Below are 66,015 nucleotides of genomic sequence, written 5' to 3' on the forward strand. Positions count from 1 at the left end.
CCGTTCTGCACATACATCAAAAGACAACATCTGTGAAATGAGTGGGATAAGGAGGTATTTCCTAGGTTGTCACTTTTGGATCCAAGTCACTTTCCATGCAGAGGCGCTGGTGTCCGAGTTTTTCTGAATCCCCGGGGGCTCTGTCAATACAGGATGTCCAGGAAGACGGTTCCCCTGCTGTTCCTGGAAGCTGCCACCCAGTTGCTTACGCCCAGCCTGTGCTTGTCAACGGGCTCCTGGGCAGGCGCCGACACTGCCTCCTGCTGGCGTGACTGGCCCGTCCCAGCTCCAGGGGTGTGGGCAGTGAAAAGTGTGCACCTCGGATGGATGCACCAAGAAAAGGTGGTTAGTGCTTGGTAAATGATTGACAGAATGAAGGTATGAATGCAGAAATGACTAGGTGATGAGTGGGAATGTTGATTAACTGCCCTGAACCTAAGAGAAAAATGTTCCGTGGAACTTACTAATGGATGGAGTTATAGAAATTACTTAGGCTTCACCCAGAGGTTCTCAGCCGGGGCAGCTGTGCCCCCAGAAGACGCTTGTGCCAAGATAATGATGACAATGAATTATACCTATGCGCACTGAGTACCTACCATATTTCTATCATCTCACATAATCCTCCCCAGCAACTCTGAAAGGCAGCTACACTTTTTTTAAGATTTTATTTATTTATTTTTAGAGAGGGAAGGGAGGGAGAAAGAGAGAGAGAGAGAAACATCAATGTGCAGTTGCTGGGGGTCATGGCCTGCAACCCAGGCATGTACCCTGACTGGGAATCGAATCTGTGACGCTTTGGTTCGCAGCCCGCCATGCTCAATCCACTGAGCTACGCCAGCTAGGGAAAGGCAGCTACTCTTATCATACCCATTTCACAGAGGAGAAAACTGAGGCTCAGACAAGGTAAGCACCTTGCTCAGGACTGGAACCCAGGTTGAGCAGTCTCTGCTCTCCCTGCCCCATCTCAGGGGCAGCCCACAGAAGTGGGGGCGAGCTTAGCCTGGTCCCCAGAGCCGTATGCAGGACGGCACACTAGCAGTGTCCCCTCCCAGGCGTCAGTGACCTGAGGGATGTGCTTCGATGGGCCAGAGCTAGCAGAATAGCTGGGTCTCTGCAGCCCGAGCTGCGGGTAGGACGGACCTGGCTGGAATCCCGACCCCAGCACTTATTGGCCATGTGACTTTGGGTGAGTCCTTTCAGATTTCTGACACTCACTCGGTTTTCTCAACTTAGACCCCCATGGGGAGGGCAGGGCACACTCAGGTCTCTGCTGGCTGTAAATGTGTCCACTGTGCGTGGCCAGCCATGGCGGGGGCAGTCCCTCAAACCCGTGGGCCTCAGCCCTGGTGAGCCTTGCTACTTGTTAGAACCCACTCTCGGCCAGGAGCTACAGCCAACTCCAGACCCAGGTCCCTTCTAGACCAGTGAGATTGACCCTCCAAGGACATGTGGGGCACTGGGCATTTCATGGGTCACCCAAGCCTTGACCCCACTGAAATTACAGGCACAAATTCCACAGTGCGGCTGGTGCGTGGAATGAACAGACATAAAGCCCACTCTCTGAAGGACAAAGCCTCCCCCGGGCATGGTGACAGATGCCCACTTTATGCACCTTTTACAGGAATCCCCTGTGACTCATGTTCCACAAAGAAAACAGTAAGACTTCCCGAGCAGTGTGAGCGCACTGACGCTCAGAAGTGGCGCGCACACAGGGCCGCCGACGTCCGCTTTAAACCGGGCTTGGCGTGCCTTCCCAGAGAGTGTGGACGGTGTGGGGAAGAGTGTGCGCATGGTTGGGGGGAGGTGCGGGGCACAGCGGACGGGAGAGTGCTTGTTTTTAAAATATGGGTGCTCAGGTGCTGTCTCCACATTTGAAATTGAAAAGCTGGAATCCTGCCAAACAGTTAATGAATACCAGTCACCATGGCCCTTTTTGAAAGCGGGCTATGGGGGGGATTGAGGCGGTTCCCCCACAAACCTAGGCAGGTGTGCAGGAGATGGGCCGCCCCGGCACCGACAGCCCTCCCCGAGGGCAGCCCTTCCCCAGCACGGAGGATGCCAGAAGCCTGAGACATACCTGGCGCCCCTTCTGCCCAATGGGACGACCATACAGGCCATTTGCAGAGTGAACGTGCAGGCCGCTGACTTCCTCCACAGCTGCTGAGAATCTCATTGTATCAAGCACAGAGCCCTTCTGGGTGACCGCACAGGCTCCTGCCCCTGGGGCTGGCCCTGGTGGGACTCAGGCTGCCTCTAGGACTCCCATCCCACCCTGGGGTTGGCACCAAAGCTACCCTCTGCAGAACCTTGGCACCTCACCTTGTCTGACCCTCTCCCCTCCTGTCCCACTTCTCCGCCTGCTGCCAGTCTCTCCCAGGGACTGTCCCAGTACTTGACTCTCGCTACGCCCTCCTCCCAGGGTCTGCTTCTGAGGGCTCTGAACGAAAACAGTTCACAGGGGGCCGGGAAGCAGAGCTGAGCTGAGACCCCAGCATCGCCCACCCTCCCTTTCACCCTCAAGAGTCAGCGGCTTCAGCACACCCGATTGAAGATCATCAGGTGGTAAAAACGACGAGTCACACGTGAATGGGTAAGTTCATTTTTATTTTATAAGGAGCGAATACATTTTGAGAGTATGGGTATATTTTGAGGCTCTGGGAGGGATGGGTAGACGCCTCCCATGGTCAGACCTATAAATAACAAAGCTGTAAATAACCAGACATGGAACTCCGGGTTAGGAAGGAGCTCTGGACTTGCTCGCCAGGCAGTGGCTTCTTCCCAGGGTCTCATCTGCAGAGCTGCAGGGTCCCAGGAGACCCTGGGCATTTCCTCGATGATGAAACAAGACCCAACGATGGCCGGTGGCTTCCACAAAGTCACCCAGCCGCCCTGGGGTTGGGCGCCAGGTGTCCTGTCCAATGGCATCTCTAGGGTCGTGCTCTGCTGAGCTGGTGAAAGCATTTTCAACAACTGTTTTCAAGTCTCGGAAGCATGTGAGGAACGTTCTTGCAGATCAGCTGAGAGGGAAGTGGAGAAGAGATGACTATGAGCCCTGCCTGGGCAGGACAGGGAGCCACACTGCTGTGTCACCCCTTCCCCCGCCCCACCAGGCACCAGAAAGACGCCAGTTTCTGCTAAGACTAAATTCTTAACTCACTGCAAAGTCTCGACGGGCACCATCTTATTTAGTTCCTAACAAATCCCTCCCATCGTTTCCACTTTATAGGTGAGGAAACTGAGGCTGGGGAGTTGAGTCATTTGCCTATGTCACATGGTAGGGGAGCAAGAACTTAAAGCCAGGTCTGGCCAGCTCCTAAAAGCCATCCTGCACTGCCTCCCATGGGCCCCCAGCACAATCCTGTGATGGCTCAGACCCACTGTAAGGACTGTCCCTGTCATCAGCAGGTAATAGCCATATGCTGCCATCAATCCCCACTGGCCCTCCATTTTTCAGGAGGTCTCACACCTGAATATTCTAGAATCTGAAATCTGATGTTAGCTCATTAAGGGCATCCTGGCCTTGCTTTCAAGGGCTTTGGTTCCCCAAGGGTTGACTTTCAGCTTTCACAGGGGAGGGTGGGAATTTGGTTTTACCTGCGAAGACCCCTGCAGTTGCTGCAATCCTACAGCCTTTCTGTCCACCTGCTTGCACCTCACCTTGGAGAGCATCTGAGAGCAGAGCCCGTGCCTCACCCACAACCTCTTCGGGTGCCGGCCTCCCCAGCCACCCTTCTGTTCCCACCACAGTGGCTTCCCTGCGGTTCCTCCAAGCCAAGACAACTCCCGCACCAGGAGGTCTCTTAGTCCGGCTCCTGTTGCCTGTGTGCCTGTTCTCCAGGTCTTCCGACGGCAGCACCTCCTCATCTCAGATCCTGGCTCAGATGTCAACCCCTCACCCCAGCCTCCTGTGACCTCCATCTGACTCAGCTCCCGGCCCATGCGGTTACCGGGCACCGCATCACCTGCTGTTCCCTTCACAGTTCTCGCTGCACTCGGTCACTTCCTGGCTGGCTTACCTGTTGCCTTGTTTGGTCTTCTACTAAAGGACGTAGGATATGCAAACCCCATGGCAGCAGGACCCCTGTCTGCTCTATTCACTGCCTTGCCCCCAGCACAACTCGGGCTTGCTGTAGATGCCGTGGATGACTGCTGAGCATCTGAGTGCCTGGCACGTACCTATCACCGAGCTGGTGCTCAGTAGTGTCATGTGACAGAGGGGGGGACAGACTTCGTGGGAGAGTGGACGACTTGTCTGCCCTTTCATGGATGCATTGGGACAAAGGAATGGGAAGGAGATGGGAAGGTAAGTTGTGACCTAGTCAAGTCTTTGGATTTAGGTCTAGTGGGTATAGAAACTTCCACTTCTGACATCACAGAAAGGGCTCCAACATTCACTCTGAATTTACAAGGGAGTTTAAAATGTGGCCTACAGGTAAAGGCCCCCTCTCAGCCTCCCACCGGTCTGCTCCTTGATTAAAGATACCCAGGATGCCTGGCTGCACAAGTCACCCTTGCCGTTGATGCAGCGCTCCTCCCACTTACCTGCTGTCACTGCTTTATTGTACGTGCCTCCGTTGTCCTTTTCCATGCTCCCCCACGATCTTGTAGTTGCCCTCTGCAAGGAGAACGGGGCTGCGCTGGGGGCAGGTGCTCAAAGACTCACCAGCTACTGCTAAGTCCAAACACCTTAGCCTGGCCCTGTCTCCCCTTCTCCCACAAGTGAGGTCGCCCAGCCCCTACCCACGGTCTCTCCCCTCCTCTTACCATGCTCCACCATTTCTGGGTTCTGGCCCTGCCCACAGTTCTGGCTTCACCTCCTGGCCTCTCCCCCTCACTTGCTAGACACACTACCTGCAGGGATGGCTTAGTTGCTTCCAACCTCAGGATTCTCACACTTGCTGTTGCTAAAAAGCCATGGGGGCTTATTGTTTGAATTTGCTGTTTGATATTAACTACATGATGGCGGGGAATGGGTCTGCCAGGTTCACAGATGTAGCCCTAACCTCCAGCACAGGATGAGGAATAGAATGAAGAATGAAGAAGCACGGAATGCTTGATAAATGTTTAATCAAGACATGATAGATGGATCGAATGATTAAATGAATTATTGAATGAATACATGGATGAATGAATGGATGGATAGATGGGTGGATGCATAATTGGGTAAGTTATTAAATGAATGGATGATTGAATTACTGGGTGGTTGGATCAACGGATAATTGAGTGAGATGACGGTGCAGCCCTATTTTTAAATTCTGTGAATGAAAGTAGGAGGGACTTAAACATCTCCAGCCTCAGACTCTGAGGTCTGGCACGAATCCATGTTTGCTGCGTCCTCCTCTCGCTGCGCACCTCCCTGGCCCGCTGTCAGACAGCAGGGCTTCCACATTAGGCACCAAGTCTAGTCTCTGTTTCGTCTCCAATGAGACACCCCTGAGCTGCTGCCTCAGTCCCCGTCTCAGCCACCTGACTAGATGCCCCCCAACCTCCCAGCCTGTAGCCCAAAATGGCCCCTGTCCTGCCAGGTGCCACTCGGAGGGCTGCCCAGGTAGGAGGAGAGAGTCTCACAACAGGAGCGTCTCGGCACCCCACCACCTCGACCCCGGCGTGCCATCTGGTGGCACAGAGGCGGCCAGGGAGAGTGCGGCCACGTCCCTTAGCGGCTTCACAGTACCGTTCTCACAGTTGTCCATGAGATTTTATTTTTCTTTTTCACCCAAGAAATGCTCGATGTCCTTTTTAGGACTCTGTGTAAAGAAAGAATGTTTTCATCTCTTACCTGGATGTTCTTTCTTATCTCTGTGGTTTAGGAATGGCTTTTCTGGGAAAAAACAAAGAGAGAGAGGATTAAATGCCTTTCAGGAATTTTATAAGGCCCAAACTAAAGAATTATTTGTTTTTCTTTCTTTCCTTTTTTAAAAAAGATTTTATTTATTTATTTTTAGAGAGAAGGGAAGGGAGACAGAGAAACATCAATGTGTGGTTGCCTCTCACGTGACCCCTACTGGGGACCTGGCCTGCAACCCAGGCATGTGCCCTGACTGGGAATTGAACTGGCAAACCTTTGGTTCACAAGCCACACTCAATCCACTGAGCTACATCAGCCAGGGATGTTTGTGTTTGTCATTCTCATTCTATCAAGAGTTACAGTAGACTTTTCCCAGAGGCTCCATGACTTTGATATCACAGCCGATCCAACACAGAAGCAGGTGAGAGAATCCAGTTCTCTCCTCTTAATTCATTCACAGAATTATAAAAATGTGACACCATACCACTCTTCTCACTATTTTTTTTTGTATTGAAAAATAGTTATTTTTAAGAAAAATGCTATTTCTGTTTACTACATAATGAATTTATCATTGTCATTTTGATGAATTAATATATAAATATTTTAGTGTCTCAGCTTTAGTTTCTAATATGGTAAATATCACAGCCACACACAGAAGAGCTCTATGGGGTCCTCAATATCTTTTTAGCATGAAGGGGTCCTGAGACCAAACAGTTCGGGATCTACTATATTCTCAGATGAACTGGAAACAATTTCAGCATATCGTTCAGCAAATGCCATTACAAAATATGTTCACATGGGGAGTAAAAGGCTTTTATTTTTAAGAGAGAAGGGAAGGGAGGGGGAAAGAGCGGGAGAGTAAAATCAACATGAGAGAGAAACATTGAGACACATCTATCAGTTGCCCCGGCTGGGGACCGAACCTACAACCCAGGCACATGTCCTACCAGGGAATCAAACCAGCAATCTTTCCCTTTGCAGGATGCCACCCAACCAACTGAGTCACATCAATCAAGGGTATTTTGGGGAGAGAGTCCTTTCAAAAGTTATGCAGCCATGTCGTCACTGCAAACAACAAGTAACTGGAGAATGAATCTTCCCTCAACTGCTTTGCTGATTCCTTAATTTTTTCATCTGGAAGTGGACAAAAAGTCAGTATCTCTTAAGATATTGTGAGGATTAAAACAAATAATCTCATTCACCACACATGTACACAAATATTAAGAGGAACCGTAGGAAATTGCCATTTTTGTGTCTAAAAAGTGGTCGACTCTTGGTGATTTCATATGTCTCAATTTCTTCTCCCTGTTGATTGTCATTAACCCCACCTCTTCGCTCAGCCCCTCCCCGCTCCCCAGCACTAGAACATTTGCGGGAGAGCAGAATCTGGCCAGAACACGATGTCTCATGCAGCAATGCCTACGTCGGGTCACTCACTCCTCCCCGTCAGTACATTGGCCTTGCTTGGTAGCTGCAGGGTTAAACAATCACATTTATGCACCTGAACTCGTATTGTGTTATATGTCAGTTATATCTCAATTAAAAATCACCCTGTGCACAGCTGGGCATGTTGCTTCCTTTTGTTCTGGAGCCACCCTAAATGTCACCCGGGCGTCCAGGACCAGCACTGACGCTCACTGCACAAGGCGGCGGAGGCCAAGGGGGCAACAGGCCAAGTTTTAGCATTTTTTTCCAGGCCGGAGACTGAAATATTCCCGCTCCCCCCCTCTCCTTGGGGGTGAGTTTCAGCCCATAACGCCAGCTCAAGGCTATGTAATCTTCCTTTATTCTTCTCATGACACAGACGGCCACGTCACTTGTCAGAGGTGAGCATGGGGCCCCACCTCCCACATCTCAGCCTTGGCTGCTCAGCCTCTGAGTGACTTGAACCCCTCGGAAAAATGCACCGGTTCCCTGCCCCTGCTCTCCAAAAGGTCAGGCTGACTGCACAGGTCAGTGTTCACTCTCCTCAGAGAAAGACTCGGCCCCTCGGAAGCCGGGCTCCAGGCTGACGGGCTGCGAAACCTACATGGGCATCAGCCCGCTCTGGAAGTCACCTCTCAGAGGAGACTGGCATCTTAGGTGTGGGCACAAGATCCGCAACTGATGCTCAAACAGTCCTCAGAAATAAACGTGGGGCTTTATATGGAGTGAGAATGGGGGTGGGGTGGGGAGAGGGAAACAGTGATAAAGCAAATGTGGCAATATTTTAACAATTGGTGAATGGGGTGGAGGGTCCGAGGCACTAGAGGGTGAGCCAGAGTAGGTTTCCAGGTGTGAGTACGTGAGACCGAGTTCAGTCTTGCATCATTATTAATGTATTAATGCCTTATTTCCCATAGGAACAACTGTAAACCTACTTTTGCCCCACCCTGTATGCTTTTCACTTTTCTGTTTGTCTAAAATTACTTAAAGTGTGTGGTTTAAAAAACACTTAGAGAAAAGGCCTCTTCCTGGTTTACCCAGGTCAAGAGTGCCCCACTCCTCCCCGAGACCTTTGTTTCAAGAAGCCGTTGGAATTCAGGGTATTTCCGAACTCCCTATAAGTACCAACAACTCTTGCTGAGTGACAGCCCCCAGGCCTGGGGCCAAGACTAGAAATGTCATTTACATTCTGTCTGCAAGGCCCAGATGTTCCTGTGAGAGGGGCGAACACACACACACACACACACACACACACACACACACACACAAACACGGGCTTTGGAGCAGGTGGACAGGCTCGAAAATCCCACTCTGCTCCCTGCTAACTGTGTGCACCCTCTGGGCCAGGTCTTAAAATCATGCCCCCCTTTCTGTGAGACAGAGAGAGAGCAGCGTGTGTTCCCTGAGGACCTATTATGTGTCAAGCACTGCTCTAAGTGCCTTACAAGTGCTCTCTCTTTCAAGCCTTGTAACTACCCCATGCAGCAGTTACTACCATGACCATCACCAGCTCCTTTTACAGATGAATAAACTGAGATGAATAAATAAGAAAGGTTAAGCTGCCTGCCCAAAGACACCAGGGAAGAAAGCCGTAGGATTTGAACCCCTTTCAGTGGTTCTGTGCCTGTACTTTTGACTGTGACACTGCCTTCTGGTTATACTTTCCTTCTTACAGGCTTGTGACAAAGCCTAAAGGCAGTACCTCTGAGGCACCCCATCCACAGCAGGCGTCATTTAACTGATCTCTTTGCTTATTATCTCCATCCATGAAGCGGGCCTCATATAACTAAGCTAGATCAGGAGACAAGAAAGGCAAAGAAGTTCCAGGCATTTTCTGCTACAAAAATGACACTTCAGTCCCAAGGGCTCCTGACACACCTGCAGCTCTCTTCTGGTAAAGGCTGTTTGCCCCTCTCTCCTGCGCACTTCTACCAGCCCAGCTGCCCTCGGGACTTTGCACCAGCCAGACCGCAAGCCCCGCCCACCTGAGGCTTGATTTGGTGTCAAAGATTCTGCTCTGCTCTTGTGAAGTGACAGGCACAGCAGCTTGACCATTACAAGCCCATTTTACAAATAAGGGGAATGGGGACTGGGAAGGTCCCATTTGAGACACGTGGCAGTGAGGGGCCGAGGGGCCGCTGCAGTCCAGGCTGTCTGGTCGGAGAACCCGCTCATAGCCCCAAACCACAGATTGGAATGTAGGAGAAATCACAATTCTGCCTAACTGGTTCACACCCTTTCGTAGGCAATTATTTTTCAAACCTCAGAATTCCAGGGATCAGGATTCTCAAGACAATTCTAATACCTCATAATTGTATTATTTGCAATGATAATGTTATAAAGGTGTAACAGAGTTAATGTATATGTCTTTCTTGAAACACTTCAGAGAAATAAATTCTCAAGTCAGAAAAAAAAAAAGCTTTGGCAGACCAGGCACTCTGATGTGCTCTTTCGGCCAATAGGGTCACTGTAATGGACCCTATGTGACCGAGGGTGCTGTCTGCGAGCTCAGAGATGCAGACACAGGGATGGGGGTCCCAGAGCATGTGGATTCAAAGTCCCAAGCAGTTCACCTTTGATAAGCTACCTTACATCTCCCTGAAGTTCCAGATGCTTTGCTTGCTGCACATTTCTTCCAAATTCACACCAAACCACTCAACCTTAGGTCTTGTGTACGTAAGGCGCACGTGGGTTGCAGGGACTATTATCAGTCCTTGCTCTTCCTTGCTGATGCCCTCGCCCTTCTCGGGAAAATTGTGCAAACTAGAGTGATGCTATCCAGGCCCCTCGCCGATCCATTTATTGCCTTCTTCCCCAGAGACAAAGACTAATTAAGTCACATAGGATGGTCCTAGCAGGAATGAAGGTTAACATATCAAATATTTACTCAGGCCTCTGCATGCATGATTTAAATGAACCCCCATAACTGCAACAAGTGGCCCCATCTTACAGAGAAGGAACCTGCAGCTCAGAGACTGAAGCACTTGACCCCAAGGTCAGCCATCTAGAAGGCGGCAGAGCTGGGGTTGAAGGCCAGCGCCATGAGCAGGTGAGGGGAAGGGTGGGAGATCTGAAAGTAGAGCAGGGCAGTAGGAGGGCAGGAGGAGCCCTCGTCCAGGTGCAGGGGCTGGTGGTTTTCTCTGAAACATGCAGGGGGTTACAGGAGAGTGAGGCTGCGCCAGGGGCCAGGAACAGGGTTTGGACACCCACACTCACCTGCTTGCTGGCGCTGCTTGACACAGTGCCCGTGGTTGGGGATGCCCTTGGCCCTGTCACCCGGTAACACAATGTGGCACTCGTAGCCTGTGGGACAGAGGAGTGGCTCCACGCCGTCTGCTGTGGTGCTGCAGGGCTCTACTGTGGGAAGGACACAGTCCGGGTCTCAGGGGCGCCCTCCTTGAGACATGCGTGCACATTAGCCAGAGGGGCAACCTCTCATTTGTGCCCCCCCACTCCGGGCTGTGCCTTGGGTCTCACTCAGTGTCGTATGTGCCCATGCATGTATGCTCATACATGAGCATGCACAGAGCAGTCCAAAGTTATGTGATTCCAAACATGCCCTTTCATGAATAGCATCGTGCATACATATGTGTTCACTCACGCGCCCTGAAACACATATTCATGTGTACAGTCACTTATGTACACACATTCACACACAAAATTCCTGACACACACACAGGCTCACACATATATTTTCACGACCCCACAACTCCTAACACACACATATATATACACTACACATACAGCCACCCACACACAGGTTCACATGTGCACAAATCCTTCACACATACACATTCACACTTACAGTTCCACACACATGAACACAGTTGCACAAATATTCAGATATACATGGCCACACAGTTTCTTGCACAGCTGCACATAGTCTCACACACAGAAGTATGCAGAATCACAAGCACGGCTACACATACGCAAGTGTATGCACTTGAACCCTTACAGCTCTCAAGGCCCCGGGCTGGCACGTGGTACCTTTCAGGGACTGATCTCCTCCCACCCGGAGGAGGAGGTCTCCTCATCAGGAAGCAGCAAACCCCTTATTACAATTTTAGGAATCTAACCCGGCCCAGGCCCCCTCCCTCTCAATTCTCTACCAGGAAGGAGTCCCCCTTCCCAGGGACAGTCAAGCCCCACCATCGCCCTTCTCCATTGGGGTGCGGGAAGACCCAAGAGGTCTGAGTGCTTGGGGACAGTCAGCCAGCTGGAGCAGGAGTAGCCCCGTTATTGGTATTCCGGTGGCAGCCCGAGAAGGAGGGATCCTGGCCCTGGCGCCAGGTCTGGGCTTATCCTGTGGGTACCTTGAGACACCTCCTTAGGGCCATCCAGGAGCCAGCCATTGCCACCAAGCCACAGGGGTTTCGGCTCCACCAGCCAATCTACAACTAACAAAATAATACATGGTTAAAGTGAGGCCCTCCTCAGGGGTCTGAGAAGTGCCCCAGCCCCAGCCTCTGGGAATGGGAGAGCCCACATTTCATGGCAAAACACAGAGTCTCCCTGGGGGAGAAACACCTCATTCCCCAGCATACATTTGCCCTTTCTTTTAGTAATAGACCTTTGAGTTCTGACTGGCCACTGGGTGGCCAAGCTGGAGACTACATTTCCCAGCCTCACTTGTAACTAGGTGTGTCCATGTGACTGAGTTCTGGCTAATGGTATGTGAGCAGAAGTGATGATGTAACTTCTGGACTTGTTTTTGCATTGATGCTGGTTTTCTCTTCTCACGTGTGCACTCTCTCTCCCTCTTCCAGGCTGGGAACCACTCTGACCATGTTGAGGGACAGGATGGAGGGAACCCAGGTCCCTGCACGACTGTGGATCAGAGCCACCTGGCTGCCATGGACCATCTTCCTACGTCTGGCCTATTAACTGAGGGAGAAATAAATGCTCAGTAGCTTGGATGTCTGGGTTTATGGGTCGTTTTGTCACAGGAGCACAGCTTGTTCTATAACCAATACATTTTTAACCAGAAGAGTGACCCACTCAGTAGACTGAAAGGTCTTCAAAAACCCAAAGCAGGGGTTGAAAGCCCGAATGCCCCCAGAGGTGGACAGGTAACCGGAAGGAGAAAAACGGGCCAGGCAGGACCAACAGGTATGGCAAACCTCAGGGTGTTTCTGCCCCGGATGCTCAGCTGCTGGTCCGCTCTGGCCAGCCATTCCTGCTGTGTCCAGAGCGGACTTGCGTTATAAACTATAAATCTGTATTTTAACAAATATAAATATTCTAGTTTTTACACGTTGGCAACAAATTTAAAAATTTTAAACACTTCGGAGATCAACTAAAACTGGTCTAAAATTACAGCCGTTTGCAGCCCCTGCTCTAGTCTGAATCAGAAAGGGGCAACAATAAAGAGGTGCGCGTGCTGTCGGGCTCTTTGAAAGAACAGGACGCACATCGGGGGAAGTGCTGGTCAGCTTTTTCTTCAAAAGAACGCGAGATGATGGCTCACAGAGTGGGGATCGAAACAACAGAGGAACGAGTCAACAGTTTCCAGTTTCCAGACCAGAGGGATGACATGACGAGATTCCGCAGCCACTGTTATTCATCTTCTGGGTTTTCCTTCCTTCCCACACACGATAAAAAATGTTTTCAGTAGCAAGTGTATCAGTGCTCCTTGTATTCTTTGCATCGGTCAAAGGCTTCTGAGCGGCAGGGAGCTGTACGAATTTTGCTCTACTTTTTGGAATCCTGAAACTTGGTGAAGGCCTCCTATCAATTTGCAGACTCTTAAAGGCCTAGAAGCCCGTGATCTCACCTCTCTTTCCTTCCCTAGAACTTCCTGGGATCTTCTGCTAAACCAACTCCCCACACCCGCCTCCTTATGTCAAGATTTGCTTCTGACAATAGTCTTTGTGCCTGGTGGGAATGCAGCAGCGTGTGTGAGCCTCTTAGAACAGGGCCTGGTATATTTCAAACCCTCTGGTTCTCACCTCGAAGCAGTTTTGTCCTCCGTGGAACATTTAGCAAAGTCTAGAGATATTTTTGGTTGCCACAGTGCAGGGTGTGGGAAGTACTGGCAACACGTGAGTAGAGGCCAGGAAGGCTGTTAAACACCCTAGGGTGCCTGGGTCGGCCCCCCCACCCCACCACCACCTCAATTAGAATTACTATCCGCAAATGCCAAGAGTGCCGGGGGTGAGAAACCTTGTGTTAAATATTATTAATACAGTTGTTATTATAACTAATGGCTCTTCCTGCTGGCCAGTGAAATCTAGTCATTATTTTACAAATCATTGATTCATTGAATTGCTTTCAGGGGTCTAGAGACTGTTTTACGTGGTGGGGATACAGGAGTGAATGAAATAGACCAAATTCTCCTTATGGGGCTGACCTTCAAGGGTGGGAAGCAGTCCTCAAACAAATAAAACAATATTCCAGACTGGGCTGCAAAGAAAACTTAGGCAGGGCAAGGGGGTAAGGAATGGCTGGAGGAGGGACTGCCATTTTGAGAGGGAGCTCTTCCCTGAGGAAGTGACCACCTGTGGACAAAGACCGGAAGGAGATGAGGAAGTGGGCTGTGCGGGTGTCTGGGGGAAGGAGGTTTAGGCAGTGAGGGACCCCACATATGGGCCCAGGTGCTGGAGCTCGGACCCACATCCCTGCACTTGGGGCCTAAGGAAGACTGGATGGAAACTCTAACTCTGTCTGCTGTGTAATGCTGGGCAAGTGACACAGCTTCTCTGAGCTTCAATGTCGAACTGTCAAATAGGGCTGATAACAGTCTCTTCACCCACTGGACTGTGTGAGCAGAAAACGAGGTGATATGTGGAAAGGCCACTGGGAATGTCATGGACGGTTGCATAGCTCGTACACAGCTCAAAAGCCTCTGGCCTAGGCGGTGAGTGAGGCTAGAGTTCCCGAGCCCTGTGGCAGGCAGTCCAGAGGAAGGGGCCACTTTCTCACTTGCACCCTGGAGGGAAACACCGTTATGCATTTCCTCCACCAGGAGGGGGCAGTGTGCTGTCTTTCAGGGCCTTGTAGGAGTCTCTGGGCAGGGAATACCCGCCCAGTCTCTGAACAAGAGACAGAGCTCAAAGGCACGAGAGACTGTAATTATGAACAGCATTAAGGGTGCTGAGTCCCCTGTCATCGCTGTGACCTCACTCCAAAGAAAACAAAGTGTGGCCGCTCTTACTTTGGCCTCAGAAGGAGGGGTTGCGGCCACATTTGCAGAGCTACCCTGGTGATTAAGGCCCTTGGAAACCTCAGGTATGGTCCACACAGGCTGTTATTGTCTAAGGCTCAGCCCGGGCAGAACTGAGGAGGAGGAAACTTTGCTGCCCTTATCCGAACTACTGAGGGACACTTTTGCTCCACCCAGAAGGAGGTAGCTGTCCAGCCCCCGCCCCCGCCCAGCCCTGCACCACGCAGTGCTCCCCAAGGACTCCTTTCCGTCCCTTCCTAAACTCCTCTCCAGAGGGATCTAAACTTTCTCCTTTCAAAGATGAATCCCTGAGAACTGTTTCTCCCAAAGGGATTCGCATTCAGATTACACATGTGATTATCTGCCCCCAGCCCAGACGGGGCCTTAGCACTTCCGTATGCTCAGACTCGCGTGAGCTGCACATTCTCATTACAGTCGTTTTACAGGTGGGGGACCTAAGGAGGTGACCAGCTAGATGGCAGATTTGAACCCAGCAGTCTGCGGCCCCCTGCCTCTCTGGGCACCCCCTGTCTGGACTGAGAAGGTCCCAGGTTTCCATCTCAAATGCCCCCAGGGCCAGGTGTCACACGTGAAGGAAACCTGGTGGGGTCGGTGGAGAACCGGGGAGCACGGCTGCCATCAAGGGGCACGTGTGGCTCCAGCAGAAGGTGGCCCAGGGAACACCATCCAATATTTTAAGAACAGCCAGAAATCTGGGTTTTTATGAGACATCTCCCTCATCTTCACAAGAGGGGAGTGCACTTTTTCTAGACTAGAGTTCTCTGAGGACAGTGGCCTTGAGTACATCCAACGGGACGCTTGCTCAATGAGCCAAAATTTTCCATTTCACAGGTGGACCGGTCCAGGTGGCCCAATGTTAAGCCCATCTGCGTTTCTTCCAGCTGTACCTCCTTTGGGCAGTGCAGGCCACTTCACCGGGGTCTAGCCACTCTCGGGTCCAGCCACGCTCGCCACCGCCCCATTGCCCTGGCCCCTGCAGTGCCTACCTGGCGGGGGCGGCACCACCTCCAGGCAGGTGTAGGCGCAGCCATTGTAGCAGCAGCGTTGGTCCACCGAGCACTCTAAGTCGGCCCGGCAGCGCGCCACCTGACAGGCCCCAGGGGGCAGCGAGCGCGGGGGCGGCGGGCAGCTGTCCTCGGCCGACTGCCCCGGCCCTTCCTCTTCCTGGGCCTGCGGAGAGAGGGCAGCGTCAATGGCGCCCCCCAGAGGCCACAGCCCGCGGGACCCGCGCTGGGTGCCAGCGCTGCTTGCAGCTTTGAAAGGAGGGCAAGTTGCTGGGTCTCTGAGCCTTCCAGTAAATGCAACAGAAGCAGCCTCAGCCGGCTGCTCCGAGGATCAACAGATGTTTCTCTTTGCGATGGCCCCCAACTTAAATGACTGCAAGCCCATCGACAGCAAAAATAATAAACGAAACGTGAACGGTTTTTGTGTTAAGCGTATATCCTGATATATACACATACATATCACAAATGTTTTATACATATATAACAGGCTATAGATGTGTGCCTGTATGTATATATAATGTGCATGTGTGCATACACATGTATTTCTATATATATATAAATCTTATAATCCATACGGAAGCTTTGAGAATTTACAAATCATACATAGAATGGATAAATTTGCACAACTTGGATAAATCTCACAAACACAATATTGAGCAAAACCTCCCCCCACAGCTCACAAGAGAACACACAGTCTGTTTATATTTTTAGTTCAAAAAGAGGCAAAACTGTTGTCTGGTGAGAGAAGCGAGAACAGTGGCCACTTGGGGGTGTGACTGGGAGGGGTGGGGGGTCTCTGGGGGCTGGCCCTCTTCTGCTTCTTGCTGATTCACTTTGTGCAGATTCATGGAGCTCTACACACAATTTTTTGAGCTTTTGATATTATGTTTCCAAAAAAGTTAATGAGACACAGCACTTAACATACAGAACATACAGGCACATGACCAATAACATAAGCATGTCAGAGGGGAGACTGGGAGAGTGTGTCACAGCAGGCAACCCCCTCCAGGTCCCTCTGACACCAAATCGCACCTATGCCGGGAACAGTGTTCTGCTTCTGGATCTGAAAGTGGGGTGTGTGGGGGGCGGGTCTCACACAACCCTGTGCGTGCACACACAGGCACACACACAGTTGGGTATAGAACAGACCCTTTGGGAAGAAACACCCCGGCTTGCCCTGCCTCCTGGCCTACAGCTAAACAGCTCCTGCTATCTAAGTTCCTGTTTACAACAAAAGAAAAAAGCAAACAAAATATAACCAGAGACATTGAAATTAAGAACAATCTAACAACAGCCAGAAGGGAGGGGGGAGGGGACAGTGGGGAAAAGGGTTTTCAGGAACTACTGTAAAGGACACATGGACAAAACCAAGGGTGAGAGTGGAAGCAAGGGAGGGAGGTGGGTTTGGCTGGGGTGGGGAGAAAATGCAGACAACTGTAATTGAACAACAATAAAGTAATTTATGGAAAATGAATAAATAAATAAATTCCTATCTACAACCCCTGTCCCCCCTACACTCATTTCAAATAAATAATGCCAGTCTGCAGACTGGAGTAGTATGTAGCCATCAAAACTTGCCCTGAAACTGCTGATGAAAGATCACCAAGATACTGAGGTTTGTGAAGAAATTAAGGTAAAGAACAATTTGTTTGCTATGCACCGAACTACATTTTCAAATATACATATACACATATATAATACGGATATATTTGTATGGGTCTAGGATATTTTTTGGAAGCAGATATGAGAACACAAGAAACTATATGAGAATGCACAATCCTTGCTTTTGGAGGCAAGAATTAGGTGTGAAAAAAAGGAATTAGGTTGTCAAGCCAAGGGAGGTTTCTCCTCATTGTTCACTATTTTGTTTTATATACATAACTATCACAAAAGATACTCATGTGTATGTGTGTATTGTATATACACACATACATATATAAAGTGTGTGTGTATACACAATATATATGTTTTTGCCATTCACACTTTTTTCAATTTCAAGAAGACAAATATTTTTTAAAGCTGCAGAAGTACTTACAAAGAATTTGTAATGACAGGAAAAGCACATGATATGTTAGGGAAAAAAAGGAAAAGGCAAGATACAAAATGGCATATGCCATCTATTCTTAACTATAAAGAGGGAAGTTCAAGAATGCTTGAACACCCTTCCCGAGCAGCTATTGCGGTGGCTGCAAACTCCGTGCGCTGCTCCCAAAGCCCTGTAGAGGGCGTGAGATCACCGAGAATAGGTCCCCAGCGGGCGCCTCTCAGAACTGGTGCAATCCCTAGGACTTTGGGTTTTAAAACTTCCTCCAAGGGACCGCCCCATCCTCCAGCAAGGGATCAGAGGGAGGGCAAGAGAGGAAAGAAAGCTATGAGCAAGTAGGGAGGAGAACAGTCTAGGCGGGGTGGGTCTCCTGGCCCCCACCCCAGCTTCATGCAGAAAACTTATTTTTTCTCCCTTCCATAGGCCGTTTAATTTGTGAAAAGTACAAACGAACACAAATCCATCATTTGCAGATAAGAAAAGGAAAGTTTCCAGAGCTTGGTGGTTCTTCCCCCAAACAAGGGGCAGATGGGAGCACAGAATTTCAGAGCCCTGGTTCAGCCTGTTCACTGTCCCCTGATCCGTCTGGTCTCCCTGACTCCAAGTGCCGCCATGAATAACTCCCAAACTGCAAGCAGAGGACATAATCCTACATCATTAGCTCCTGTTCATTTTCTTCAGAATTAACGACATTGGACTCACGTTGGGGCCCCAGCGTTTCAGTCCTGATTGAATGTGGCAGCTGCCCTGGCCTCCTTCGGAGGGTGATGGGAATGCCCGTGCGTGGTCGGGAGAAGGTGGCTGGCTTTTCCGCCTGGCCTGCTTGTACACCAAGCCTCGTTTATGAAATTTAACGAAACCTGGAGATCAGAAGTGAAAGGCTTTTCACCCTCTTCCGAAGCCTCCGTGCAGTGAGTGCCTAATGGCACCCCGACAGGACGCGTGTAGAGAGACTGATTGTAGGTGTGCCGCTGCTCCCCCGGGAGAGGAGAGTTCATTGTTTCTCAGAATTGGAAAAGAACAAAAGCGACAAGCGCCTTGGAAGTCAAATCTCCCTGAGTTACTTAGCTGGTGCCCTGGCAGCGGTAGGTGGTAGCCGGTGATGAAGCACTGCTTTCCCTGAGGGGCACAGATGAAAGCGTGGAAGGTTTCAGAAAACAGTCCGAGTCCTGCAAGGTGGTATGCAAAGAAGGTCCTAAACGAAGGATGTGTCCTGGAGTTCCGAGCAAGAATGGACTTTTTAAAAAGATTTTATTTCCTTATATTTAGAGAGAGGAGAAAGGAGGGAGAAAGAGAGGGAAAGAAACATTGATGCACCTGAGAGAAATATCGACTGGCTGCCTCTTAGACACGCCCACCAGGGACCAAACCCAAAACCCAGGCGTGAGCCCTGACTGGGAGTCCAACCAGTGACTTTTTGCTCTGTGGGACAACACCCAACCACCTGAGCCACACTGGTCAGGGTGAAAGAATGGACTTTTGTCAAAGAAACAAGTAGATCACCCTGGATGGCTTCCCAGACCATGGGGGAGGGTGGGTGTCCAAGGGTTAAAGGCCAAAATCCTTGGCCTGCAGATCAAATCTGAGCTGCCCCAACCCCTCCATGTCTGTCCTCCCTCCCACCACTCTCCCCCTTGCTCATTGCTGTCCAGTGTTCTGGCCTCGCTGAGGTCCCTGGGACACGATAAGACTAGTCCCACAGCTGGGCTTTGCAGGGCTGTGTCTCTCATCCAGATACCCTCATGGTTCAGGCCTTTATCTTCAAACGCCTGGTTACCGTGGGAACACCGTGTTTGACAGACTCGTCAGTTTCAAGTTTTTCATCCCCTACAACATGCTGTCTTTAGGCCCTTGGTTTTGTCCCCACCGTGTCCTGGGCACCGACACTCTCTGCAGCCCTAGCCAGCCCACGCCTCCACCGCCATTCAGTCAAAAAGAAAATAAGAACAGATCAAATCCCTCTGAGAATGAGGCAGCTCACTCCAGTCTGACAACACCCTTCACGAAAAACCCCGAGCAACCCATGACTTTCATCTGCTATTCCCACACCTGCTCAGGGCTTGTAGGGCAGCTCTGTTTCCAGGCAGCTGCTGGACATTCACCTACGGCGCTGCTCAGACAGGAGCTTCCCAGCGCTGCGCGCCTTGCTTGGACAAAAATGACCCTCTCAAGGTTATGTATCGGCCTGGTGGCTGTTCTCTGCTCCTTGGGGAGAGAGCCTTGGAGGTCTCTGTAGATTTGCAAAGCCCTTCTGCTGCTATTAGGTGAGCAGGTTAGGAAAGTGTCAGTTCTGGCCCCTTCGGTAGGAAGCCCAATTCTGCTAGTCCGAGTCTGATTCCACTGAAGCAAACAGCCTGATGTCTAACCGAAGGAAGCCGGGCTAATAAATAACAGCACACCTGTAGCCTGGAACACCATAGGAGCTTTCGAAAAGGGGACACATATTCACCATATATTGCTCCATGAAAAACATAAGGTATAAAACAGTAAGAATAAACCAGACACAATTCCACATACTGTATGACTCCACTTACATGCAATGTTCTGACTAGACACATCTGAAGAGACAGAAAGCAGAGGAGTGGTGACCAGGGGCTGGGGGGTGGGGGGTGGGGAGCGATTGCTTCATGGGTCTGGGGTTTCCTCTGGGATGCGAGAAGTGTCTTGGAACTCGATAGAGGTGGTGGTTGTGCAATACTGGGAAAGCACTAAATGCCACTGAATTGTTCACTCTAAAATGGCTATGTGAATTTTATCTTAATAAAAAAATTCTTTAGACAATACGAATAAAATTTCAAGAAAAAACACTGTGTGTGTGGAAAAAAGTGTGGGGATGCTTCATAAATACATCTAGGCAGACATACCCCAAAATGTCAACAGAGCTATGTCTTCGAGGAAGAATTTAAATTATTTTTCCTTACTTATAACAGTCTGTCTGAATTTCTTTTACAATAAACATCATTTTCATAATCAGGAAAACAATTGAAGCAGTTTCCATTTAAGGAGAAAGAATCCAATCTCCAGACCTCTCTCAGTGTACCCAAGTCTCTCCCTCAGCCCTCCCCACCCCATTCATCCTGCTAGCAAAACTTTCCCCGTCTTTGGAATGTTCCAGCAACTTAACAATCAGACCAATAAAAGTGGACCCCAGGATTTGTTTGCTCAGTGCAGGAAGAAAGCCAATTTTCCTCTAAGCATTAATCGCTCTTCCTTCGGAATTTGGACGTCAAAGCTCTAAAAATATGTCTCTCCCAAGAGCAGAGGACACAGAGGTCAGTGTGCATTGATGAATGCCATTTCCTGATGCCCTGGGACCTCACACTGGGCTCTGAGGGCAGAATTTGGTGCACGGCTAATGGGACTTCCTCTGAGAGGAGCTCAAAACTGGGGTCTCACACTGGTGACAGCCCCGCAGCAGTGCAAGCCGGGAGCAGGGCTGCAGACCACCAATTCTTTGACTGGGGTCCAATGAGCACAGCTATGCTCCTGGAAGTCTTCTAGAATTTCTGGTCCCTTCTACCCAGTTCTGGAAGGTTTTATTCACTCATTTAATGGGGAAAGCATAGTTCCCAGGCTGACTACGTGCCAGGCACTGGGCTGGGTACAAGGAGAGCTGAGCTGAACCAGATGACATCGTCGTTGCCTTCACGTGCCTCGGCTCCTTGACAAGTGACAGACACCAAACATCACACAGATAAAGCAAAGTAATTTTTTTGTCATCTGCAAAAGTAGCTCATGAAAAACTAAAACCACAGTAAAGAAACAAATCATGGAGATAATGATAATGGAGTTAAATGCTATGAAGGAGAAGTGAGGATGTTATGAAAACGTTTAAGCGAAATCTAAACGTGAACCGGCACTGCAAGGACCAAGGTGGAGCTGTTGGGACTCAGGAAATGAGGAGATTGGAGGGGACGTGTGTTTAGCTCCAGGCCATCGCCTCTCCCACTCTTGCAACCTCACACAAAATAAAAGAGAGGCACTTGAGCGCACAGAAATAACAAGGGCGGCGGAGGAACGCCAGTTTTGCATGGGCTGCCAGCTCCTGCAGGCTGTCGTGCTCACCAAAAGACTCAGCTCTGGGCGGACTACATGCGTGAGCAGGACGTTCCCTGTGATCCTGGCTGCTGCAGCTCTTCACTGTCCCCTCTGCTGGGCAGGCACCTCCGGGTAGCGTGCAAACTGCACAGACACTTCCCGTGGCCCTGGATGGGAGCTTAGAGGGCAAAACAGACCCACGGCCACAGCAACGTGCCGGGATCGTTGGGCCATGCGGCCCCCAGGCTGACATGGCAGTGGCAATGGGCCCCATCTGGCAGATGTGCTGAGAGGGTGCTGAGAGGGTCCTGAGAGGGTCCTGAGAGCTCTTGGCCTGGTGCACAGGATCTGCTCAGGGAAGACTTGTTCTTGTGAGTTTCACTGAATGCCAGGAAAGAGAAGACCCAAACTCCAGCTCCCCACAACTGACCCTGAGCTCCCAGGGAAGGTCACTGGGCTATTTACAAACATTCGCTTCTGTCTTATCTAGCCTCGTAAATATTTGGTTCTGCTTTTTGCTTTGTTTTAAACAGTGCAGATGTGGAGAGGGTGGCTCTCTGCCAGGCACGGAGCTGCAGGCTCTCCATGGGCTTCTCACCGGACTGCAGAGCAGTCGCTGCAATGCTGCAGATGAGGAAACTGAGGCTCAGAGAGGAGAAGCCTTCTCATTACAAGCCTCCCATAGGGGTCCCGTGGGAACTGAAGGCAGTGTTGTGCTCTCTGGCACTGTCTCTGAGTCCCCGGGCTGTAACGTACGGGCATTCAGGGAGTTCCTCAGGGCCTGCTGCCCACTCTGCCGAGGGGCGGGGCTTTGGGAAAGAGGACGGCCAAGGGGTGGTCACTGTTGACCACCAGCTCTCAGGTACTGCCTTTGCCAGTGTTCGTGGGCTGAAGCTCCCACTGTGGCTGGTTTCCAGCTACCAACGGGAGGGTGCAGAATAAGGAGATGCAGTAGCTCCTCAATAACTACTATTTCCACCACCCAGACACCACCAACATAAGTAATCTTGAGAGAAGAGTGAAATAAGTACGGAGTAAAACAGTTCTAATGAGTAATTCCTTTTTAAAATTTGAATCACATTTACATATTTATATGATTTAATTTTACTGAGGGCTCCATTTAACTTTCTGAGTGGGTCCTCTCCGGCTTCAGCGAGTTACTGGACCCCTGGCCTCACCCCACCCTGACTTGCCCCACAACCCTCAAGGGCCCAGGGCTCTGACTCAGCTTGGGGTGGGGGCTGTGGGTGCCACATGAGAAAGTCCCGTCTTTGAGGGTGTAGGGCCCGCTTCCTAGGACTCCTAGATTCCCTGCTGAACATTCGCAGGGAAGTTAGAGTCAGAACTGAAAGGGCCCTGGAAGCCATTTGGTCCTCTGCCTTCACTTCCCAGGTAACAACCCGAGGCCCAGAGAGGGTGGCAAGTAGCCCAAGGATGCACAGCTCCTCAGAGATGCTGCTGAGATGAATTCTTGGGCCCTGGCCCCCTGCTCGGCCTCCTTATCCTCTGAGCCACAAGTCAGCAGCCTGTCTTTCCCCAGGGTCTTTCTCTGAGGCAGGTTCTTGGCACAAATCCCTCCTGGTCTCAGCACTGGGAGGGACACCGATGCTGTCAATAACCAGGAAGAGTTCCAGCCCAGCGAGGGGCACACTGGAAGTACTTGCATTTGACAGAGGGTGGCTAGGAACAATTCAGCTTCTGAAGCCCACCCAGGCCTGTGTTTTTAAAGAGACTGCCCCCATCCCCTGTGCTCATTGTCCCCAGCTGCCACCCCCAGCCTCGACATTCCTCCCAGTGAGATGTTGCAGTGTCTGCTCCTGTGACACCTGACACCCTGGGACAAGGTAGACTTAAGACCAGATGATGTGTTGGAAATCTCTTCATGGTCCCAAGTGCTAAATGCCTGGGAGGACAAAATCGTCCTGTTGGGCCAGCAAAGAGAATGGGGCAGTCAAACCCGAGAAGGCCTCTCCCCCACCTTGCACACACAAGTCCTCTCCTGTAGTGAGCACAGCCCCCCCGCCCCAGGGGCTCCGAGATGCACCGTTTCTGCCTCCACTCCTTAGTCCACATGGAGTTCCAGGAAGAAGTTCCAGGAATGCCATTCTGGCTAGGGTCTCTCCTCCTCCAGGAAGCCTTCTGTGACTATACCATCTCACATGAGCTCTCCCTGCTCTAAACACCCTTCCATTGTTTTACTCACTACTACTCTTTTCCACTTTCAATGGCCTCCTGCCTGACCTGTACAATGTGAGCCCTGGAGAATGACATTAGCCTCAGTGCAGTTTCATGCACTCCGCCATGCCTGTGTTCATTAAACAGCCCCTCTTCCATGTCTCTATCTGGCAAACTCCTATTCATCCTCCAAAGCCCCAGGTTAAATGCCTCCAACCCTGGAAAACTCTCCCTGACTCCCCCAGGGCAGAGCAGCACAGGTTCTTCTGTGCTTCCATTGCATTTGCCCATAATTTCCTCACAACAATGCACTGGATGCCAACTTAATGACAGGTACCTGGCAAGGCACCAGGAACACTGTGCTAAATGAGACAGAATCAGGCTGTTCCCTGAGGAATCTCTGTTCCACCTGGGGAGGCAAGCATCCCGACTTCACAATTACTTAATTAAGCATCATCCAGATGCACTGACCACTTGCCATGCACTAAGAACCTCATGCATATGGTCATTTAATGCCCACACATGTGCAGAGAGTGCTGGTGTTATCTCCTTGACCCTTCTATGCCTCCGTGCTCCTGGGGCAGGGGCACGGTCCTCCCTACTCCTGCCCTCTCCTCCAGGCCCCTTCCTGCTTTATTTTTCTTGTCAGTACTTGTCACCAAACACACTAGGTTTTCCTTTTATTTCTCACTTGTTCTCTGCCTCTCCGACCATGACGTGAATTCCTGAAGACAGGGATCTGACGTCTGTGTCCCCACAGACAGTGCCTGGTAAACAGTGGCGATCAAACACACTTATTGAAGGAAACATATCATTCTGTGGTTTTCAAATGAGCAGATGAGGTCACTGGCACTTCAAGAGGCCAAACGCCTGGCCTGACATCCCATAGCTTGTGCGCAGCAGAGCCAGAGCTCAAACTAGGCATCCGGTGGCAGGCACTGGCTGACAGAGGCCAGCCCTTTGCACTGCCCTCACCTATCGCCTGGCTGCCTCTCCCGCTCCACTGTGCCCCCCTCCGGGGTGGGAGCTGGTGTCTCCATCTTGTACCCTCTGGACCCGCCACAGTGCCTGGCCCAGAACAGTGCCCCGTAAAAGCTTACTGAATAAGAAAGGAACTGCATGAATGCATAGTTACATTTCAGAAACCTTGGGTTATTGACTGTTGAGACAAAGCACTCAGTTCTGAGTCCAAGACTCAAGTGCTCTTTTGTCAGAAGAAAGTACACTCTGGGAGGCAAAAGCACTTCCCAGTCCCCTTGCACATGTTTGGTGTTCTCTTTGCTTCTCTGCTTGCAGACAAGGAGTCCTTCGAAGGCATGAGTTCTAGCTGCGCACCACCCGACTTTGACACTCACAGATAAAGAAAGACACCCGCCCCTGCCTGTAAGTGGGGGTTGCTTACAGAACGTACAGTATCCAGGGACAGCTCATCTTTTCCCACCCTCCCCAGCACAGCACTCACGGCACTTACGTGGGACTTCTTAGGCAGCCTTGAATGCAATGCCCGTTTCCAGATATTCTTGGCAGAAGTAGCTTCAAGGAGAAGCGGCAGAAAGCACAGAATCCAGATGACCTTCCTTCTGCTGCTGCCCATCCTGCAGCTGGTAGAAGGGGTTTCTTCCCAGATGTTCAGACAAGAAGGGCCCTCTCCCCAGGTGGGTCCTGTGAAGGGGGAGCAGAAGTGTGCATACTCTGCTAGCCTGTCTTAGCTCCGTTCAACAGGGTCCCTTGGATCATGTGTCCATGCCCAGCACACACCCCCACCTCCAACCCCACCCTCAGGGGTGGCCGGCCCCCCTGGCTATTTTTAGTTTGCCCTATTAACATCTGGCCCCAGAGATTCCAACCAGGCAGTGGTCAGCTGGTCGGCAGCAGGAGGAGGCACCTCCGGCTTGCTTGGAGACGTGGCTGGGAGCGGTCCTGTCACACTGGGATAATGAGCACTTCCTTGCTTGCAGGCTGGGGCGGTCTGTTCCAGAGGAGGTATGCTGGCTGCACAGCTGGGAGGGCTGCGGTGGGTGGGGGTGGGCACACAGGGGAACCAGCCCAGTAGGATGGGTGGGGATTCCAGCTGCTGCCTCATCCAAATTTCAAGCTGGGCTGACAAACTCTGTCTGCCCACAAAAGCTTCTTAAGAAGACACTGCTGAATGGGGGCTGGCTGAGCATGTGGCCTTGGGGAGAGGACTCGCCCCCTCCAAACCTGGGGCCCTCCTCTCTGATTTGGGCACATGGACAGCTCCTCACGTGGACATGTGTGTTTCTTGGGAGAGTTCAACAAAACTGTGTGTGTGAAGTGTTTCACGTATATCATCAGTGTTCTATAATGTTAATGTGTGTGTGTTTTACACAGAGATCAGTATTTCACAAACTTCATAGTCCATCACCTGTTCACAGCAACCCCAAGACAGTACTGTTTTGATGCCCGGTTCCCAGGTGGGGAGACAGAGGAACACCGGCATGGGGTCAGGCAGCTGGTAGCAGAGCTGATGCTCAACCCCACACCTGCCCGACCGCTGTGACACACCACCAGGGGAAGTGAAAGGGACCCAGGCTCTAGACTTAGAGGCAGCTGGGCCAAGTCCCAGCTCAGCTTCTGTCTGTGTGACGCTGGGAAATTCTCGTTTGCTGCCGCCCCTCGGCTCTTTCATCTGGGACACCAAGTCTGTGTTCATCTGTTACAGTGGCTGCAGGAAGCTCATCCACCATGCAGTGGGATGTTGGCTCTGCAAGGTCAAGTATCTGAGCCTTCTCCAGGGCCCACCCGCATCAGCACTACGTGCTGGCTAGATGCACGAAGTCTCCATTCACACTTCCCTCAGTACATGGCACAGGGCTTGGCATACAGTAGGTGCTCAATAAATGCTCTTCAATTGAGATATCAGCTCTGAAGTAGTATTTGGACCACAGGGACCCCGGGTGTCCAGCAGTGACCCATCAGCTAATTTCTTGCCAACACTAACTTACAAAAATGACCCTTCAAATTCTCGAGGATAGCAAGGTGCCTAGTCCAGGAACACAGCAGCACTGCAAGTTTTATGTAGAAAGAGAAAAAGCTTTGAGAGGAAAGATTGACACAGAACAAGTTGACTCAGGAAAGCAGCTGCATTCCTCTGATCAGGGACAAGCAGGATCTGGTCAGACAGCCAGCCTGGGGACTCCCAGGTGCAGGTCCAGGTGCAGGGCCAGGCGGCAGCCAGCAGATTTCAGGGCCGGCGGCTCCTCTCAGGCTCCTGCCAAGCCTCAGAACTCTATGTTCCAAGTGGCAGAGGCCTTGGTTGTCTGAGCACTGGTGACCTGGACTTGATCCCAAGCTTAGCGGGCTGTCCTCCTGTGAGTGTGGCTCCCTGCGGATCTGTGGGCTGGGTTTCCTCGGGGAAAGCCTTGAAGCTGGCCAGGCCTTTCATCCGCTCCATTCTGAGGGCCTGCTGGTGAGGCCTGTCTGCTGGGCTCTGACAGCTGCCACCTGCCTAAGGCTTCCCGCCATCTGAAAAGGGAGGAAAACATAAAGGGCACAAGCATTTAGGGGCCTCATTCTGTGGAGCAGAGCACATGGCTCCCAGTCACAGGCTCTCAGGATAAATCTGCTGCTCCACTCCTGATGAAACTCCCCCACCTGATCGCAAAGGCTTTGCACTCCTTCCTCAGGGAGACAAAACAGTTTCTTCCATGGTGTGCTCTAGGAAAGGGGACAGTGTGGCATTGACTCACACTTCACACTAAAGTGTGAATGACTTCCAGCAGAAGGAAACATACAGACAAAAGAAGGGGGAATGGAATTCATTCATTCATTCCAACATTTGAATGCCTACTGTGTGCAAGGCCTGCAGATACCAGAGAGAGTAAAGCCAAGCCCAACCTCTGCATTTATGGGACTTCAAATGTGTTTAATAAGCATTAGATGGCTTTTCTTTGTGAGGTTTTTTTTGTTGGTGCCAGGAGTAGTTTTGAGTGCTTTAAAAATATTCACTCATCTAACCTATCACAATTCTGTTAGCTAGGCATTCTTACTACCCCTATTTCACTACAGAGAAACTGAATGTCAGAGAAACGAACAACCTGCCCAACTGCATGCAGCTGACAATTGGCAGAGCTGGGATTCAACCCAGACATTCACTTTCAGAGCCTGCGCTCAGAGTCACTGTTACACCATGAGTCCACAGGACAGCTGAGTTCCAGCAAGAACGTACAACCTGGGGATCTGATGCAGTCAGAGGGGCCATACCTGAGAGCAGAAAGCCAAAGCTGGGGTGGGAATGGGTTTTCGATTCCGGCAGACCAGGGTAGATTGCTCCGCTGTGGGGGAGTGAGACGGGGCAGGCCGCCGACCCTGCTGTGGGCCGCGCTGGGTGGCTCAGTGGCTCCGTGGCGCCACAGTCCAGACCAGGCCGCTTCTTCTCCAGGCCCTCGGCACTGTTGCCTGTCTGGACACCCTCCTCTCCTACAAAATAGTAAAAATATTTTTAAATGCACTATTGATCTTTTTTATCAATGTTCACTGATAAAAAAGATAAAAGTAGTACTGAGGAAGGGTAGTAAGAAGCTAGGAAAATTCCATGGCAAGTAGAACAAGGAAACTGAGATCGATGGCTGAACAAATTGGTCAAGCAATTTATCCCCGCATGCAGAAGAAGCCCTGGGTGCCTAGCAACAAGCAAAACTGGCTGGATCTGAGCCCCAGGGTGGCTGTTCCTCCGCAGGCTGTCAATGGCCAAGCGATGGTAAGCAGTTCAGAACACCCTGACCTTTCCTCCCCAGAGATAACATCTAAGCCTCAGTTGTATTTCAGCTGCAGGCCCAGAAAAGCAGCAAAACCAGGCCAGCTGCTGATGACCCCCTGCCCTGGACAGACCCATCATTGGACATCCTGGCCCTGAACGGGCACACCCGGAGAACTGATGAATAGTCTATTTAAATCTCCCCTAAGACCTTTCTTAAACTCCCGGCCTTTAAAAACCCTCAAAACACAGGACCCAGCAGGTGCTCTCCCTCCCTTTCCCCCCTCCCCCTCCCCTTCCCCCACAGGTGAGCATCTCCGAAACTCTAAGGGACCCCACCAGCCTTGCAACCAGGGAGCGATGGGCAGCGGCAGCTCATCCCGGGCTACCACCCTGAACCCACCCTCGAGACCCGCTTTCTCTGCCTCTCCAGGGAGCTGACAGCAGCTGCCCTGGTTCACAGGGTTCCCACCACGTTTCCAGAGCGCCAGAGCAGCCTGCCCAGTCTCTCTCCCGGGCTTCTCCCATCCTGGGCCCATCCCTGTTCGCTGTCCTCAGCTTTAATTAAACATCCTCTCAAAATTACCTGGATTCTACCCAGTGATTCCACTGCTGGGAATACACCCTAAGATCCCAAAACACCAATTCAAAAGAACTTACTTCCGCACCCTGATTCTTATGGAGGCATCATTCACAACGGCCAAGTGTTGGAAACAGCCTACGTGCCCATCAGTAGCTGAATGGATTAAAAAACTGTGGTTTATCTACACAGTGGAATACTACACAGCAGAAAGAAAGAGGAAGGAGTCCCTACATTTCGTGACAGCATGGATGGAGCTGGAGACTATTACACTGAGTGAAAGAAGCCAGGCGGTGAAAGGCAAATACCGTATGATCTCACCTATAAGAGGAATCTAATGAACAAAATAAACTAATGAGCAAATCAGAACCAGAGACATGGAAACAGGGAACAGCAGACTAACAGTGACCAGAGGGAGTGGGGAGGGAGCTAATGATGGAAAGAAGGGGAAGGGGGTAGTCAAAGAACATGCGTGAATGACCCATGGACATGGACAATGGTGTGCAGATGGACCGTGGGAGTGGGGGTGGGCAGGACGGAGAAGGGCAAAGGGGGAAAAACTGGGATAATTGTAACAGAATAAATAAGAATACAATTTTAAAAACTTTAAACAAATAAAAAATTAAAAGTAAAAGCCAAAAGAAAATCAGCTTGACTCATGTTGTAAGATCTTTCCTGTGTGAAATCAAGAATCCATACACTGCTGGCCCACCCTAGACAGACCGGCTAAGGGCCAGGTCCCCCTTCTGGTAACAATACAAGCTGGATTATGTTTTTTTCTTCTGATTTTAAGGGAAATTAAAACACTTTCCTCGGCCTCTGAGAGTCCTGTGGGCTCTGGCAGCGTGCCTCTGTGCCTGAGGGGGAAGACAGCCCAGGCCCCCAGATGGTGGGGAGCCTCAGGCAAGCCTTTGCTCTGGAGCCAGGAAGCAGGGCGGGTGGGGGCGGGGGGCGGGGTCGGGGGTGGCACGGAACAGACAGGCCTGCTGGGCCCCTGGGAGGGGCTGTTCTCTGCAGTTCCCACCTCCCTGTATACTCTGCAAGAGGAGGGTAGGGCTGTGGGTGGAAAAGGCCCTGGAGTTGCACAATCAGCTCCCAGAACCTCGGAGCCCAGCTCCGCTCCAGGCTGTGAATGAAAGCAGATGTGCCCTGGGCCGCCTTATTCCTGGAGAGCCAGACCCTGACCTCAGTTCACCCCGCAGTCCTATCACCAGCCTCCTCTCCGAGTGGTGTCTGCCCTGCCCTCCCCCCACCCCCTTAACTCACAGTTGCTGTCCTCCCAGCCAGGGAACTCTCAGCTTCTCTCTCTGACTCCAGCTCCAACGCCCGTGAGCCCGCTGGCCTCCTCCTGCCCCGACCAGTCTACGCCAAATTCCTGGGAAACTGACCTCTCAGCTCTGGCCAATGTGACCTCCCACGGGCCAAAAGGTCAGGTTTGAAGGTGACCTGGTTCTCTGCCCCCTTCTCCTAGCCGAGGCCCCAACCTGTCAGCAGACTCAGTCCTTCCAGCAGCCGAGCCAGGCCTTTCCTGGGCTTCTCTGGCTTTTTTCCTCTCCAGGACTTGGACTCCCCCCAAAGCAGGTTTTGGCTAGTCCACTTGCTTTTATTTTTTCTCCCAAAGCAGATCTGATTGTGAGCCACCGCCCGCCGCCACCCGACCCCGGCTCTGTCCCACCTCCCAAGCTGAACACCTTGCCTTGGCTGTGTCGAGACAAAGGTAAAAATGCACGACCTACAGTCCACTTCATACAGTCACTTCAGTCAACGGGGCTGCGAGGTTAGCATTGTCTGCAGGAGTTTCGACAGCACCCACACGGACCAGAACACCCACACGGACTGGAGAACCTACACTGGGGGGCCAGGGTGCTGACCGTTAGTGTCACCAACACAACTCCAGCAGTCTGGTTCTGCACCCACCATAGTTAGAGACCTGCCATCCAAATAGCAGGCGGTGAGCAAATGGGGTGACATGCGACCCTCTGGTGGGCTCGGGCAAGAGTGCATCAAAGTCTCCGTCGTATTCTCGGTTTGTATCACATCCGAATAGGGGCATAAAAAATTAAAGGGGCTGAATATATAAAGAATTCTTGCAACTCAGCCACAAGAAGACAAACGACCCAATTTCAAAATGGGCAAAGGACTTGAGTAGGCATTTCTCCAAAGAAGATATACGGATGCCAATAAAGTGTGTGAAAAGATTCTCCACATCACCTTTGACAGAGGAACGCAAATTAAAGCCTCAGGGAGAAAGCACCTTCCACCCACGAGGGTGGCTGGAACTAAAACACAAACAAACAGGAAATAACAAGGCTTGGCAAGGATGTGGAAAAACTGACCCCTGCACACCACTGGTGGGAATGTAAAATGGGGTGTCCTCTGCGGAAAACAGCCGGGCATTTCCTCAGAAATGTAAACATAGAATCACCACGCGACCCAGCAATTCCACTGCTAGGTGTGTGCCTGAAATGGCTGAAAACAGGACTTCCAACAAAACCTTGTAAACAGCCGTTCACAGCAGCACTGTTTACAAAGCCCAAAAGTTGAAATACCCAGATGTCTGCCCAAAGATGAATGAATCAACAGGTGCTTATAGAGCCATGTGATACAGAAGGAGTGAAGCCGTAAGAAGGAGTGAAGAACTAATTGATGCCGTAACACGGATGAACCTCGGGAACAGGAGAGGTGAGGGCAGTCGGACACACCCCAAACGTCCAGAGCGGGCACAGCCGCAGAGGCGGGAAGCAGAGGAGAGCTTTTGGAGGGCTGAGGGAGTGTGGGTGGGGGGGTGACCCAATGGGTGTGGGGTTTCCTTTGGGGGATGAGAATGTTCTGGAACGGGGCAGTGGTGGTGGTTGCACCAGACTGCAAATGTACTAAATGCCACTGAAGTGAACATTTTAAAATGGTTCATTTTTAAATGTGAATTTTGCCTCAATGAAGTAGGAAAAACTAAAAGGACCAGGTGAGGAGAAACCGATTCGAGTTTTGACCGCCGAGACACCTGCAGAGCTGTTTCTTTGGGCAGATGGCTCGACCCTCTGCTTCCTGACCGCTCCCTCCTTCCCTTCTGCCTTCGTGGTCCTGATGACGGCTCAAGGTCAACCTCATCGCGGTCAAGGCCGGACAATCAAGGAGAGGCTGACAAGGGCTCCACAAAACCTGAGCCAGGCAAACCCATCCAAGATGTGGTTTGCCAAGAACGTCATTTTTTTTTTTTGAAAGAACAAAAACAAAACTCTAACTCCCAAAAATGGGGATGTGAGAACATTCCCCTCTGCCGATGTCTGGCCTGGCCTGGGAGGTGAGCTGGAGGTTTCACAATCTTTCCTCAGAGGAATGTCTGAACTTACCAGGGAAGTAAGTGTTTCCCACGTTCCTCCCCGTCTTGTGATTTGCTGGAGCACTCGCCAGTGCAGAAGGCCCTGTGATGGGTGTGGGGGTGGGGGTGGTGAGGGTCCGGGGCCCTGGCAGCGGTTCTGGTACCCAGTGGGACCCAGATAAAAGTCAAGAGATATCCTCTCTGTCACAAAGGGGGATGGTCCAGGGGGCAAGGGTAGGGGGTTTGGGGGTGTGGAGACAAACCAAAAGAATAGGTAAATTGTGCTAAATGCAGTAAGGACACAAAAATCTGAGAAAGTGATTATGGGAAACCCCCTTTAGAGAGAGCACTGAGGAGCTGTGACCAGAGGATGACAACTAAACTCAGAGAAGAGGAGCCCCGCAAGTCGAGGGGGAGGGTGCGGTGGGAAGAATCTCCCAGGCAGGGCCACTGACTCTGCCACCAATCCCGCTGGATTGGAAAGTCATCAGGGTCTTAGAGGGTAGAGAGAAGGCTCTTACCATATCCAGAGAAGACATGAAGATTTGGAATAAAGGGTGGTGAGAACAGGATTTCAAGGAGTGATCACCTAGTGATGGGGGTGGCTGACTCCCCTGTAAGCCCTCTCCCAATGATTAGCCTAAGCCAATGATGTATTCCCACCCCCTTCACTGGGGATTGGTTCAAAAATGAGTCTGTCATCTGATCTGGACCAGTGAAGCATGAGGGGCAGTCAGGTGAGGTGCTTCTGGGAAAGTGGTCCTCACACCTGGGAGACATGCTGAAAAGTGATGGTTCCTCTGCACATCAGGATATGATGCCAGGGTCTGCAGCAGCCATTTTGTCACCATGAGGAGAGTCAGTTGAAGAGTGAAGCCCACACTGCAATGGCAGCATGGAAAATAAAACCTGAATCTTGCCGTGGCTGATGTGGCCCAGTGGATTGACTGCCAGCCTGCGAACCAAAGTTTCATGGGTTCGATTCCCAGTCAGGGCACTTGCCTGGGTTGTGGGCTAGGTCTCCAGTAGGGGGTGCACAAGAGGCAACCACACATTGATGTTTCTCTCCCTCTCTTCCCCTCTCTTTTCCCCCTCTGCCTAAAATAAATAAATAAAATCTTTAAAAAAAACTGAGTCTTTGGTGACATTGCTGAGCTACTAAATTTAGTCCATTTGGGAGCCATCCTACCTCTGGGCTTCTTGTTCCAGAGGACAGCTAATCTTCCTTAGGGTTAAGCCACTTCAACTGAGCCTTTTGTTACTGACCGCCAAACACATCCTGACTGATACACAACAACTTAGAGTACCACCTGGCTAGGGAGCACCTATGAAACCAGAAGCTAAAGGAAAATGATGGTGGAGGAGACTCAGATTTCCCAAGCATCTGTAGATGCCATATTTTGCATGACAGGCATTTTGCATAGGCTTCTCCCGAGGCCTCAGACCAGCCCTTGCAGGCAGCTACTACAATATCACTCCACCTAACAGAAGTGCAAACCGAGGTTGAGAGGTGAAGACATTTGCCTGACCCCAAACGACGGGGCTGGGATGTGAACCCGGGTCTGCAGTGGCACTTAGCCAGCCTGCTTCCCCGGGGCAGCGATGGCGCTGCTTGGCCAGGGGGGCAGTCTCAGCCGAGTGGAGCCATCATTCTCTGTGAATATCCATCATCGCCTAAGAGCTGAGGATGCCGATCTGCCCAATGGCCAGCAGCCTCCCAGAGCCAACAGCCCACCCAAGAGAGACGGGGAGCCTGACTGGGCTCCATCGGACTGCGGGGAAACTGTGGTCAAAACCCACAGGGTGATTTCACTGGAGCCCTTCCCTCTTCTTCCCCGGCCGACGATGATTCCCACAGCCATCTGGTCGAGAGCAGCACACTCTGCGCTTCCTGCTGCCCTTCCTGGCAGGGTCCTCGGAGAGCACTTCACCTTGGCAAGAGTTGACAAAAGCGGGAGAGAAAGAATCCGAGACCTTTACTGGGCAATGCCCAGTGCACATAAATCTGTCTCTTGGCAAAAACAAGCTGTCCCGTCATAAATCCCACTGTGACAGGCACATAAATCCAGAAAGTGACTTCTGCCCGCCGGACACGTCGGGCCACAGCCCTGGCTAGCGGGGGACAGCCCACTGCTCAGGCCCACTGTCCTACCCTCCTCTTCATCCATCCCTCAAGAAACAGCCCTCAAGTACTTACTTAACTTTCATTTATTTTTCTTATTACAAAGGCACAGGATTTATATCATTAGAAACAATGACGGATATTTCAAACAGAGGGGATTAAAGCAAGGGACAGCGAGGCGACCCAGAGATTAACAACAGCAAGGAGCAGCTGCCTCAGCCCCAGGATGGTGGGGACAAAGGGAGGGGATGGTGCTTTTCAGGTCCAGGATCTGGGGTCACCCAGAAGACCTTGAACCATAGGAAGGCTGCCTGGTGACACTGGAGCCACACGGGAGACACAGCCACTGCTGGCGGACTGTCCAAGGCACAGAGATGGGGGCAACGCCCTGGCTTCTCCCTTCCTCCTGCTTCCAGCCCCCCATCAGGGGCCCCCACTGGCTGAGCCCCGAGACACAGGAGTTGGGAACCTGCTGCCTGTGGGAGCCGGTCCCTTGGTGGCACCTTCCAGAATGACAGAGGAGGGTGGATCTGGGGCAAACAGACCCGGGACCAGCACAGGTAGTCATTGCAACCCCCACCCCCCCCACACAGTGACTTCTCCATTTTCTCCCTTTCCTTCCTCCTCTTTCCTTCTACCCAGATCAAAAGCTGCTAGAACCCAAAGCAATGGCAGAAAAGTTTCCATTCATTTGTAAGCTCACTGAGCACCTACTATGCACCGGGCATTATGCTAGGCCCTGTGGAACAGGGAGCTTGCATTCTGGTGGGGGGAGGGGGGAATGCCACCCCACAAACGACAAACAAATGAAAGAACAAGATACTCCCAGAGTGGTGGTGTACGAAGAAAATAAAACTGTGATGAGCAGTGAGGACGAGCTGTGTAGGGGGCTGTGCAGGGACGCTCTCTCTGAGCAGATGACAAGACTGGAGTGATGACAAGCAATCACTTGTGCAGAGAGAGGAGGTCAAGGCATATTCTAGGCAGGGAGTGCAGCAGGCGCAAAGGCCCTGAGGTGAACCCAGCTTGGCTTGTTGCAAGTAACATGTGAGAAACAAAAAAGAGTTTCTTAACTACACTATGTGAAATCTCCACCGAACACTTTGCTAGGAAATCTTGTCCAGGCCTGTGCAAACTCCAAGCTCGTATTTAATTCAGCGTTCTCTAGGAGAGGAAGCTGGGTGTGAGTCTCGAAGGGCCCACACACCAGGCTTGGCCCTCCTTGACTCCCCAGGCATCTCAGGCCTTTGTTTTCCGGGGGTGATTTTCCTCCAGAGACTCTGATCCCTCTTCTTTCAACAAAAGCAGCAAAGCGCTCCCAAGCATGTTAATTTAGTGCAAACGGAGAGAGGGTGGGTCTCAGAGTTGTGGCGCTGGGGGCACCCAGCCTCACTGGGCAGGACAGCCCGGGACACACCAAGGGGCAGGGAGCGGGCTCCAGCCAGGGTGCACACAGCAGATGCCATTTGTACCCTTGGCCTCCCCGCTCAGATGTGCATGGCTGTTCTCTCTGGATGGTAGAACTGGGGTGAATTTAATATGTATTTATCTATCATTTCTAGCTTGTCTACAGTGGTCATGTATTGCTAAGAACATGGCTCTGGGTTCAACTCCCAGCTCTGCCACGTCTCAGGAATGTCCCCTCGGGACACAAGCCTGTAAGCTCTCCGAGCCTCACTTCCTGTCCCATCAAAGGGCATAATAATGGCAGCTCCCTATAGGATCATTGTGCAAACTAAAAAAGGAAACCCATGAGAAGTGCTTGGCATGGAACACAGCAAATGGTCAGTGTTTTTATTCAATGTAAATTATAGTCAGCTCATTATAGAAACTCAGAAGTGAGTCTGAATAACTTGCTGTGTGATGCTAATAATTTTGGGGTGCCACCCAGTGGCATCACAGAGGACACTAGAAACACGTAGGGCTGAGGAATGACCTCGTGCCACAGACCAGCCGGAAGGAGCTGGAAAGCAGGTGGAAGCAAATGAATGATGAGCGCGTCCCAGACCAAACAGACGTGCAGGTCAGCATCAGAGGTGCCGGCCAGCGCCTGCGCAGAAGGTGTCTGGCACCCCCTGCCCCCCAACAGGAGGGCAGGCAGCAGCCAGGACCCCGGGGGCCTCCAGGGGTGAGAGGACCCACTCCTCTTATTCCTGGCAGTTACACCCATCTGGTGGGGAAGCTGTGAGTTCTGTGTACAGCAGGGTGTGGGGGAAAGGCATGGGACAATGAGGACTATAATAACAAATAATCCCAGTAATAAAATAACAACAAGTAACACTTACATAGTCTTCACCTAAGCCAAGAACTTCATGCACATACTTGATCCATATGATAACTCCATAAGGCAGGTACTATTATCATCGCCATTTCCCTGATGGGGAAACGGGTTCAGAGGGAGCTTGCCCAAGGTTGTCCACTGGATGAATGGCTGAACTGGCTCCATTACAGTCAGAGCCCTGTCACCCGGGGGGTCTGTTCGTCTTTTGCTGCCCCGACAACCCACCATGGAGATGAGCCCTGAGCCACCTGGTGACTCAAGATACGGACCTGCTCCCAGCACACGGGCACCTCTGGTCACCTGGGCCCCAGCTTCCCCAACCCAAGGATTCCACTTCGACGCAACTGGGCAGCTCGCGCACCCTGGGGCCAGCCAGGCCCAGCCTGCCCCAGCCTGGGAGGAGTTTCCCTCCTGGGGGCCTGGTCCGCCTCCTGGGGGCTGTGCAGGAATCTGGACCCTCTCCAGGCATCTCCGCGGTGGTGAAATCTCAGTGCTGTCCTGTGTCTGACACCAGAGCAGCACAGACGCACTCACAGCAGCTCTTCCCTCAGCCCTGAACGCCCTTCCCTGCTCCTCACTGCATCCTACTTCCACTGTCAAGGCCCAGAGCCTCTTGGGGTTGGGACAGGAGGAGGTGGCAGCTCCTGGGAGGAAAACTGGCTGAGACTCACAGCCCTACGTTGAACCAGGAACCCCTTTCTTCAATCAGAGCAGCTTCGATTGTTGCCAGTGTCATGGGTGCACTGGACAAGGACCATTCCGGGACAAGCACTGAGCAACCTGACCCAGCACAGCCCCTTCCCCCTCACTTTCTCAGTGTTTACTCCCCGCCCCTGGATAAAATTTGGCAGTGTTCATAACTTTGGGGGGAGGGGGTCATTGTTGGTAATAAAAAAACAGCTTCTTATGTACTTTCAAATCCTGCCCAGTGTAACGTTGAAACTCTAGGTTTAACTTAATTCGAATGTCCTCCCCTCCCCTCCTTGTGAGATTCCCTTCTGTCTTGGAGGTGAGGAATGGAGCATTTCAGCGTTGTCTCTATTTTTTACTTCCACCTCCTATCCCAATGGCCGGCAGCTGTTAGGGCCTCTCTGAAGGTGGAGCAGGCAATGCAGGGAGATGTAAGGAGCAAAAAAGGCCTTTCATGGAAGATCGATGGTTGGGACCTCCGTCTCTGGCTCCCTGGTGTGGGTGCAGCTCTCTGTCCAGCTTCTCACCTGAGGGTCCTCCTAGCTTCTCTCCACTGATCTCAGTGGCCATGTCATCGATTTCCCACCCATATGGCCATTCCAGTGCTAGCCAACTGGGTTGTGACCCCCACCTTTGCACCCACTGGCCTGTGCTGTTCTCTGGCCTCTCAGAGAGTCTTGCTGGAAAAGTGAGGGAATTGATGCCCTGGGAGCAGCCACTTCCTGTCACTGACTCCCCAGCTCCCTTGTCTCTGGGTGGGGACAGCGAGGGGATAGGCAACTTGGAAGTGTGTCACCCTGCCTGTCTCCCAGAGGTCCTGGCTTGATCAGGCTCCGGCTGCCCGCAGTGGTGACTGGGTGACCGTGCCCCCATTTTGATCCCATCCTCTCACATCTTTATTGGTACTCCCCGGGGTCACCTCCCACCTAAGCTACTGGCGCCTGAAGAGCTGTCTAAAGTCTGCTTAGGAGAACACAGATGAAGGCAGGGCTCACCCCTGATGGGAAGGCCTCATGGACAAGTGCCTGCAAATCAGGATGACCTGCAGGGGCCGCTGCCTTTCAAGGTGACCAGACGTGGTCCATGCTGAATGCCCCCAAACCCTGGTAGCTCCGCCAGCTCTCCCAAGCCCTCAGCACTCAGCATGCGTGAGTCCCTGATGCCAGCCCCTCCCTGTAAACATTTTCATGTGTGACTGATTATCAGCCCCCTCCCCATGACAAATCGTCTGAGAGGTCCCCCTTTTAAAGCTCCTCCTTACCATCCTTGGCTTGGGGGTTGGGGATAATCTTTCTCCTTTCCCTGGGAGGGGGGGTCAGGGTAGAAGACACATGTAGCTATCTCCTCTCAAGAAATCCTCCCTCCTGGCTCTTCAGCACCCAAAGACTTTTTAGGCCTTTTGTGCAACTAAAAGTGGGGGTTGGGGGATGAGCTAATGGTGAAGGGTGGTCCTACTAAACTTCCCTCTAGGATGTGGGTTCCTGACATCAAGTGCCTGGCTGAAACATCCAGATAGAAAGAAGTGCATTTTATTTTCCTATTTATTATCCTATCCTGTTATGCAAATCTGAGGTTTCCGAGGAAGATTTCCCTGGGAAGCAAAGAATTCTTTGAAAAAAAAAAGCCACAGCATTGGCCAAACCACCACATTTCCTCCTGGTGGCGACAGTAGTGGTGGTGAGGGCAGGGGTTGAGGGGTTGTTAATGTGAGTCCCCACTTTTCCCTTCTCTCTAGATGGGACCCTACCTAGCCCTCCAGCAATCAAGGAGCAACATCTCTGATTCTGGATACATGTGTCTAAAAGAAATCTAAGAAAATGGGTTCAGGGTGGACAGAGTGAGTGAGCACAGCTGAGTCAACAGAAAGATTAAGAGAAAGAGGGAAGGCAAGAAGGGAGGGAAGGAAGAAGGAAAGGAGGAAAGGAGGGAGAAAAGGAGAGAAGGAGGGAGGGAAGAATGGAGAAATGGAGGGAGATTTGTCTAAATTGAGGTTGCCAACAAACACTGAGAAAGCTAGGGGCTCTGGGGAATATCCAGTGGGGAACAACACTTAATTATGAAGTCCGCGCGCCAGGTGCCAAGGACAGACGTAGGGCTGGCTCACGACGCCCCCTGCTGGGAGTAGCCCAACACTGCAGAGGAAAGAAGTTGGGTATTCATACCCAAGGAAGAGGAACAGTGGGTGCTTTTAAGCTAGATGGCCTACTTTCCTACCTTATCAAAATGAAATCAAGAGGTGGTCTGACTTTAATCTATCACTACAACCTCATCTGATTTGTTAAGCAAAATTACATTGACAATTCCAGGGAAAGGTGAACGGCCGAGGAGGCCCATCGCCACATCATAGAACCATAGAACACGGGGTGGGGAGAGGAGTGCGCTTGTCCAGGTGTAAGGAACTGGTCAGAGAAGTAGATATTTCTAGGCACTGGAATTCCATACCCCTGTTGAAATGGTGTATAACTCTACTAACTTGGGGGAGTGTTCATAATATAGTGCCAAAAATAAAAATAAATTCTACAGCAGAATGTGTAGTATATTTCAACTTTTGCAAAAAGCGTGTATTATATGCAGGTGTGCATAGGAAATGTGGGAGAATGCACACTAACGTATCAACATCAGTTTCCTCTGGGAGCAGCATCGTGAACCCCCCCCCCTTTTTGCTCTCCCATGCAGTCCCAGTTTTCTACAAATGACATAGGTCATGTTAGAAAATGAAAGTGACTCTTTGGTATTGAAAGGGGACAGCAGTTGGACTGTTTGGCCTACCAAAGGAAATGTTTTCCAAGACTTTGCAAAATTCCTTGTTCAGAGGCAGTTCAGTTATTCACACTTATCAGCTCCAGGTAGGTCAGGGTCTAGAATCAGATGCCCGTGTGAGCTGGCTGTCATATTGGAGTCACACCCAAACTCCTGCCTCATGAACATGGGCTGCCCCTAAAGTGGTAGAAACCAAGAAAGAGTGGGGGAGGGCCAGCGCGACTCCTCCTTGTCCTGGGAGAGCAACATCGTGTACTCGCACACACACGTATGTACACGTGCACACACACATGCACACACACCTGAAGAGGTGGGCCAGGTACCACTTCTGCCCTGAAGGCCAGGGATGCAACCCCACATCAATCCAGTTTGATACCAGTGCCTGGCACATCACAGACCAACGGTAAGAACTGAAACTATGGGTCTGATTCAATGAAAAGATGGGCTAGAGCAAACACCTGGACAAGTGGAATACAGGGAACGGATGGAACAACCTGGAATGGGATGCATGGCATGCATAAGCTGAAGCAAAGTGGGCTGGTATGAATGAGTGAATGAATGAATGAATGAAATGATATAACTGAATGCGTTAACTGGAATGAGCAATAAAATGGAATGGAATGGAATGAATGAGATATAACAAATAAACGGGAAGAGGTGGGGTAGAATAAAATAATAAACTAATGAATGAACTGAATGAATAAAGGAAGACATGGTTGCTGACCACGAGGGGATTCTGTTCTGGTGGGGTGGGGGGTGCTGGGCAGGAGACGTGTAAGTTGAGAATTACAGGAGCATTTGACTGGTACCATACAACTCACAGGCCCTGATGGAGCAAAGGGCATTTAACCTTATAGTTTGACCCTTATAGCTATGGCTCTTTGAGGTTGGCTCCTTCATTAGTTCCATTTTGCAAATGAAAAAATGGAGACAGGGAAAGCTTTGGTCCATCCCCTAGAAAGAAACAGTTCCGGGTCAAACACTGGGGAGCGGCTTCTGATGGAGCTCATCGCACAAGGGGTATCAGTAGAAGCCACACCTGTGGAAGGGAGAGGTAGGAGGCAGGGCTGGGCAGGGGTGGGCGTTGGCAGGGTTGCATTCTCAAAGCAGGCCTCAGCCAACCCCCCAGGGAGCTCTGAAGCTGGGATGTGCCCTCCCCAGTGACCAGTCATGGGACACAAGCTACTTTATTCTCTTGTAGCCTTGGAGGCCAGCACTCTGTAATCAGGGCGTCAGCAGGGTCGGTTCCTCCTGAGGATTTGGAGGGACAGTCTGCTCCATGCCTCCCTCTCGGTTTCTGGTGACAGGCGGCCATACTTGCTGTTCCCAGGTTTATGGACACATCACTCCAACCTCTGCCTCCGTCTGCACAAGGCCTTCTCCCTGTGGGTCTCTCTTCTCTTATAAGGACACTAGTCAGGTTGGATTAAGGGCCCAACCAACTCCAATATAACTTCATCTTAACTAATTCCACCTGCGATAACCCACCTTCCAAGTAAGGCCATATGCACAGGTATAGGGAGTCAAAACTTCAGAATACCTCTTTCCTTTTGGCCGTGGGGGCAGGGAAGAGGACACAAGTTAACTTATAACATCAGCCAAAGAATTTTCCAGAGAGCTGGCAGCTGCATGCTGTGTGCTGCCAACAGCGCCCTAGTGACTGGAAGACTAAGACCTTCAGGGGTGCAGGGGTCTGCGTGTCAGAGCGTCCAGTGCAGAAACCAAGGCTCAGGGGGTTTCAGCCACTCTGCCGGGGCCACACGCTAACAGGGCGTCAGCAAGGCAGGACCAGAACTTCGTGCTCAGGTGTGTGCTGAAGAACTGAGGCTGGATCCTGTTCTCAAGAGGAGTTGCTTAAAGGAATTTGAACCAGAAATGGATTAAATCTATTTCCCAGAGGAGTGATCCTGATTACTCTGCAGGGAATGGACAAGAATGCAGTGAGACGGCAGGGAGGACCCGCTAGGATGCTGGGATTCCAGCTGTGGTCAGCGGAAGAATGGCCCCAAAGATGTCCACACCCCGATCTCCAGAACCTGTGGGTAGGTCCCTCACCTGGGCAGAAGGACTTTGCAGATGCAATTCAGTTAAGGAGCTTGAGATGGGAAGATTATTCTGGATTATGTGGGTGACCCAGTGAAATCACAGGGTCCTTATATGAGGAAGGCAAGAGGGTCCCAGTCAGGAGATCTGACAATAAAGGGAGAGAGGTGGGGGTGGGGACAGGGAGGGGGAGAGATTGATTTGAAGACCCCGTGCTGCTGGCTTTGAAGACGGAGGAAGGGGCCGTGAACCAAAAATGTGGGTGACTTCGCCAAACCCAAAAAGCCAAAGAAACAGATTCTGCCCTGGAGCCTCCAAAAGGAGCCCAGCCAAGCCGACACCTGCCTCGATTTTAGCTCAGGGAGGCTCTTTTCAGGTCTATGACCTCCAGCACTGTAAGGTAGTACATTTGTGTCGTTTCAAACCACTAAATTTGAGTAATTTGTTATGGCAGCAATAAAAAAATAATGCACAACTAAGGAAGAAAAGATGGGGGTGGGAAGGAGGGAGGCTTGGAGACACTCCTGTAGTCAGATCACATCACTGTCCTCCGTTGGAACTCACTCTGCGAGTTTCTGATCTTGACTTACAGGGCCCTTGGACCTGGCTCCGTCCTCCTCCAGCTCAGCACCCCGCTGCTCTCTCCACCCCCCCCATCCCCCACCCCCAGCCCCACTGGCCTTGCTGTCTCTCAAACACACCAAACTCATTCCTGGACAAAACCTTGTCACTTGTGATTCTCTCCACCTAGAATGCTCTTCTTCCAATATGACAAAAATGTATGTCTGTCCCCTTATTTATATTTCAGCTCAAACGTCACCTCCGCAGAGCAAGAGGCATTCCCAATTACTGTAGCTAAAGCAGCCACCTGGCCACTCTCATCGCCCTGTTTTAATTCTCTCTCTGCAGCGCGTCTCACTCTCATACCTTCCTGTTTACTTTGTTTATTGTCTGTCTCCTGCTAAAAAAGGTCAGCTGCAGGAGGGGAGAAACCTTGCCTGCCTTGCACACGGATGAATCCCTAAGGGCCTAAAACAGGACCTGCAATACAACAGGCATTCAAATATTTAGAGATGGATGGATGCATGTGTGCATGGGTGGATGGAAGGAAGGATGGGTGGAAGGGAGAAAGAACCGGTTGATGGAAGGATAGGTGGATGGAAGGATGGAGATGGAAGGAAAGACAGGATGAATGCATGGGTGAGTGGAGAATGAGCAGATGGATAGAAGGAAGGATGGATGCAAAACGTTCTGAGAGGTGGCCACCAGGTTAAACTGGACAGCTATTGCTGGCGCTAAACTCTTCCCATCTGTGTCCGAAGGGGCCTGGCTGCTCTACATCTTTCTGACGAGGATTTCTGTTGCCAAGTGACAGGAGTCAACAGGCTGTTTGCACCTCTAATCCTGGGAACCAGACTCCGTAATCTTCTTAACTCATCATCAAATATTTATATTTAATGAACTCTCCACCTGATGCCTGGCTCCCCGCACCCAGATACTGACTTAGCGGCTTTATCACAGGGCTCAGTAATCCCGGTTCAAAGCATTAGCACGAGCTTCTCCCACCAGTGGGGCCCCAGCCAACTCAAAAGACTCGCTCAATTCACTTATCTGTTTAAAACCTTCAGGGAGCGATCTGTGGCCCACAGAACATGCACAAATTCCAGGGCACTCAAAGTCCCTCACGTGCTGGTCCTTGGCTAACTCGCCGGCCTCATTGCCCACCCTCCGCCTGCCCAACGCCCTGGGTGCCACGGTGTGAGAGTCCTCCCCAGTCCAAGGACAGGTCCCGTTCCCCCAGGCCTCCAAGCACCCACGGGTGCTGTTCTCTCGGCCAAGCACACTGTTAGAGCTTCTCTCCATCCAAGGAGTGTCCCTCATTTTCTTTTTTTCTTTTAATTTTTTAAAAGGTATTTTTAGAGAGAGGGCAAGGGAGTGAGAGAGAGAGGGAAAGAAACGTCAATCAGCTGCCTCTCTCACACATTTCCCAACCTGGGACCATACCTGCAACCCAGGCACGTGCCCCACCCAGGGACAGAATGGGTGACCCTTTTATAGGGGACTCAAGACTCGGAAAATTTTAGCTTAAGATAAAAGTTATAAGTCTCGCAAGTAATGTGGATGTTAAGTCTTTTGTTTCAGAAACTACAGACAAGGCCCATCCTGGCTCCCGGGAAAAACAGCCAACCTCCGTGGGCTCTGATAGAAGATTACCGCCTGGGGACATCTGGACCCTTCGTGTTCCAGGAAGATACAGATGACCGCCATTCCTGGGAACCGCTGACTGCCCAGAACAGGAATGCTGCAGTTTCGCTCACCCAATCCTCCCTGAATTTCAAAGCCCTCACGGCACCTTGTTTGTCCTCGCCCACTTCCTTATAAATGGTCTGGCCTGGAAAGAAAAGACAAGATGGTTTGTTAGGGTATGAACCCACCATCTTCTCAGATCGCCAGCCAACTGAATAAAGCGCCCATAAAGATTCAATCGCTGCCATTGCTTCTTGGGTTTGGCAGGGACAGGCAGCTCGAATGCCCGTGTCTTTTCCAGTTACACGTTCACTTCACGGGAAGCCACCCGACCAGCTGAGAGTCAGGGCACGTCCCTCATTCTGGAAGTGCAATAATCAGGGCATGGAAATTGCACCGGTCCCTTAAACATGTGTCTTCACAACTGCAGCCATCGTCACATCCTGCCCAAAGCTGGCCCTTCTGTGGTATCCACATCCCTGAAGGACCCGCCCCATCCCCCAGGGCAGAGACCCAGGAGGAATCCAGGAGGCTGTTCTCTCTCTTGCCCTTCACCCCCCAGCGAATGTCAGGTGTCCGTGACTCCTGCTCCTGCAGCATTCAAGCCCTCCCCGGTCTCTCTCCTACCCTCACTTACTACTGGGTCCCAGCCCCCTTCCCTCTCACTCGGATGAGACACAGGCCCTTGCACTGAGCAGCAGACCTCTGCCCCAGTGGGCCTCTGCTGCCCTTAGAATACAATTCTAAGTCCTCTCATCACCTCTTAAAGGCAAAATGGTCTGCCTCTCCAGAGGTGGAGCCCACTTTTGGAGCCTGGGGCAGCCTCTTCAGCCTGTGACAAGACTTGGGGGGTAGACAGCACTGTGGGGGCCAAGTCAAAACACTCCTACAGGTTATATTCTGCCTGGGAGCAGTCAAGGTCAAAGTCTGCCACTGCATTTTGTAGCCTTATAAGAATTCTGCTAAGGAAGGTCACAAAGCAATGTAACAGCAGAGTGCATGTTTGTGGCGAGTTGTCGAACCCTCCAAATCTCTGTGTTCTCATCTGCAAAATGGAACGACAGAACGCCTCTCACCCCGGGCTGGTGAGAGGATCGGTGAAAGAACGCCCGGAAGGCACCCTGCTGTGGCTTTGCTTCCGATCACACTGTCACCCTGGGCCCGTCCCGCTTCACCAAAACCCCTTCATATTGGTAAACATAGACTGTTAAAGATGAACATTTCCTTAGCAATGACAACTTCTTATTCTGGAATCCACACAGCTGTTTTCTGTGCTCTGTGACACCGCGGTTAGGAGACAGCTGCACGGTGTGTTCCCTCTTGAAACTGTTTTTGAATCACATGTTGTTTCAACTGGTGGTTTTCCAATTTGCTAAGGCCAAGTTTTTAAGATTATACCTATAATTTATATTAAAACCAAAACGTAAAAAATGTCTTCATTTTATTAAAGTCAAGTTTATATTAAAAGCAAAAAAACCCCGCCAAAAATCAAAAAAGAAAAAATAGCTTTCACCCGTGAGCTGCTGAGACTCACACAGCCTCACGTCACGCTGGCGGTGTCCTTCTGCCAAAGGTTACCTTTATTCCAGTTAAGTTTTGAAATGGTCTCACGCGCCATTAACCACTTTGTGGGGGCGTGAATTGTCCTAGGGCACCATTTTTGCCAAGGGGACGGATGGCCTGAGAAGAGAAATAGAAGGCTAGAGGATGTAATATCCCATAAAACCAGGTTTTATGACCATTGGGAAGATTAAGCTTCTGTGTGCCTCATTGTTCATTTCAAATAGTCTCAGAGGACACCTTTCAGTCCCCAGGTGAAAGCTGATGACTCAGACAGCGATAACAAGCAATTGCCTTCCAAATGGTCTAGAAAGGAGACTCACCCTCGTCCCAATGTCTTGACTTTGGTGGGGTTTTTTTTGTGTGTGTGTTTTAATGCTCTCTCCTTGGAGGCACCTGATGAGAACTAAGTATACTTAAAGTGGTGGCAGGGCTGAAAGATAAAACGGCTATTAGAGGGAGGGAATTTTTCCAGTGGAGCTGGGAGAGCAATTAAATCCCTGGGCTGAGAAGCCAATCAGCAGCACCTCCCTGCCCCAGAGGCAGCGGGCCCTGCCAGGGAGCAGAGAGAAAGGAGGTCCTGGGGCTGCTGCTCCTTAGGGCCCCCGTCACGGAAATGCAAATGAGCAGGCAGGCCTGGACTCAAGGTGAAAGCAGGAGGAAATGAATGCAAAGCCTCCACCTCTGCCCTAGTGAACTTCAGGTGCTGAGGCCCACAGGGCAATATTAGTGAGTCAAATGCACTTCAATGTCAGGTCTCCCCCCACCTTTTTTTTTTCCAATCATTAAGAGTTGCCCGGCTGCACCTATCTGAGATGGCCTCAGGCCCCCAGATTCCAACCTCCTAATGGAGTGCGTGTGTAAATAAACTCCTGACTTCAGTTACTGGCTGCAAAATCCTGAAAGTGGTATCGTCTCTCTGGGGTCTTCGTTTTCTCACGTGTAAAATGGGGGCCAATAGTAAGCCTACCTCCCAGGACAGCTGTGAAAGTTAAATGAGTCCTACAGCAAAGCTGGGCTGAGGTGGAGCTCATCGGCCACCACCTCTCTCACCCTTAGCCTTTCATCTGAATGGTGGACGTGTTTAATTTCTTTGGTGTCCAACCTTTTGGTGTCTCTGTGCCACACTGGAAGAAGAAGAGTTGTCTTGGGCCACGCATTATATGCACAATTACTAATGAAAACTAATGAGCAAAAAAAAGGCTTTAAGTAAATTTACAATTTTGTGTTGGGCAGCATTCATAGCCATCCTGGGCCACATGTGGCCCGCAGACCACAGGTTGGACACCCCTGCAAACCCACAGTGGGTGGGATAACCTGGAGGTTAAAGTTGACTGGTCACCCTGGGCAGAAGGGCCCTCTGGGGGCCTACTGCTCAAGTCCATTCCGGTTGGTCAGTGCTGTGCTGCATTTGGCCGGCCAACACTCTCCGCAGGCATGTGGGCTCTACCATCCCCCACTTGTACAGTGGAAGAAACTGGGGCATCCAAGGGGAGATGACCAGCGCAAAGTCACTCTTTTAGTAACAGCAGAACCCAGAGCTGCTGGACTTCCGAAACGAGGCAGACACGTGAAGGATGTTTGGAGACGGGTTGAGTGCCCCCCATGCCTTGTGTCATGTGCACACCAGCCCTCACCTCCGCGCTGAAACCACCTGGTCTGCATCCTGACTGCCACTTACAAGCTGTGTTACCACAGGCAAGTGGCTCATGTCCTTTGACTTCAATTTTCTCATTCATAACATAACAAAACAAAACAAAACGCAGCATTACAACCTCAATACTACTGACATTTGGAGTTAAATCATTCTTGTGGTGGGCGCTGTCCTGTGCGGTGTTTAGCAGCACCCCTGGCCTCACCAATTCACTAGGTATCAGCAGTGCGTGTGCACACGCACGCACACACACACACACACTATCCCTGTGGTCAGGACCATCAAACTGTCTGCAGAAAATGCCTCTGTCCTCTTGAGGGCAAAACCATATCCATTTGAGAATCCCTAATTTATTACAGTTGTTCTGAGGGTCTGTGGTTTATAGAGGGAGCCTGGCATAGAGTTAGCCACTCTCATTACCTGGCTTATCAGCTAGGCTTTGGTTTGCCTGAAAGTAAGTGACCCAAAATAACAGTGACTTAAATTAGACAGCAGCCTGGTTTACTTTCACTTAAAAAGCCAAACATTAGCAGTTCAGGGCTATGTGGTAGCTCTGATCCACTCCTTTATCCCTAATATTTGACCTTGTCCTCAGGGTCCACAGTGACAGCTGCAGACAGCATGGGGAAAGGGATAAGGGAGAGAGGGAGGGCAGAGGGCATATGCCTGCTAGTCATCCCTTAAGATAGGTCCCTAGATGCTGCCATGATGACTGTCCACTGACATCCCATTGGCCAGAACTTGCTCACATGGCCAGACCTAGAAGGGAGGCTGGGAAATGTAGTCTTTATTCTGCGTGGCCATGTGCCCAGCTGACATTATATTACTGTGGAAGAAGAGAGAGTTTGCTACATGAGGTCATGGAATCTCCTGGGCCTTCTGCAATCAGGAAGCTGATTACAGCCAAAGGCTGTCAGCCACCAGGCAATGAGGGCGAGATAATCCTTGGAGCATCTGGTCTATTTCTTTTAATAAACCATTAAGCAAGAAATATTAGCAGAGCTCTCAGGAAATAAATGCACAGGCTGCTCACCTTTTAAAAGAAATTCTGGTAAGTGCAATGGGGTCAGTACCTTTTACAGTCAATTCTCTCCCCCCACCACATCTCTTACCACCACCTGCCCTTCCTGTGAGCTTGTAGTGAGAAGGAGGGAACATGAGACACTGAACCAGGAATCTGGGGGACTCTGCCACCCAGTGGCTGTATGACAGATCAAGTCATTGTGCCCTCTGGCCTCAGTTTTCATGCCTGTGAACAGGGCCAATATTGGCATCTCAGACACCAAATGAGCTATATTTGTGTGCATGCATTTTGTGAACTCCATAGCAGCACGGTCCAAAACAACCTTCTGTGACGATGGAGTGTTCTAGACCTGTACTGTCCAACTTGGCAGCCACCTGCCAGCACATGTGGCTGCTGAGCACTTGAGATATGCTGGCGCCACAGAGGAACTGGATTTGAATTGCATTTTCTGGGCAGTACAGCTCTGGAGTGCTTGCTGTGTGTGACGAGGTAGTTCACATTGCCTCCTCTCAAGGACTTTTTCCTATCCCCCAAGTCCCTCATGTTATCTCCCCCTTCCCCTTATTTGAGCGCTAAAAAGAAGTACCCCTTCAAACCCATTACGAAAGCAAAAAACAGAAAGTAACAAGTGTTGGCGAAGATGGAACCAAGCAGAAAAATTGGAACCTTATGGATAATGTAAAAGGTTGCAGCTGCTATTGAAAACGGTGTGGATGATCCTCAAAAATTAAAAATAGAACTACCGTATGTTCCAGCAATTCCACTTCTGGGTATATACCCAAAAGAACTGAAGGAAAAACACAAATTGTTATTTGCACACCTGTGTTCATAGCAGTATTATTCACAAGAGCCAAAAGGTCGAATCCATCCAACTGTCCCCTGATGAATGAACAGGTACACCAAATGTGGTCTATATGCACAATGGACTATTATTCAGCCTTAAAAGGAAAGAAATTCTAATGCATGTTACAACAGAAATGAAACTTAAAGGCGTGGCGCTGAGTGAAATAAGTCACTCAGAAAAAGACACATGCTGCATGATTGCACTCACATGTGGCACTTAGTCCAATTCACAGAGACAGAAGGAATGGTGGTTGCCAGGGGCCGTGGGCAGGGGAGAATAGGAAGTTATCATTTAATGGGGACAGAGTTTCTGCTTTGCAAGTGCAAAAATTCTGGAGATAGATGGTGGTGATGGTAGCACCACAATGTGAAGGTACTTAATGCTACAAACTGGACACTTAAAAATGGCCATTATGGCTCAGTTGTTTGGACTGTTACCGCATAAACTGAAAGGTTGTGGGGGGTAGGGTTCGATTCTCAGTCAGGGGACATGCCTAGGTTAAGGGTTCCATTCCCCAGTTGGGGCACATGCAAGGGGCAACCAAATTATGTTTCTCATTCATATCAATGTTTCTTTCCCTCTCTGCCTCCCTTCCACTCTCTCTAAAATCAATCAGCATGTTCTCTAATAAGGATTTTTAAAAAATTGATTTAATTTTAAAAAATGGTTAAAATGATAAATTTTATGTAATACACATTTTATTTATATAATTTATAAATTTTAATTTATAGATATATTTTAAAGCACCCCAGAAGACTCTGAAACTCATCTGCACTATGAAAAATGCCTGGCAACAGACTAAGGTGGGAGACCCTGCCTGGGCTGGGGAGGCTGGAACCCCCTGCACTGATGGTGGAGTCCAGGTGTCTGAGGGAGACTGGGTGGGGGGGTGGGGAACCAGGACCGTTCAGCTCCCCTGCAACCTTCTGCCTGAAAGAGCAGCCCTTCAGGGTGATGTCATCAACCACATTCAGCCCAGGGAGCCAGAAACATATAAAACTGCTTCCAGAACAGGAACCTTTTCCATCTCTTAAAACCATATGGGTCTTAATGTTAAAAGGAAATGTTAGAATGAAACAATGTTAGAACAAAAGATCATGCAGTCCCCTGGGCGATCTTGCCCAGGAGTGGTACTGACCCGGGGGTATGGCTGGGTCAGAGGCTACAAATGTGGGCCATGTCTGAATCCGACGCTCAGATGGTTTTGTTTTTAATTAGCAGCTAACATTTTTAAATAGCAAAGTTTTATATAAAAATCTATATCTTCAGTTTCTCCTGAACAAACAGGAAATCTGGCAGTGTGGAGCCTGCTCTCGTACATGGCAGTGATCATCTGTTCCTGAGTACTGGTGACCCCGTCAAATGCGGCTCAGTTCACCACAGTCCCCACCCATCCCTACTGTCTCCCAAGCCCACCCAAGCCATCTGTGTCTGTGACCAGCTCCTTCCCCCTGGTGGGGTTTCGCCATCCGTGTGAGATAGAAAACAGTTACAGACTCTAAGAATGCTTTATACCAGTGATTTCAACCAGCATGCTGCAACAGTTGTTAAAACATGCAGCACCTGACTGTGTAGCCAGGGGCACTGACCTCTTTTCTCTTAGACTGTCGAATAAAAAAATGACACAGCCAACACAACAATAGACATCCAGTGTGAATGAATCAAAATTATACCTTTTTTTGGTCAGATCGGCAAAAAAATATGTTTTTTTGTGTGCTACAGAATTTCTGTAATTAGTTATGTGCCATAGATGAAAAAGTTTGAAAACTGTTGCTTTATACAGACAGGAGGTTACAGATAACCAAGGTTCAGCCCATTTTATAGACAGGAAAGTTGAGTCTCAAAGAAAATCAACAACTTGCCCAGGCTTTCCAAGTCACCAATGAGACTCATTGAAATGAGAAATCAGGACCCTGGGGTCCCATTTCTGCTTTTCTAGCCATTCTCATGACCTTAAGACATGCACACAGGCGCACACACACGCAGCCCACAACCCTCGGCAACCATAGTAATGGCCGTGGGTGTTTTATTGGTCATTTGTTAGGAACCCAGGACACACCCAGCAGGCTGCGCCAACAATGCTGCTGTATTGAAGATGCTACCCTTTTCCCCTTGGGACAACAAGGTGACGGAGGCTTAGGCCACAATGAAGTGTTGTTCTGCCTGAAGTCACTCTGCTAGGCACAGGCAGAGCTGGGGTCTGTCCAATTACCCAGTGTTTAACCACAACTGCAAATCCTACCCCACTAAATGACAGTTACCATCTCATTCTCCAAACATTTACATCGACCCCAGGCATTAATAACTGAGCTGGGAAGACAACCAGGCTCGATCATATTGCACACAAGTGGAAATCCGGCTGCTCTGCCCACCCACAGATCAGAATGCCTCAGAGTGCTGTCATATCAATGGATTCGATAACTAATAGTCCATATTCCACCCAAAGCAGTAGCGAATCTTCCGTGTGATTTCTGAGAGCTTAAGTGCCCCCATCGACACTATGGAATTTATTTTTCTTTCTAAATACATTTGCAAACAGCTGTTTCTCAACCTCAAATCAATATATCATGAATAGGAAAAGCCAGAATCACAGAGAACCTCATTGCACACTTTCTACACAAATATATCAATTCTACTGAACCAGCCCCAAAGGAACAGTGGGCCTGAACGTCATAGAGACTTTGAACTTGGGGCTCAACTTTCTGCTCTGGCCTTTTGAAGCTGTGTGATCCTGGGCCAGGCATGCACCCTCTCTGGGCCTTGGCATCCTGTGAGACTGGAGTGAAACGCCTGAATCAGAGACCTGCTGAATCACTTAAGAGCAGCATGCAGGTGCAAGGCTGTGAACGAGGGCGTGTCACACTCCGCTGCTGTCCGTCTTTCCTCTGGGACGAAGAGCGCACCACCAGTGTTGGACACGTGCACCTCCTGGATTTTAGTCACGTTTATTGAGTCTCATGTTCAAATGTTTTTCTTTAAATAATTAATTTCTTTTCATACTTTAATCTTCAAAGCCCTCGGCACCTGCAGTTGGAGTAAGGAGGTACAATGGAAAGCAATTAAACTCCTACTACGGGGAAATTAAATTCTTTTTTAAAAAAAGATTTTATTTTTAAAAAAGGGGAAGGGAGGGAGAAAGAAAGTGAGAGAGACATTGATAGGCTGCCTCTCACACACCTCCAACTGGGGACCAGGCCCACTACCCAGGCATGTGCCCCTGACCAGGAATCGAACTGGTGAACTTTCAGTTTGCAGGCCGGCACTCACCCCACTGAGCCACCAACCAGGGCCAGAGAAATTAAATTCAGTCCTCACAGTTTGAAGAATAGAACCTGGAGAATTGTGACCCCCTGGAAAGAAGTTCCTAATGGCAAGGAGAGGACAGGCTGGATGCAGGAGTGAGACTTAAGGAAGGGTCGCTCCCCTGTGCTTTAGCCTCTCCGTGCACTTGCACGGTTGGAGCGAGACTCGAGCCAGGGCGCAGGGGCGTGGCTGAGAGGTCAGCTTGCGCACTGTGCTGGGGCTTTCTGCCCTTTCTTCACCATCTAGAGAGGGTCCTGCCCCAGGGCACTCTGAGACATCATGTGCTTTGTTGTAGGGGCCACGAAGTACAGCAGGGCTGACATGGCGGCAAACAGGGACAAAAGAGGGCCTGGACAGTCACTCTGACAGGTACCTAAGGTGACAAAGGACAGCCTGGTGTGCCAGGGAGAGAAGGGTTCCCTGAACGAGGTGGCCATCTGGGGCTTCCCTGTCCCCAAAGCCCACCCGTGTGTTTATTTCCACACTTTGAGCATGCGGTCTACACGGGGGTCTCTCTGGTCCACCGGAGCTGCATTTTCCATGGCGATCACGAGAGCCTCGTCCCCAGGGAGTTTCAGGAGGCCCCTCTGGGCCGGCGCCTCGCCTCTGCCATCTTTTCAGCCACAGGGAACAGATGTCATCTGGTCCTCTGCATCTCTCAGCTGCTGTCATTTCACCTTTCCTCATAAAAAAAGAAAAGTGAATTTACCTTATAGATCACAAAAAATATATTTTCAAATTAAGTTTGCTACATCATATTTGTACGGATGTACAGCAGGGTGTTTAAGGTCATGGACTCAGGTGTTAGACCCACACCCCTCCCCTCACTGCTGTGTGACCTGGGACTAGTTGCTTAACCTCTCTGAGCTTCTGTTTCCTCATCTGTAAAAAGGCAATATGAACAGCCCCATCTTAAAGTCGTTGGGAGGGCTAGCTGAGGTCGTGAGGAAAACAATGCAGCAAGCTATCAAGCATTGACTATGAAAGGTGTCAAAAATGTGCACAATAAAGTGAAAACTATGATTCTTTGTTGAGGAGAGTGTACATATGGATTTTTTAAAAATTTATTTATCAACTTGAGACACAGAAAGAGAAACATCCATTTATTCCACTTATTTATGTATTCATTTGCTGGTTCTTGTACCTGCCCTGACTGGGGATCGAACCTGTGACCACGGTGTATCAGGAGGATGCTCTAACCAACTGAGCTACCTTGCCAGTGTACATTTTTCTTTGATAGACATAAATTTTGCACAAATATATAAAAAAAATACACATGTCATTGTGGAAAATTTAGAAAATGTGGAAAATTATTTAGAAGAAAATAAATCTTATTTTCTACAACCCAGCACCATATCCCCAAGGGAGAGATGGTAGGTCATTAATGCATATTCTGGTCATTAGCCAGGTAAGCCCTACATAGCACACAGAGAAATGAACAAATAGTGTCCTTCCCTTTGGATTCCCAGCATACCTTCCAGACATAGTCCCCAGGAGATCGGTGGTCAGGAGAGTGTCTCCCACTCCATTCAATTCCCCTTTTATCCACCTGTCCCATGCTTACCGTCAGCCCATTCTGTGCCAGCCTTCACGTCCGGGCACAAGGTACCAGCTTCCAAGTCTGGCCCCACTCTGCACTCTGCAGCCAAGCTGGAGTCAAGCCCCAGGCCGGCCCTGTCCCCACGAGGATGCAACGCTGCCAGGCCTCAGGCTTCCACTCTGGCTGCGATGACGAGACCCTCACCCCCCTTCTCCACCTCAGTTCCTCAGTCTGGGTTGTTCTAAATACAGAGCTGACAATCCTGTCTGTCCTTCCTATTTTTTAGCCAGAAAAGGTGTTTAGCACATAAAGCAAAGTTTCTGCTGACCACAAAACAAGTCAAACAAACATTTTCTTTCAGGATAACAAATGTTTTTGTGTTCCAGCAGAGAATGAAGCTTCTGCATTAAAAAAAAGAATCAGGTCAATTATTCTATTGCTTTTAGCCTCTCAGTCTCTCGGATCTACAGGACAGCACACTCGCCTGCCGACCTTCTCGCTGCCCTCTAAGGAAAACCACCGCCCTCGATTCTTCGAAATCTTCACGAAGGCAGAATACATCTGGGAAAAACCAGCATTTAAAAAGTGTGAAAGCAAATTTTGAGGTTTTTCTAGCAATAAAACAGGGGTTGCATTCCTGTTAACACACACATACAAGAGATGCTATTGTCAGAATATTCAAAACAATGATCTTTTTAAAGTTGTTAATAATACCACTAAGAATAATCCTTAACCTTGACTGCTTACTTTATGCTGAACACTGTGCTAAGTGTGCTACATCCATTGTCTTACTTAATCCTCATGACAATGCTAACTTTGAGGTAGGAACTATTGGCCTATCATTAGTCCCCTTTTACAGATGAAGAAACTGAGTCTCGGGGGGTCCAAGTGATTTGCCCAACCTTACAAAGCTAGACACTGAAGAACGGATGTTTCCGGCTGACTCCAGAGCCTGCAGGCTTAATCTCCACGTGATACTGTGTACTAGAGCTTTGTATGAACGAGGAAAATATATGTCTGTGACAGCAAAGTAGAAATCACGTCTAAACCTCCCATTCAGAGATGGTCACTTTGTCCCTTGACAGATATTCATCCATTTTATTTTTCCTTTGCTTCACTTACCAGACATAGCATGGACATTGTTTCATGCCAATAGGCACATTTCCTATTGTGTTTGAGTTCAGTGGGCACACATTGCTGGAAGCTCCACCCCAGTGATTGGAGGAACCAAGAAAAAGAAGATTCCATGACCGAATAAAAATCCCAAGGGGGACATTTGGAACTGGGAACAAAGATTTGAAGGTCGGCTCTTCCCCTGATTTCTGATGAAGCCTCATGTTCGTTACCAGGTGTGCATTGTTATACATCATCAGAAATGACTGAAGAGGAAGGAAACTGTCCAGGAGAAAGAGCAGCTTTGACGTGACCCCAAACCCTTTGACACTCTTCCCATTGAGAGCTGGGGCTAATCTCTTCCCTTTGAATGCAGGCAGGCTTCTGACTGGCCAATAGAGTGCGGCAAAAGGGACACCATGTGACTTTCGAGGCTGGGTCACGAAAAACTACACGGCTCCCAGTTGGCCCACAGGAGCATAAGCTGTGTTATAAGACATGTCCAACCACTCGCTCAGGCCACCATGTTGGAGAGGCCAGCTGGAGGCGCTCCGGCCCACCGGCCCAGCCAAGCCCAGCCTTCTGCCCTCCCTGCCAGGGTGTCAGACACGTGACCAAAGAGACCGTCCTGGAAGTGGCTCTTCCAGCCCCAGATGTCTGAGTCACCCACCTTCCGGCTCTTCCAGCAGAGGCCCCAGACATCATGGAGCAGGCACAGGTGCTCTTTGCTGTGCCCCACTCAAATTCCTGTCCCACAGAATCCATGATTCTTTTCTTTGTGATCCATAATAAGTGGTCATTACTTTATGCCTCTAAGTTTGGGATGGTTTGTTTCACAGCAACAGATTTCTGGAACAGAATTTGGTACCTGGAAATGGGGACTGCCTTTAATAAACTTTGAGCTGAGCTCAGGGGTTTCTCTCTTCGTATCTGAGACACCACAACATCACGAAACAGACAAATCCCTCAAAGGTACCGACAGTACCACTGACCTTCCCCGCCTGGGTCTCCAGGAGGCATGTTTAGCCAGGAAAGGGCAACAAAACATAACTGTCAAAAAGTTTTTAAAAATGCTTCTCATACCAGTATGGGATGAACACACGTCAACACCTATTATATACACTCATCCGTGTGGGAGTCAACAGGGTGGGAAAGCCAGTCCAAGAGGCACCGGAGGACCCAGTGTTTCCAGGCACCGAGCAAGTCGGGATGAGATTGCTGGGGACACACAAGCCTGGTGAGCATTCTGCAGGGCAACGGAACCGTAACTTCGGGGTTTTCTTTCCTGACAGACATTTCAGTCATCTGCACCAGACACAAATTTGCAAGTCAACATGTTCGCTTCAGAATCTGGACTCCAATGAATAGTAAAAAGAGTCATACAAAGGCACAAATCCTTAGAGAGTTAAAGAGAAATAACTCCCGGGCAGGCCTGTTAGTCAAGGCCACCGTGTGACATTGAAAGGACATGCAGGCACCCGTTTGCCTTACTTTCAAGTTTTCCATCACCTTCCTATCGAGCGTCCTGGTAGCAGTAATACTTGCCACCTGGATCACACACTGCCCGACGTACTTGGGACCTTGGGACCCCTCCTTGTTCCAGCAGCTACATCCTGAACTTGGACGTAAGTCTCTGCTTCCCCACTTTGGCCACTGTCGTCTTGGAGACCTCAGCCCCTCCAGACCTCAAAGTTCGCTGAGGTCCCAGTGCCCCCTGCCTCCCCTTCCTTCATTAGGCCCCTCTGGCCCCCAAGACCCCAGGACCCTCGAGCTTCTCAGAGACCAAGATGGGTGATTTTTAAAATAGACAAAGCTTCCAAATCATGCGGGGGCGGGGGTGGGGGTGGGGAGGGGAAACAATCCTACTGTTAACATAGATTTCAATAGGTAACATGCCTTATTCATTGGCCAATTTCACATCTAAAATATTTCTTTACATTTAGAAACAATAGTCACTTTGCTGTCTCACTTGGAAGAGGCTTATCAGAAGCAGGTACAAAGTGCACCGGGCAGTCACATCAATCATCAATTAAGTGAGCTGCTGGCAGCCAAAAGACCTCAAAAGCATAATAATAAGTACATATGTCCCTACACCATTGCAAAGCAAAGCACTTCTTTTATGCGGGACAGGGGTGCAATTAAGAAGTGGGGTGTTACGTGAGATGAGCGCCTGGCAACGGGCCTGCCTCTCTGCCTCCCTGTGGCCACGCGGGAGGGACACTTGTGGCAGCCAGCCATGTGGGCCTCCCGGGATCAGGAGCTCTCACCTCCTGCCACTTGGCATTTTTGCCCCCCACCCCCTGCCCCCTTCCACCCTGAAGGTACTCCACTCTTGCCGAGTGACGCCGGCGAAAGCCGTCCTGCGACCTCTAAGGCCGCCCTTCCAACCTTTCTCAGGGAGTTATTCTCAGCCCGACAAGGTGCTGTGGCCCCCGTGGGAGTGTCACTTGCCGGGCCATACAGACTCCCAGTGAGGCTGCTCTTCAGAATCCCCCGGACACTCTGAAAGAGCATCCCTGGCCCACCAGATGTCCACAGGGTTTTCTTCAAGGCCCTCCACAGGGTTCTCTTGGCAGGAGGACAGTCCTGCCTGCCCCCGCCCCCCCACTCCATGATCAGGCATGACCACAGCGGGGACACACCAGGATCAGCCTGTTTTCACACCCGTCAAGCCCAAGTTCAGGCTCATTCTCTGCCTCTCAACTATGTCAACAAAAGCTTGCTGCCTTAACAAAAAAAAGTTTGCTGCTGCCAATCTAAGGCCAACAGGAGTCCCCAGTCTGAGATGTGGTAAAAAGAGAGAATTTCTTCAGTAAACAGTCTGCAAACTGGGAAAGGCAGCCTCCAGAGGAAACCAAAAATGTACTCTGGAGTCAGAGTGGAGGCTGGTTTTTACAGAGCAAGCTGATACCCTGGTCCCAAATTTGCACAGTACTGGCCTGGTTGGTTGGCTTCTTGAGTTCTGATTGGTTGTTATGGAGGCACTCTGATTGGTCGATCTGGATGAAAATAAGGATATAGCTGTGCGGTTCTGATTGGACAGGGCATGTCTCAGCCCACTGGTCAAAAGATGATACCAGGAACTCCTCTCTAAGGGTTCACTCCACCAGCCGGAGCACAGAGCAGGAGGCTGGTGGTCAGTCTGTGGCTTTCCCCTGACACATGGGGTGCAAACATGACCTCTTTTGGCAATGGCTCCTAGACTCAAGGTATGAATTTGTGCCTAGTTAACCACGAGGAGTCCTTCTTGGCAGACGTATTATTTCTGAGGTCCACAGACAGGACCTGGCCTTCTGGAGAAATCCTGTCCCTCAAGTGCCCCCAAGGCCTCTCATGACCCAGAGGTGTTGTGTCCTCCTTGTCTCACAGTACCCAGAGGAAAGTCCTCGAAGTCACTACTTTACACACAACCTCACCTCTTGAGTCACCCCTCCCTTGCCTGCCCCTTCCTCCCGTGTCCCCACCTGCCCTGAACCTCCCTGGGGGTGACTTCTGCTTCCTGGAGGGGTTACTAAGCAGGCTCACTTTTGAGCTCTTCTCTGGGCTCTAGATTCAAATTCCCAAACACCTGCAGTGGGGTGACATCCTCTTTCCCCAAACCTCTCCTCCTCCCTTGCTTTCTATTTTGGTTACTGTTCCCTCTATCTGCTCTGCCGCATAAACCAGAAATCTTGGGGTCACCATAGCCTTTCCCAGCTCCTTCACTTCTTGCACCCCACTGTCTCTCCACCCAGGCCTCACGCACACCCTGCCAGTGCTTCTGAAACATGCCCACACCCCCCACGCCTCCTCGTTCCCAGGCCTTCCCGTCTCCCCCACGTATCTTTCCATGGTCTCCTAGCTGGAGTCCCTGCCTTGTCTTTCTCGCCCCAGACATACCTTCCCTGAGGGACGTCAGACCTGGTCACATTCTTTTTGAGTTCTTTCAACGACTGTGTAATGCCCTGAGAATAAGATCTAAGTGTGCAACCCAGCACTCAAAGCCATGTTCTCTCTGGCCCCTGTTTCCCTTTTTAACCTAATTTCTGACTGTCCTTCCAAGCTGGCCACACACCCCAGTCCCCAGATGTGCCCCCCACCCCCCGCACACTGCAGCCCTCCCTCCTGCACTCCCCTCAGCCCCCAGTGCCTCCGTCAGCGTCCCTGCTCAAACTCCTACTCCTCCGTGCCAGTTGTGAAGGGAAAGCATTCCTTTTAAACAGACGCATATTCTGTGGCCACCTTAACGCACTCGTACATCTAATTCCATGTCATGTCCCGAGGACACACAAGCATCACGAGCTCCCAGTGTCCCTACCTAGAAAGCGTCCTTGTCCAGACTGTTTAACTCAAGTGTATTCAATACTGTAGACCTAATTTCCAAAAATAGAGGGGAGAGAGGGGCACCTGGGAGCAGTTATGGGATAAATCTAGAAGGAGGCACAGTCTGCAAAACAACCGGCCTGATCTGTTAGCAGTCACTGCCATGGGGCGGGGCCGGGAGAGAAGGTGCTGGGAGGCGACAGATGACAGTTGGAGAGGAAACAAACACAATCACCAAATGTCCTGTGTGGTCCTTATCGGGATCTTGGTTTCTGAAAAAACAACTATGAAAGACATGGAGACAGGAAAATTTGATTATGGACTGAATATTAGGGGATATTAGGGAATTATTGTTAATTGTGTTAGATGCGATAATGGCTTTGTTGTTATGTAGAGAATTATATTTATTTTTCTGGATGTCCATGCTGAAGAATTGTCACAGTGTCCGCAGTTTACTGATATGTTTCAGAAAAAAATGTAACCATATATAAAGTCAACATGACAAAATGCTAGTAATTATGAGCCTAGGCAGTAGTGAATAGGGACATTCATTGTACTAGTCTTGGAGTTTTTTTCCTCTTGTTTAAAAAATGTCATAATAAAAAGCTGCAAGCACGTTGGGGTAGGGGAGCTGAGAGCCCCGTGTGTGTTCCACTCTGTTATCCCCCAATCTGAATGTAGAATGCCAGTCTCCTTGGAAGGTAACCCCTCCTTCAGCAAAGGACTCAGCTCTCCCAGAGCTCGGCTGCCAGACACTCAGACGCAGCGCATCCCTTTGTGGCAGAGGCTGTTCCCCGATAGGTCACAACTTCCGCAAACTGCCCCAAGGACAGACTGGCTTTCAGAAAGAGCTCGCATCTTTCACTGGGGCTAATTACATCCCAGCAATGTTTTTTAAACAGAAAGCTCGAGCACCTGTAAGTGGTCCAATCATCTCTCTCCTCCCTTCCACATGAAGAAGGTAGAAATGGAAGATGGCAGGGCAGACCTTCACCTCTGACTTCCCTCTGTCCTCTGGGACCGCAGCCTTCCCGGAGAGGGCGAGGGAGGCATGGGGGGAGGCTCGGTCTCGGCAAAGACACAGAGCTGAGTGTAACTGACTTCGGCGGTGACTGACAAAAAGCTAGAGGTTCCAGGCTGGAGCAACTTTGAAAGCCTGGCCATTTCAAAATCATTCACTGGGATAACCTGATCATAACCCCAGACTGAGGCCAGATGTCTGATACATCTTATTTGGACCTCCATGGCAATGGTTGTTTAAAACAAAGCAAACCAAAAAAAAAAAACTCCACTTAAAAAATTTAAATACAACATACGTACTAAAGTACCCACATCATGTCCACACATTCAACACACTGTTTAATCAGCCCCTGATGAAACAGATCAGACAATATGACCAGACCCCAGAGCCCACTACGCATCCCCAAAGGTAATCACTTTCCTGCCTTTTATCGCCATCATTAGTGTTGCCTGTTTTTGAATTGCATATCAATGGGATCGTGTGTCTGCTCTTTTGTGTCTGGCTTCTTTCACTCAACAGGACTATGAGGTTCTTCCATGTTGCTGCAAATGGTTATAGTGTATGCATCGTCCCTGCTGTGTAATATCCACTGTGTGAATACACACAATTTAGCTACTAATTCTTCTGTCAGTGGGTGTTCCTATGCCTGTGGCTGTCACATGGTGTAGGAAACAGTGCTGCGGCCGGCCTTCCAACCTGGACCTGTGGTGCACGTGCGCGCACATCTCTCATGGGTACACACCTGGAGCAGAATTGCGGGGTCATCAGTTATGCTCATGTTCAGCCCTGTGGTGCTTTATAAATTCTTTTTTAAAAAGATGTTATTTATTTTTCTTTTCAGAGAGAGGGGAAGGAGGAAGGGAGAGAGGGGAGAAACACTGATATGTGAGAAAAACATCAATCCATTGCTTCTCGCACACACCCCAAATGGGAACTGAACCAGTAGCCCAGGTATATGCCCTGACTTGGAATTGAACTGGTGACCTTTCAGTTCGCAGGCTGGCACTCAGTCCACTGAGCCACACGAGCCAGGGCCCTTTATAAATTTCTGGGTTAATTGGCAACATTTAGAACTTAAGAGATTTACCATGAAATCAGGATTTCAGCTCTTCTTTCCAAATGTCAAGATGCCACAACACCAGACCCACATTCTACCTTTGTGAGTCAGGGGTGTGGGTTCCCCACTTTGCCACAACCCCCACCAGCCTACCTTGCATTGTCCTCTTGGCTCCTGGAGGCACCGTGACTCTGGGACGCCCCGTGGTCAGTGACCCAGGTGTGCCTTTACTTCCAGTCCCTAATAAACACTACTGAGCTGCCTTGGTTTTCCCAGCAAGGTCACGGCAAATGGCCGCAGTGGCTCAAGGACTGCGATCAGGTCACTCCAGTGGAGTCTGTGGCCTTGGCCAATAACCAAATCTCCCTGATGGGGTGTGGTCAGGTCTAAAAGAGCCGAAGGCCGGGCAGGGTCCACCCACGGCTGTTTGCCTAGCACCTTGCATGTGGTTCCTCCCGTCTGTCGGCTTCTTTCCCATCCTGCCCTCGGGCCCCTCTGTCACTGCCTTATTTACGGCCGTGTCACCCCCGCCAGGCCTGATAAATCACCTCTCCCTGTAGGACTGGCTCCTCCTCTGCACTGGTACCCAGGATGCTTTGCAATATACCTTAAAAAAAAAGCTGTGAATCAATACATACCCAGGGTTTTAGAAAAATTAAACAATAAAGAAATTTCCCTCTCTCACCTCTTCCCACAACTCCTCGGTTTCTCTCCTCAGAGGCAACCACAGTTTCTAGGTCTTTTTACCCATTCTTCAGAAACGAATGTTTCGTGCACACAAACACGTGCACACGAACACACCCCTCCCATCTATGTTTACACAAACCAGGGCGCTCAGCACAGTCTCTTCCGCATCTTGCTGGTCCTTTGGCCTCTGTGTACATAGATTCCTGCTCCTTTTCAGCAGCTGCAGAGTTTTCCCCCATCTTTATGACCCACCTTTATTCAGCCAGCCCCCTAATGAGGGATATTTCGGTCATTTCCAACCCGCTGCTCTCACAAACAATGCCGCAGTGAGTGAGTGTCTCTATGCACAGGTCTGTGCGCTTTCACGAGCGTGTCTGCAGGATCCAGTCCTAGACATGCAATTGCAAAGCAGGGAGCGTCTGCATCTCTGATGTGGATCAATAGTGCCAAATTACCCTTTAAAAGAGACCAATTTACGCTGCCTCCTGCAAGGCCTGAGGGAGCTAAAGTTAGCCCTGGAAAAGGCATACCTGAGGGGTCACCCCTGACTCCAAGCACCCATTGCCAACCCCGGCTGCACGTTAGAACCACCCGGGGAAATTTCAAAGCCGTCCCCTGTGTGGGTCCCCAGACCTCAAATCTGATTTCATTAATCTGGGTGCAGCTCAGTCATTTGGGGTTTGTTTTTTATTTCATTGTTTCTAGGTGCCCTTCTATGCTAGAAGGTTCCAGGGTGGAGAAACAACTTCAATCACCAATGGCTCTCCCAGTCCAGTGTGAAGCCCACAGTTGTTAGCAAGATAGAGAAGCCCATCGTTTTTTATTTCTCTCTGCATCTGTGCTCTCTTGTTCACGTATCTGCTACTCATGCACCAAGGGTTACCCAGGGTCCTGCCTCGGCGGGCACTGCCCTGGCTCCCCTGGAGTGCAGTCATATATGGAGCCGCCTGGCACAGGCTTGCAAGAGGCAACCATTAGCATCTGTTCCCTGCTCAGCATAACAGTTATGTTGTTAGCATGAAACTGGGCATGGTAGGAGTACTTACATCACAGTGATTGGCAAATGCTACAATCAGAACTCCCCCTGAGCCCCCAAATCCAATTATTATCATTCAATAACACGCTATCATTTGGAAGGTAACCTGTTGCCTCCTCTGCTCACCCATGGCACCCTGGGGTCTACTCCAGCTCTTCTCACCTCTGTTACCAGGACACTGGAGCTCCTACAATAATACTAATGAAGATGATGCAAACAGTAATTTCTCATTGAGCATTTACTAGGTGCCAGGCACTGAAGTCAGTGTTTTCCATGCATTAACTCACTCACTCCTTACAATAAGGACGGTCATTACCCCATCGTTCCCGAGGCGCACAGAGGAAAGGGGACTTGCCCAAGGTCACACAGCCAGTGAGCAACGCCGCAGTACAGTGGGTGCTCGATAAATGTTTGCTGAACGCATGGATGGGTTCCAGCTTCTAGAAGCAGATGTTGGGAGGCCTGGTTACACAGGCAAGGCAGGGCCTTCTCCTCAACAAATTGCTACTATCTATGATGGTTGGTGTTTGACCTGCCTGCCCCCAAACTAGTCAGGACTTATCTTGCTGCCGTAATAAACACCACACATCTAGCAGCTTAAAACAGCACAAATTTATTATCTCACTGTTCTGGAGCCCCAGAGGGGTCTCCCTGGACTAACAGATGTCCAAAAATTAATCCCGGGACCTGCAAGTATATTACTGACAAGACAAAAGGAATTTTGCAGGAGTGATTAAATTAAGGATTTAAAAATTCAGAGATTATCCTGGATTTATCCAGCGGGCTCAATGTAATCAGAGGGTTCATATAAGAGAGATGCGAGCGTGGCAGAGGAGGAGATGCGAGGACAGAGGCGGGAGTCAGAGTGATGTGTGCACAAGCCAGAGAGTGTGGGCAGCCCCTCGCAGCTGCAAACGGCTCTCCCCTGGAGCCTCCAGCAGGAATGCAGCCCCGACAACACATTGACTTTGGCCCCTTTTAACTGGGTTCTGGCCTCCAGAACAGTAAGATGTGTGTTTTTGTTACAACCGCACCAGGAAACATACGAGGTCAGTGCAGCCCTGCCCCATATATCTGAAATGTGCGGCAGGCGCAATCTTTCAGAAGAGAGCAAGGAGGGGCCGGTATGGGCTGTCCTGTATCCGCGACTCCCAGGACGCTGGAAAGAGCCAGGGGCTGGGCTCCCTGCCTGGTTAGCTGAGGTCAAGTGCACACAATCGGGGCAGGGGGCAGGGACACAGGAAGGCAGTGGCCTTAACCTAAAAGGAGACTGGAACTTGAACAAGCCCTGTGGAAGGACTCAGTGAATCCTCAGGGCTGGGGCTGATGGGCCTGGACGCCGGGCTAAAACCAAAGGTCCTGCAGCTACGGCACAGCTGCAGAGCTGACCGCAGGCGCTGGGGCTGTGGGAAGATCCCTGGACAGTGTCCTCACTGGCCTTGTCCTGCCGTGGACTGGCCATGAGAGCTCAGACACTTCTCCCCCTTCTCTGGATCTCAGCTCCTCTGTGCCTCACCAGGGGCTTGGTCTAGACCAGCACCTCTCAACCCTTCTTTTAAAACACTTCTTTTTTTAAACAGCAGACTCCTTCCTTCAAAAAAAATCTGTCTTATGCAACTTGAATTTGTTAATATTCATAAAAACAACAAGCACCTAACTGGGCCTTGCTTCACCTCAGACACTCTTCCAAGCTCCTCCTAAATGTGAATTGATTTGTTCAATACTCACAACACATCAACAGGTACATACGATCATCTTCATTTCACACATGAGGGAACTGAGGCACAGAGAGGTTAAGAAACTTGCTGAAGGTCACCCAGCAAGGAAGTGGTAAATTTTTGATTTGACCCATATATTCCAGATCTAAAGAGAACTAACTGAGAGGGAAGGGGACAGATTAGGGGAGATTTAGCCAGAGGTGAAGTCAAGATAAATAATAAAGAGCTCAGGGAGGTGGGAGGACAGAGAGAGGGGAGGCAGGGAAAAGCAGCCTGCGCTGGAAAGATCATTTTGGAGTCTGGTCAGTGACAGGTGATAGAGCAGCTGTCAGAGCTGAGAAAACTGGGGAGTCAGAGGTAGGGGAGAGCGACTCCATTGCTGACAGGTGCTCCGTGGTTTCTCAGAGTGGGCTGAGTGTGCAGACTGGGCCTGTGGGGCCACGGCATTCATGTGGGTTGCACTTGGAGACTTACTATGGGAAACTGATCAGCGTGGAGGTGACACAGTGAGGCAGAGAGTCTCCTCCCTATGTCCTCCCTTTTCCATGTCATCCCCCATTCTGTGTCCCTTGATCATGTTGCAGCACTCTGGGGTTTCACGCAGTGCTGTGTGACAGCCACTGCCCCGCACCACCTCCATTCAGTCAGCCTCTCTGATCCGCTGTGGGTTTGTCCCCACAGCCCAGGTCTCAGGGAGCCCACCGAGCCCAGCAGCTGCTGCTAGCCCCTCCAGGAGGCCC

At 50.4% G+C, this 66,015-nt stretch overlaps 1 protein-coding gene and 1 long non-coding RNA gene across 2 annotated transcripts; both read right to left on the bottom strand.

Moving 5' to 3' along the window:
- Positions 1-2,583: 2,583 nt before the first annotated feature.
- On the bottom strand, positions 2,584-25,626 carry WFDC1 (WAP four-disulfide core domain 1). Its single transcript, XM_045818780.1, has 8 exons — positions 25,505-25,626; positions 25,129-25,319; positions 15,383-15,566; positions 11,527-11,610; positions 10,430-10,570; positions 5,780-5,821; positions 4,543-4,615; positions 2,584-3,017 (listed from the first exon to the last, which is right to left on the bottom strand). Exons 2-7 carry the CDS (start codon positions 25,249-25,251, stop codon positions 4,557-4,559), a joined length of 633 nt encoding a protein of 210 aa, XP_045674736.1. The 5' UTR covers positions 25,252-25,319; positions 25,505-25,626; the 3' UTR covers positions 2,584-3,017; positions 4,543-4,556.
- A 295-nt stretch (positions 25,627-25,921) lies between these two features.
- On the bottom strand, positions 25,922-30,459 carry LOC123805915. The gene is made up of 3 exons (XR_006783394.1): positions 30,343-30,459; positions 27,882-28,097; positions 25,922-27,143 (listed from the first exon to the last, which is right to left on the bottom strand). It is a non-coding gene; the product is annotated as an uncharacterized LOC123805915 (long non-coding RNA).
- Between the last annotated feature and the right edge of the window lie 35,556 nt (positions 30,460-66,015).

Source organism: Phyllostomus hastatus, unplaced genomic scaffold, assembly GCF_019186645.2.
Source record: "Phyllostomus hastatus isolate PE091 unplaced genomic scaffold, TTU_PhHast_1.1 phas_scaffold_345, whole genome shotgun sequence".
In the NCBI taxonomy this organism is placed as follows: domain Eukaryota; kingdom Metazoa; phylum Chordata; class Mammalia; order Chiroptera; family Phyllostomidae; genus Phyllostomus; species Phyllostomus hastatus.

Bases quoted from the DNA above. Each gene is read 5' to 3' on its own strand.
- WFDC1 (XM_045818780.1), bottom strand. From the start codon at position 25,251: ATGGGCAGCAGCAGAAGGAAGGTCATCTGGATTCTGTGCTTTCTGCCG. The intron at 15,567-25,128 runs GTAAGTGCCGTG...CTCTCTCCGCAG, and splicing joins GGCTGCCTAAGAAGTCCCAC to GCCCAGGAAGAGGAAGGGCC. The intron at 10,571-11,526 runs GTACCCACAGGA...TCCTTCCCACAG, and splicing joins CCCTAAGGAGGTGTCTCAAG to TAGAGCCCTGCAGCACCACA.